At 35.7% G+C, this 72,089-nt stretch overlaps 3 protein-coding genes across 3 annotated transcripts in view; 2 read left to right on the forward strand and 1 right to left on the reverse strand.

Moving 5' to 3' along the window:
- Window positions 1-7,273: 7,273 nt before the first annotated feature.
- Window positions 7,274-8,633, reverse strand: LOC11438555 (albumin-1). Its single transcript, XM_003622487.4, has 2 exons — window positions 8,514-8,633; window positions 7,274-7,884 (listed from the first exon to the last, which is right to left on the reverse strand). Exons 1-2 carry the CDS (start codon window positions 8,560-8,562, stop codon window positions 7,496-7,498), a joined length of 438 nt encoding a protein of 145 aa, XP_003622535.1. The 5' UTR covers window positions 8,563-8,633; the 3' UTR covers window positions 7,274-7,495.
- Window positions 8,634-23,638: 15,005 nt separating this feature from the next.
- On the forward strand, window positions 23,639-24,367 carry LOC120577022 (uncharacterized). The gene is made up of 3 exons (XM_039827911.1): window positions 23,639-23,803; window positions 23,921-24,019; window positions 24,137-24,367. The coding sequence occupies exons 1-3, from the start codon at window positions 23,639-23,641 to the stop codon at window positions 24,365-24,367; spliced, it is 495 nt and encodes a 164-aa protein (XP_039683845.1).
- A 42,498-nt stretch (window positions 24,368-66,865) lies between these two features.
- Window positions 66,866-72,089, forward strand: part of LOC112416597 (uncharacterized) — a 10,806-nt gene continuing 5,582 nt past the window's right edge. The window contains exons 1-5 of the mRNA XM_039827912.1: window positions 66,866-70,317; window positions 70,605-70,968; window positions 71,038-71,377; window positions 71,570-71,988; window positions 72,079-72,089. The exon at window positions 72,079-72,089 is cut by the window's right edge and continues 1,215 nt beyond it. Coding sequence (XP_039683846.1) covers window positions 66,866-70,317; window positions 70,605-70,968; window positions 71,038-71,377; window positions 71,570-71,988; window positions 72,079-72,089 — 4,586 coding nt within the window. The remainder of the gene's footprint in view (window positions 70,318-70,604; window positions 70,969-71,037; window positions 71,378-71,569; window positions 71,989-72,078) is intronic.

Here is a 72,089-nt window from a genome sequence, read left to right on the forward strand (position 1 = left end):
TTGTTTCTGCTGCAAAGGTAGATTCATTAAGGTGACATCGATTGTTGTTGTGGCGAAGGTGGTTGTTGTTGTTTCATTAGTTGTTGTTACAGGTTTTTGTTGTTGTATTGGCTCTTGACGTTGTTGTTTGGGGGTTGTGCGCGAGCAACAATAATTAGGTGTTGGAAGTTGTTTTTGGTGGCAATTTGTGATGTTGGTTGAGGGTTTTTTTATGAATTTTGGGTGAGGGTTTTGGTACAACTTTTATTTTCCTTTGTATGTTGCTACCTTACGACTCCTAGTCTAGCATTCCTTGTGCTGGTCAGGATTCTTTGTGATTTTAATAAATTTCATTTTGGCTTCTTAAAAAAAATATCATTTCCGATTTTCAATATTATACTTGTATATTATCTAATTAATATTTTGTTCAATACGGTCAACAAATTGTATACCAAAGACTGCGTTTAGAATTAGGTATGGTCATTATGAGTATTTTGTAATGTTGTTTGGTGTGACTTATGTGCCGGGCGTATTTATGGAATACATGAATAGGATTTTTCGTCTTTATTTGGATTAGTTTGTGGTCGTGTTCATATAAGATATCTTGGTGTATTCAAAGTTGGAGGAGGAGCTTGCGGAGCATATGAGAATTGTGTTGCAGACTTTAGGAGAATAAGTTGTATGTTAAGGTGTCGAAGTGTGAGTTCTAGTTGCAAGAAGTGAGTTTCCTTGGTCATATGATATCTAGAAGGTTTTTCGATTTTGGGTTTGCCTTTGATGCAATTAACTCGGAAAGAACAAGTGTATGTTTGGGATGATCAATGTGAAAAAAGGTTTCAAGAGTTGAAGAGGATGTTGACATCTGCGTCAGTTTTGATTTTGTCGAATTCAAATGAGTCGTTCGTGATGTATTGTGATGCATCTAAGATAGGATTTGGCGGAGTGTGTATGCATAATGGACAACTTGTAGTGTATGCTTCTAGGCAGTTGAAGGTACACGGGAGGAATTACCCAACAAATGATTTCGAATATGCATCGGTGGTGTTTGTGCTTAAGGTTTTGAGGCATTATTTTTATAGTTTGAAGTTTGAATTTTTCAGCGATCATAAGAGTTTGTAGTATTTGTTTGATCATAAAAAGTTGAATATGAGGCAAAGGAGGTGGTTAGAATTTCATAATGATTATAATTTTGAGTTGAGTTATCATCCGGGTAAGGCTAATTTGGTAGCACATGCGTTGAGCAGGAATTCGTTGCATATATCGACACTTATGGTGAAGCAATTGGAATTGATTGAACAGTTCAGAGATCTAAGCTTGGTGTGTGAGTTAACACCTAGTAGGTGTGAGGGTGGGAATGTTGAAGTTGACGAGTAACATTTAGGAGGGAATCGAAGAAGGACAAAAAGTGGACTAGGAACTAGTGGATCGCTTGGTGTTAATTAATCAAGGTAAAGAGAAAGACTTTAGAATGGATGTGAACGGAGTCATGAAGTTTCGTGATCGAGTTTTTTGCCGGATGTACCCGAACTTATGAGGAGGATCTTGGAAGAAGATCACATAAGCAACTTGAGTATTTATCCCGAAGCGACGAAGATGTATCTAGACCTTAAGAAGTTGTTTTTGTTGTCAGAAGTTTAAGATTGATCATCACAAACCATCTGGAGTGATGCAACCGTTGTTTGTTCCTGAATGGAAGTAAGACAATATTTGAATGGCTTTTGTGGAGGTTTACCAAGGACTTTGAAGAGAAGTGATTCAATTTGGGTGACACTTAAAAAAAAAGTTCCAAATTAGACAACCCCATATCTTATTTAACCATTATTTATTTTTATTTAATGATGTGTTACCTGGCATGGGTACTACAAATACACAATTACCACCAGATAATCCTTCATGCGAGAATATGATAAATTAGGCAATTACACCGTGTTGCGTCACATGCTTCTACTTTCTCTATCTGGAATTTGACACATGTATAACATAATGCCAATTTTTTTTAATGATACTATTTTAATGTTAATTAATTTTTTTATAAAAATAAATGATATTCATTCATTCAAATTGATAGAGTAGATCAATACAAAGCAAATTTGCTAAAAACAAAAATGATGAATTTGCGAACAAACTCAGACTTGCAACATCCATGTTAATATCATAAAGCGGAAAAGTACAAAAACCTACACATATGACTATATTCAAGTCTTTGTATCTGCAACATGGACGATGCCAAAATGATCGAATCTGCACTAGATCGAAGCTAATCTGAACTGAACAAATAGTCGAATGAAACAAGAAAGACAAACAACGTTGCACAAATACGAAGAACAAACCAACGTTATACTATGACGATGAAATCACAAAATAAAAAACAAAATAGATGTGAAAATCACTTATTTCAATAAAAGGGAAAGATAAAAACTTAGTTAGAGGGGTGATTTTTATGGATGAAAGATAAGAAACTAGAGTTTTAGTGACGGTTCACAAGAGAGAGAAATGGAAAAAAGATAAACAATATATTAATTTTTTTTTGCCTTGACATCAATCAACTTCTTACCTTTTTTCTTTTTTATTATTTAGCTCAAACTAACAGCACTATCTAACCTCTTCAAAGAAAAAAATACCGACAATTGATATGGTTTCACAATAATAAAAATTATAATATTTATAATATTGCTTTGCTAGGTAAATGGTGTTGCAGGTTGTTAGTCGATATAGATAGTCTTTGGTATAGGGTGTTGTTGGCGCGGTATGGTAGGGTGCATGGTAGGTTGGAGGATGGGGGTCGGAGTTGTTCCATGTGGTGGAAAGCGATAGGGAAGATTTTGGAGGGTGGTGGCGGCGGTGAGGGGGTTAGTTTTAGCAGTTGGTTGTGAGGAAGGTGGGGGATGGGGCAGTTACCTTGTTTTGGCATGATTGCTGGGTTCTTTTTATTCCGTTTAGTGTGTGTTTCGGCCGTCTGTTTAATTTAGCGGTTGATAAATCAACTACGGTTAGGAATATATTTATGCTTGGGTGGGGGGAAGGAGGGGAAGCTTGGGTTTGGATGAGGAGGTTGTGGGTGTGGGAGGAGGATATGTTAGCCGAATGTAGGTTATTATCTGATATTTCTTTACAGTCTACCTTCTCATATGGTTAGCAATAGCTCTCGGATCCTTCAGGTTGGTTACTCAGTTTGTGGTGTCTATGATATGCTCACTACTTAGGAGCACCCGCATGTGTTTTCATATTTATATTCTATTTGGCACACACAGGTGTTTGCCTGTGATTTTGGCAAATGGGGGCTAGTTCTGATTATTACAAGCGAGATCGAACTAGAAATCTCAAGACCGTTGTGCAAAGGTTTTTTTATAGGAAAAGGTTTTGAAAAAAGGCCACGAAATGCACTCAGGTTGCTTAGTGAGCAGGACGAGTTTGAATAAAAAGGCATTGTCTCTCGACAGGTTTGAGTTTGCAAGTAAAAGCTTAAAATAAAGCAAGATAGAAGTAAGTTTACTCGCGTAAACTCAAGGAAAAGGTAAAATGCATTGCATTAAAATAAAATGGGTGGTCTACAAATCAGTTTACATACATTCTGAATAACTTGTTTCCCTAGACGCCGTTAGTTTGAGTGTTGTAGAATTCTGTATATGATTTGCGACCCACTTTCCAGCTTGGAAACTACTATTTATACTAAAAAACTAGATGGCAAACCACTAAGCCCATGATCAACACTTCCTCCATCTTGGACAACTACTTGTCCCACGTTTTCTACTAAAAGGAAACAGCCTCATTGCTTGAAATTGTGCTTTCCCGATTGAAATGAGAAAGCTCTTTGATTCCTGCAAAGTAAAAAGGTCAAACAAATGTCGACCATATTAAATGAGCTTGTCAAATTTACATGCTAACAACAGGTTCTGTTGAAGGTCTCTATTTTTTGCGTGGTGGTTGCTTCGTGATCGTTTGCTGACTAAGGAGAATTTGGCGAAGTACTGTATCATTTCTACAACATACCAGTTTTGTGTGAATTGGTGCGGTCACGAGGAGGATGTTTAACACTTGTTCCTCTCATGTAGCACTTTTGGTACGTTGTGGCAGCTAGTGTGGTCGTTGATCAACTTTGATGGTGTGGAATCTCAGGTGATTACAAATCATTTTTTGTAGTTCATTTGTTACACAGGTGCTCTGAAATCACGATGATCCTTTCTTTAGTTGATTTGGTTATTGTGTGTTTGGATTGTTTGGAATGTGCGTAACAGCAGGTTATTTAAGCAGAAAAAATACTATGTTTCAATTATTAGAAAAAGTTAAGTTGTATTCTTTATGGTGGCTTAAAGTTAAGAAAGTATGTTTAGCTTTTGGGACTCATATGTGGTGGTCGAGCCCGCTTGTTTGTTTGGGCATCAGCTGATTTGTATATGTTTTCAGGTGCTGACTTTGTAAAATCTTTATGTTCTCTTTGGTACATCTTGTGCTGAAGAGATTGTTTGTCACTGTGAATATATATCATTTTTTTTGTTAAAAGAATATATAATATATTTAGGACGGTGGTGAGTTCATTACTTAATTTTCTAAAATAAAAAGTTCATTACTTAATATTACTCCAATAATTGGGAGTTGATTCTAATTAATATATCATGTGTTTTTAACATATAAAAAGAAATGCATGGTATCCGATGATGAGAAAAATATTAAAATACACACAAATTATTTCAAGAAAGACGGCATCCAAAACAAGCTTAACATAAGCCATTGTTTGATCCAAAGAAAAAACAAGCTTCAATTGTTTGTTATGAAATTATTAACTTCAAGTTGCATTTAGTTAATTCTAGGATGCCACAATTTATAGAGATATCCTGATAATAACGACAATAATACTCCTATTTTTTTAATTCATCAAATTGAATGAATACGTATTTGATCACTAATCACCATATTATACTCCATCTATTCGACAAATAAATGTAATTTTTATTTTTATTATTGTGCATATATATATATATATATATATATAGTGGCGGAGCTATATTGAACTGAATACATAAACATTTAAAAACACATCCATTATTTTTTTTTAACGGTAAAATTTATTAAAAACTAAATCCTTAAACAAGACGAACAGAGACCAATCAATTAGATACTATAAAATAAATGTTTCATATATAGGCGGAAAACCAAAAAAAAAAACACCACAAAAGACAGAGATATACATCACCTAACCAAACCCTACCATCAATACCCATGAGAACAACAACCACAAAAAACAACATCACCACCTAAATCAAACTCCATTGCAAACAGCCACTAAAAAAGAAATCCATAACCATTCATCGTCCGCTACTCACCCCAAATAAACTCCTCTTAAATACACTCATAATTCTTTGTATTTTTTTATCTTGAATCCTCTCAAATATTTACTATGCATCCTATATTGAACCAATGATCCAAAGTTTGTCTCTCTCACAGTTTATATTATATTCTCTTCGTTCATTTTTAATTGTCACTTTTGCAGAATTTTTTTACTTTTTTAATTAAATGTCACTTTCAAAGTTCAACATGTCACTCGATCAGACTTTTTTTTAAAAATGTTATGTAACTAGATCAAAAGAGTCGTGTAATTAAATACGAAGGTAGTAAGAATCTTTATATTATTTTCACACTTATCATTCCTCTTTCTTCTTTTATTATTATTTTATTTTTAAACAGGAAAATAATTATATCGGTCATTTAAATGTGTGAGATACGTTTTTTTTTAAGGAAAAATGTGTGAGATACTGTTATTATAGTCTTTAATAATGTTTCGCACCAAAAAAATTGACCAATTAAATAATACATTAGTTTTGAATTGACCATCTAACATATATATACTTTTCCTTACAAAAAAAAAAAAACATATATATACTTAAGGACTTTAATGTTTAATAAAACAAATATGGAAATTGATAAATATAGTGACAAGATGTATCAAGAAAATTTTAAGACAGTGTATTTATTTAATTACACACCATTATCTTCCTTTCTGACAAATAACAAATTTAATTTGCTGAAACCTTTTCTTGATAAATAGTAATGCTCAATAAAAAAAGAAGATAAATAGCAATGTTCAATAAATATTGTGAAGGACACATTCATTAAGGGATCAACTATGACTAATTGCTTATATTGATAATACTCAATCTTATGATATTAATTAACTGATAAAAACTAAAATTTACAATTTGTCAAAACCTAATGTATTTTTTTTGACAAGCTAAAATGAATTGCTAAAAAAAAAAAAACAAGTTAACATGAAATTATATTAAAGATACCAACCAAGCATTCTCCTCAGTACAAAATGTGCTAAACATAAGCGCTTTACAGTTCAATACATTATGCGCAAAACAAAAACAAAATCAGCCCACCCAAACAATCAAAAGGGTGCTGCTACCAACTTTGAAAACCTACGGATAAACTTGCAACCTTAGACGTCAGCCACCTATAGACTTCAACCTTAGACTTCAACCATGATAATGAAATAAGCTTAACCTTGTCCATCAGTTGTGTCATTGGTTTTTTAGTATTATTAAATATTCGATCATTTCTTTCATTTTAAAGGAACTAAACACGGGTAAACCTAATTAAGTGCATAAAGGAGCGGCGCACTTTAAAGCCACTGATCAAATAAGCATATTGAATAAAGTGATCATGAAGAACATTGGGGTCAACCGAAGAAAAATCCAATCAAGCACGAACCAAATATCAAAGAGAGCCAAAACTGGCACAAAATTAAGACACAAGTGGGATGTCATTTCCACCACACCGCACCCACTCACACACAAAAGATCCTCATGAGTAATTACACCACGCCTAGCCAAATTATCATTGGTAGGTAACCTATTACGTAAAAGACGTCATGCAAAAACTGAAACCTTCAACATGACATGATATTTATGTCAAAACCTAATATATTAACTATTTTTTTTTTATCAATTATATCTTCTAATTAATATTTTGTTCGTCACTCTCAATTCATTCTATATATTTTACTTCATGATAACGATGAATACATAACATCTGGGTTGAGATCCTCTTTGGGCATTAGAGATAAGGCAGTAAGTTAAAGTATTAGAACCCTAATATTGTTGTATTATTTTTTTACTCAAGCGCTCTTATGTTCTTGAAATTTTCATTCTACTAAGTCCAAATAATTTATAGAACCATTTTGTATGTTTTATCAATTCCGTGAACTCTTTCTTTGTAATGTAAAGCAAATTTCCACTTGATATCATTGTTTCTATCTTTCGCAACATATCAAAATGAATTTTAAATAATGGAATAATTAAAGCAAGTAAATATATAGGAAGAATTATAGAAAGAGAAATGAAAATCATAACATTACATTATATTACAAAGACACACCAATGCATATGCTACATTTATTGAAATTCAAATGGATATCTAACAACACCAACTGACAAGTTGGAAACAGACATTGTTTATTAAAAGTAGCTAGGATCATGTAGATTCATGATATAATGCATGGTTCATAGACATATCAAGATTAAGATGCAATCTCTACAGGCATCTTCAAGAATCCATTTCCATTAATGGAGTGAGATACAGTCTTGAGGAAGTTGTTTGTTGCAGGATTAATGAGAATCTCGAAGTAGCGTTCGGCTTCAACGTTAGAGGTAAAACACCAGCCATGTTCGATATCAGAATTAGGATAACGAGCACAGAAACTCCCATTTCCCTTCTTGATGCAATCTATGTGGGATTGACATAAGTTGGGATGTTCTTCGACCATCTTCGTAAGAGATGATCGTGGTACGCAATTACCACCAAATATTCCCCACGCGAGGCAACCACATCCGGAGCCACATACTGTTGTCTCAACTACAGTACACCATGTTGCGGCACATGCTTCTACCTTCTTCATCGGGCATATGACTGCAAATGGGAAAGTCAGTTAAAGTTGGAACAATTACATATGACAATTGATATGATAAAAATAAAAAGGGTTAATAGTGTTTTTTACCTTGTAATATATGTCATTTTCGTTTTTCGCCCCTATAAAATTTTCGGTTTGATTTGCATCCTCGTAAAAAACAAAATTTTCAGAAAACACCCCTAATAGGCCATTTTCAGAAAAAAAAATTTCAAGAAATTTTGGTTTTTGAATGACCTATTAAGGGTGTTTTTCGGATTTTTTTTTTTACGAGGATGCAAATCAAACCGAAAATTTTATAGAGGCGAAAACCGAAAATCGCATATATTATAGGAGTGAAAAACACTATTAACCCTAATACAAATTATATTAATACTGATTTTTTTAATTAGCACAGTTATGATTTTGACATATGATTCCTAAATAAGTTACATACTTAGTAGAAGAAAATAAATAAATACATACAACATATTAAATATATTTACATGTTTATTCTAATAAACATTTTACTTATGAGCATATTACTTCATTAATTTATAGTTGATTCTGATTAATTTCCCATGAGTTTTCTAACATATATAAAAAGAAATGCATGGTATATAAATGTGAGAAAAGTAGTTAAAATACACACAAATTGTTGCAAGAAAGACGGCAGCCAAAGCAAATTTAAGATAGGCCATTGTTTGATTGAAAGAAAGAACACACTAATATTGTTTGTTATGAAAAGATTAACTTCTACCCGAGTTGTATTAGTTGATTCTAGGATACAACAATTTATATAGATATCATGATAATAACGACAATAATACTCCCTTATTTTTTAATTCTTCAAATTGAAGATATGTTTGATTAATCACCATGCATATTGCGTGTCCCAACAATTTATAGAGATATATTTTTTTAAGAAATCTATAGAGATATCATGATAATAACGACAAGGCTTAATTATATTTTAGAAATTTATAGAGATATCATGATATCCTCAACATTTTTTTCCCTTAGCAAAATAGGTCATCGCTGTTAATTGTTGCTGATTGAGCAAACGGTGAAGCACGTGGATGCCACATCTGACTTTTTTTTGTTGTGTTAAATATGTTTTTAGTCCGTACTTAATTTTAATAGTTGTTTTAGTCCTTACAAAAATACCATGCACCCAGTATTAGTCTCAGTTCAATTTAAATTTGGTTAATTTATGCTTAAACTCTTAAGTTTTTTAACAATTGTAGACATGTTAAGAACATTATTTTTTTTTTGAAGAAGCCAAAATTCCTCCGCAAAAAATTATCGTAAAATTTGATTTATATGTCCAAATTTTATTACTTTTATCGTTTTCAAAAATTCATATTTAATTCGTTTAATATTTAAAAATTCTAAATTTTAGTAATTGAACCTTTCATAGTGTTCTAAACTTGTCTAAAAAAAAACGTTCAAAAGTTTAAGAATAATTAAACAAACTTTGTTTTAGCAAGGACTAAAATTAGAAGTAATTTTTTTTTGTAGGGACTAAAAAACCTACTAAAACTAGTTATGATTGTATTTTCATCATGAAAAGATATTTTTGACTAGTAATTATTCCAAAAAAAATTATCAATTCGGCAACAAAACCACTCATGCCCGACAATGCAACATAAGTCATCGATAAGATAGTGAAAATCGTGAATAATTTTGGCATTGGGATAGCCATTCCGCCCATTTTGTCAAGATAAAGAAGACGTAGTTTATCATAACTAGTTCCTGCCAAGAAAAAAGGGTAGCACCAATAAATCCATGAGATATTATTTGTAAAACGGTCTCGTTGAGCTCAATATCACTTATAGAACCAATTCCTGGAATTATGAAACCCATATGAGATACCGAAGAATAAGCTATTTTTTTTATTTTTTTTTAAATACGTTGACCAAAAGATGTTGAATCGGCATAGATTATTTGAATAGAACCTAATATCATTAACTAGGGACAAAATATTGAATGAGCGTGGGAAAATAATTCCATATTAATTTGAACCAACCCATATGCTCCCATTTCATGCAAAACTAGTGGTAGTATACAAGAGTTTAAGCATAAATTAAACAAATTTGAATTGAGCAGGAACTAATACTGAGTGCATGGTATTTTTGTAAGGACTAAAACAACGATTAAAATTAAGTAAGGACTAAACTTAAAATGCCTCAATTTTATAGGGACTAAAAACATATTTAACAAAAAAAAAAGTCATATGTGGCATCCATGTGTGCTTCACCGTTTGCTCAATCAGCAACAATTAACAGCGAGGATCTATTTTGCTAACGGAAAAAAAATGTTGGGGACCAAAAATTTAATAAAATTTAAGTAGGAACTAATGTTGAAAACACGCCGATTTATAAGGACCTAAAACATAATTAACCCCAACGACAATAATACTTCCTTATTTTTTAATTCTTAAAATTTAATATATGTTTAATTAATCACCATGCATATTGCGTGTCCCAACAATTTAGAGATATCAAAATAATAACGACAATAAGTGTCACATTTTTTTATAAAGCTGGAGCAAATGACATAAAAAAGAGTGGCTTTCAATTAAGTTAGTATCCAACTCTAATCTATCAGATGCTCATAAATATATTATTGAAAAAAGGGAAAAAAATACAAACAAAAAAAAATAAATCTGGAGGATATAAACCTAACCAGTTTATTCACAAAATGGAGATCTACCCAAACGGGTAATATGAAAATTAAAAACAACACAAGTGTATTATAATGTACTCTTAAGTAGAGGTCTAGATTGCGGTGAATGGACCAACTGTCAACACGGAGCAGATCCACGTACCATCTTCTCCCTGCAAAGCACAACAAGATAAACGCTCTTTCGAGCCGCAAAGAGCATACCAAATATGACTCTCCTTCCGACGCAGCCCAGAATTGCAACAACCATCAAAAAATATCCAGATCAACACCACGGTGCGTCCCTTATCAGACCTTGAAGAACAACGACAACCTTGAGGATGACGACGACGGTAGGCTGGGAATCCGCGCTGAAGCTTGCCACCGGAGAGGAAACCGTCTTATCTGACACATCTACTCACTCAACAATATGAATTGAACGAATCAATTAATCAGAGAGAAGCATGAGCCTATCTTTTTGAGGGATGGTGTCTGAATCGACCGCCAACGCGGACAAGATTCACGTACCAACAGCCCTTGCGACAAATCACAGCAGGCATTATCAACCTTTTTGAGCCCAACGGACCCTGCACACCAGTAATTTGAATCCATATAATACAAATACATGATATTAATAGACCAATCACAGATTGGTTGTAGAATTACATTGGTAGCAGAATCATGATGCTTGCACCAGCATAAGGTATGCTTTCTATGTTCATTGCTTCTTAAATCTCCAATTGCCTCTGTTCCAATTGCACCAATTACGTGATGCACCAACCTTGTTCACGTGTTGCACCATTCCGTAATTGAACCCTTGACGGCGACGACGGCAACCACCGTGCGGTTTGAAGCTTTTGATTGGAGCCAAGACGAAATGAAGTGGTGTAACCACCACCACCAAGCAATCACAGCAACAACACCCAATCCTTGAAACACAAACAAAACCAACGACCACCACGATTAAGGAGCAGAAGTTGTTGAAACAAACCCGTAAGGGTTTCATGAACAAATCGCAGATGACCAAATCTACAAGCACCAAGGTCGGCCCTAAGATTTTTGTTGCGCTGGACGAAACTATAAATTATGCCTTTTTAATTATTCAAATATTTTTTTTCTTACATTTTTTGTTGTAAAATATTCATTTATAATCAAAGTTATCTAAAAATATTTTTTAAATAGAATTAATCAAAACGAATTAGAAATATATATATATATAAATATATATATATATATATATATATATAGAGAGAGAGAGAGAGAGGACCACTTAAAATGAGAGGTGAGAGGAATAAACCTCAACCATTATATCAAAATCAATGGCTCACATTAAAACTCTTATTGTAGTGACTTATGTGCTTTAATATTGCTCAATTTCTCCATCATCCATCCCTTGGTTTACTCATTTCCAGTTTTCAGTTTTCTTCGTTACCGTATTCCTCTCCACTAAAATACATTTCTAATGTTCTTTCATTAATTTAACAACCAAATAATTCAATTAAAAAAGTAATATGAAAATATAATATTCTAGAACATCAAAGCTTAGATAAAAAAACGAACAGGTACAACGCTGACAAACTCCGGCGGAACACCGACGATGAACTCCGGCGATTAGGAACAGGAACTTTGTCAGGTCTATTCATCTTCCGACTTCGGAATTTTTCTACGCGTTACGTTGCGGCGGTTCCGACATTGAAGTCTGATTCGATGGATTTGGAACAAAACGTCGTCGTTTCAAGCTCAGAATGAAAAAAGAAAGAAAGATTGCAGCTACCATGGAAACTTAAAATTAGGTTACTGTGTTTTGAAAGCATGACGTCACTCTCCAACCTTTTCAAAATCCTGTTTCAAATTCTCACTTTAAATTCTTCAATTCCATTCAATTGAACTCTAAATGATGTAAGCTCTATGAAAAAATCATAAGAATTGAAGCATAAAAAAGGTTAATTCTCACTTCAATTGAACTCTTAATTCCTTTTTCCAAAAAACAAAGAAAACAAGGTCTGATTTCCGTAATAGTTTTGTTAACCACTAGATCTTGGATTTAAAAAAAAAGAAAACTCATATTTTTGTCCTTATTGACAATGCTTTTACAACATAATTGAAACAAAAGATAGGAACATGGTTTTTTGTTGAAAGAATAGGAACAGGGTTTTGAATGTGCCAAAAAGTATAATTGAAAAGAAAGGGAAGAAAGAAGGGAAAATAGATGCACCGTGCAAGTTTTATGTGAAAAGTGGATCAAAGCCGTTTATTTAGATCTGACTGTCATTGTTTAGTGCTCTCACCCTCTCACAATATCCACTCCTCTCATTTGAAACATCCCCAAATAGCTAGTACTATATATAGCTACTATATATATATAGTACTAGCTACTAAGTAAAAATAATAATTTTGGTGCCCCTAAAAATTTGATGCCCTGGGCTGCCGCCCCTTAAGCCCGCCCTCAGGGCCACCCCTGACAAGCACGCCGCCGTAGAGGTTCAAACCGCAAACTATGCAATCTCCTCCAAAACCACCAATGCCATAAACGCCAGGTCAGGAAGAGGGGTGGTGCAGAGGGCCAGCGCTGCTCCTTGCACCACCAGGGAGGGGCACTACATCTGAAAGAAGGAGATTGGGGGCAGATAAGGTTACGACGGGAGAGGTGTTTTAGAGAGAGTTCCAATAAGTGTCACATTTATGAAGTCTTTGTATTTTACTTCACATTTATGAAGATGATGATAAATACATTACATATCTGTATTAATTACACTTGTTGCCCATTAACTTCATTTCTGATAACAGTTTTAAAATTTATCTATTTTTCATGTTTTATTTTTTAAATAATCTATTTTTCATGTTATTTTCTACTTTTGGTCCCTTGATATGAATTTGAAAACATAAAATCTTAAGTTCTCGTGAGCTAATCTTAGTTGGTAGGGACAATGTATAATATATGCAAGCTCTGGGGATCAAACCCCGACCACCACAAAAAAAAAAAACATCAAATCTTAAAATTCATATAAGAACATGAATGACCTCAACCATATTCATGATAGATGGCGGGCAACCACATGCTAAGCCACATACCGTAAATGGCAAAGTCAGTTAATGTTGGAACGAATACAGGCATGCGTGAAACATATGACAATTGACTTGGCATATTGGGTATATGGTTTGGTTGGACGTGGACATAGTCACAAATATAAATTAGGCTTAAATATGTAAATCGTTTATGTAAGTTCGCTTGTTTTTTGTTTTCTTCACTGTATTATTTTTATTCTAAAACAACCCCTGCAAGTTAATAACTTTTTGATTTTCGTCCCTCCCGTCAACTTTTGTTACAAAAACGCCAAAGTGTCTAACGGCGGCTGACGTGGCGAAGGATGATGTGGCAAAAAAGTCTTATGTGTCGTGACAAATGATCCTTAACTATATTACAAGGACCAAAACCAAAAACGAAAAGGTACAAAGTGACGAAATTAAAAACACATAAATAACAAAATTTGAAATTTAAAACTCTTGCTGTTTCCATCTTCTTCCTCTCTCTCTGCGTGTTTTAGGGACCAATTCCAAAAACGAAAATTACAAGTGGGACTAATTGGAAAAAATGAAAATGATTGATAATATTTGCAGATTTCATTCATCTTCTTCATCCTTTTCTCATCTTTTGTCATCTTAACTTAGAAAATCCATCCTTTTTCAATCGTAACCCAGAAAAATTCCTCCTTCTCGAATCTTCATCTTCAAAACTAAATTCATCGGTCACCAAGAAATCATCAAACTCACATTTTCTTTAATCCCTCGCTACTATTTTCAATCGCAAACAATACATCCACACCACATTAATAAATTCTATTGAAGTGAAGCACAACTTGTAACTCCATAACCCTCAAATTACTTCAATTCCAATTTTTTACGAACCAAAAGCCATTCCAACTTGCTCCAGATCTTGCTTCGATTGCTGTAAATCATGACACAATTTCTTCTTCACTTGGAAACATAAAATCTGCTCTTTGTAGCTTAAAACTCATGCAAAATCATCTGAACTCAACTAAAAGTGGGCAAAAACTACTAACAAAATGATGTATGACCTAGTGTCATCAACTACTACTTTTTTCCCTAAGCTATCATTTTCTTTACAAATAAAAGCACATACAGAACAACAAACAAGGAAAAATAAATTTTTAGAGTTTGAAGAACACTACCTTGTTGTGTGTTACTAACTTAAACTTGGAATGCTTCTTGTGCAATTGTCTTAAATTTACCATCACTGACATAGGGCTTTGTAGGCAAAACAAGTCTTCTTCCAACAAAATGGCAACAAATATCAGTTTGGAAGGAGATATTGTGAATGCTCTACCAATTGTAGATCATATCTACAAGGAAGATTCAGAAAAGAGCTAGGACAAATACAGAAAGAGCAAGCACAAAGCCGATCTGGTGTAATTGGTGTAATTTGGGAAGAATTGGAAAACTGGAGAGAGAGGAATTAGAGACAGAGAGAGGAAGAAGATGAAAAAATGGGTTTTAAATTTCAAATTTTGTAAGTTCACATTTTTTAATTTCATCTCTCTGTTCTTTTTTGGTTTTGGATTTGGTCCCTGTAATATAATAGGGATAATCTATAAGGCTACATACGCAACCAATGCCATGTCAATGATTGCCACGTCATGCGCCATTAGACACTTTCGCGTTTTTTTAACAGAAGTTGACGGGGGGATGAAAATCAAAAAGTTATTAACTTGCAAGGGTTGTTTTAGAACAAAAAAAGATTCAAGGACGAAAATCAAAAACACGCGAATTTACAGGGACGATTTATATATTTAAGCCTATAAATTATTGGTATGCACGAAAAAATAATATAAGAAAAACGAATTAAATAATATAAATTTTCAAATAATTAATATGTGTCAACTAAGCAAATGAGTTCAAGTAGTTAATTAACTCATCAAATACAAATTGTTCAAAATAAGCAAATGAGTTCAAGTAGTTAATTAACTCATCAAATACAAATTGTTCAAAAGAACTTGAGTTTGATTGGGAGGATTACCACCAAGTTAAGGAGCTTAAAATAAAAATAAAAATAAGTTTTATATTAAAAATATAACTCTTTTTTAAGAAATATATCAAGATTATAACTTTTGAAACTTTTAAGACAATGAATGCACAAAAACTTTTAAATTTGGCTTTTTAACTTATGTCTCAAAGACACAAGTTAGCATTACCCTATATATATTTTTTGACAAACTGATTTTTTTTCGCTCTTTTTATTGCGCTAATGTCTGAAAATTATGACTGATATTTTTTTTATTAAATTTTGATTTTGATTAAAAGTGAAAATATAAATATTTTTTGCTTTCAAATTATAACAAATCCAACTAACTAACCCACTTGGGTTGGCCTGGTGGTACTGACTTGGGATTTAGGAGTGTGCTCCTCCTCAAGGTCTCAGGTTAGATTCTCTCTGGTGTCAATTTGGGTGGGCTAATTTAGTTTCTTCAAAAAAAAAAAAAAATCCAACTAACCATGATTATTTATTTCAATGACACCAAAAATATAATAAAAAATGTAATCTAAATTCTTGTTTTTTTTAATGGCACCAACAACAATCTTTATTTGAGAAAAAACATTATTTAAGGATGTAATTTGGATAATGAAAAGTAAGTATAAATATATTCATCTAAATTTTTGCACTTTTTAAACAATAAAAGATATAAACTAGACGTGTGTGTGTGTGTGTGTGTGTATATATATATATATATATATATATATATATATATATATATATATATGTATGTATGTATGTATGTATGTATGTATATTCATGTCGTATTTTTTGCACTTTTATTTTAATATTTGAATTTACTTTATCTATTTGTTATATGTACTATTTATTACTCTTCCTATTGGTGGTGATGCCAGACGCTTGATCTTTTGGTGGTCGATTGATTCACCTTAAATCAGTCATGTCTTCTCTTCTTGTCACGCCCTTTCTTTTTTCAGAGCTCCAGCAGGTACAATCTCCTCTCTTGAGGATCATATGGAAATTGCTTGGGTTGATTGGAATATTATTCGTATGAGTAAGGAGTCTGGCGGTTTGGGGGTGCAGCGGTTGAAGGAATTTAATCTCTATTAGGTAAATGGTATTGGAGGTGTATGGTTGACAATGAGGGTTTATGCTATAAGGTGTTGTCTTCTCGTTATTTTGAGGAGAGGGGGCGGATCATAGAGGGAGGGGTGTAACACTTCGTTTTCCCAACTTGAAATTTTTTACATAATAATCAGAGTGATCAACTTAAACAGGATGTCACAATACTTTAAAAGATAAATAGAGTAGAATTACTATTTATTCAAAACATCTCATGTCAACAATTCAAATTGCATTGCAGCGGAAAACATTCATTAAACAACGTAATGGCATAACGACCTCAACATAAACAACTTATTAAAATTCCATTATAGGTGGTTCATCAACATAAAATCATAGAAATACGTAACACATGGAAAACAAGCAAGATCCTCATCCCGTTACGTATCAGAGCGACCCTAAGACGACGCGTGAGAGAGTTAACTCACTTCAACAGCTATTCCTGGTTATCTGCACGTTACCAACGTAGAGGCAACATTCAAACAGAAGGGGTGAGATTTCACATTCAATAATAATAACTATATAATTCATCAACAGAATTTAACAACATAAACAACAACAATAAATAATATTGATACTTCACATAGTTTCTCATTAACAACTCATTAGTAATTGACAACTTGACAACAACGACAATGCGGCAACATCGACATCAATTCGACAATGCAACGACAACAACTTAATCATGCATGTGGTACCAATCAAGGCGTCAAGCCCCCAACGTATAGAGCAAATAGACTCACAGGGCATCAAGCCCCCAACTTATAGAGCAAATAGGCTCACAGGGCATCAAGCCCTCAACTTAATATGAAGGATTATACATTCAACAAGGCATCAAACCCTCGACTTTAATGAGTATGCATGGACTCAGCAACCAACAACTTTAACAATTTAGACAGCTTCGACAACTTAGACAACTTCAACAACTTATACGACTTCAACAACTTAGAACAACAACTTACAACTTAACGACTTTGACAATAACTTGCAACTTAACGATATTAATAATCAACAATAGCAATGACAACAACAATAACAACTTGCAACATAACAACATTAACACTAACAACTTGATTGATATAAACAACAATATTTCTATATCATACAATGTTCACATAATATATGTATCTCAAATTATCCAACAACAATATTTCATATTAATTCAGACTCACTGAAAGACAATACAATTATAGACAACTTTCATTCCTACCCCAAAAACCAACTCAGAACGTCACGTGCGACAAAGATCGCAAGAGCACTAAACAAGGTTGACTGCCACTGAGTAACTCGTTATGGCGAGCTACTCTACTCGTGATGGCGAGCTACTCTACTCACGATGGCGAGTTCAACAAAAGGGGTACTCGCTATGGCGAGCAAGGTACTCGTTGTGGCGAGCTAAAACTGATGACTCTCGGGAGTTTTGACATTTTTCACTCAAAAACCCCATTTTTAACTTCCCTATGCCCAATTTTGATCCAAAAACTTGCCTAATCATTTCTAAACATGTTAAGGCACTCAAAACCATATAAAACTTGAACCCAAACATTAATTCACAAAATCATAATTTTCTCACTGGACAACTCGCTATGGTGAGCGATTTACTCGCAATGGCGAGCAACAACTGGATTTACTCGCGAGGCGAATGAGGTTACTCGCTATGGCGAGCGATGACGATCTACTCTATGGGCATAACACAGATTTCAGCAAAACTCACCTAATTCCATAACTCTAACCCTAAAACTGATTCTAATTATTGTACTAAGAATAATCTAAGGTCTGAACAGTGTTTCTACATCAGTTCAACAGATTTCTACTATTAAATCAACCAATTACAACTTTTAAACCTAATTCCCAAATTCCCAAAACTACAACCTACAACCTGTTAAATTCAATTTTCAGAATCATACACTTAGAATTAGTGAAGGTTAGTCTCACCCATACCTTAGATTGATCGATGTAAGACTCTACCGCTCTCTCTCCTCTGACTCTTCTCTTCTCTTGGTTTCTCTAAAAAACTGCTTTCACGTATTCCTCTTTTTTTCTAAATTCTGACTCTTCCTTATATATATATATATATATATATCCTTAACCTACTTTATCTTATTGCCACTTAATCCACTAAACTCTTCTAATTTCCAAAACAGCCCTCAACTTAATATTATTTTATTTTCAAATCATATTCTACTAAATAGTAAAATAAATCCACTTAATAAAATAACAACACACCACATAACCATTTAAATCACATAAATAGACTCTAGACCCAATAAAATAATTAAATAAATAAATAGGGCGTTACAAGGGAAGGGGAGGGGAGGGGGGGGGGGGGGGGGGGGATGACTCTGCTTTGTGGAGGTGGTGAAAATTCGTGACATGATTGGTGTTAATGGAGGTTGTGGTTTGAGGAGAGCATTTAGATCAAAATTGGTATGGTTTTCACACCTTTTTTTGATCGAATTGTTGGGTGGGGACGGTACCTCTTCGGGAGGGGTTTAGGAGGATTTTTGACTTATCTGTTAACAAGTATATGACAGCTGTAACGCCCGTTTCGAATTATTTAATTATTTAATTGAGTCTAGAAGTTATTAAGATGAGTTTATATTATACTTATATGATATATAAGTGATTTATGGTGATTGTGATGATTTTATGTGATTTATGAGGAGTTGTGACTTATTTTATTGTTAAATAAAATAAGATTTGAAAATAAAATAAATATTGAGTTTAGGGGTTGTTTTGAGATTTTAGAGAGTTTTGGGGGAGAAAGAGAAATAAGATAAGATAGATGGAGATATATAAATAGAGGAAGACCTAGGTTTAGAAAAGTTTGTACGTACGATCGTTTTTCGAGAAAAGGGAGAAAAAACCAAGAGAAGGGAGAAAGACTAGAGTGCTACGATTTTCACTTTCTAAGGTAAGGGTGAGACTAACTTATAATTCTATTAAGCTATGTAATTCTGATGATCATATTTAGCAAGTGTAGGATTGAATTAAAGAAGTTGGAAAACTAGGGTTAATGAGAGAAATTGATGATTAAATAGTGGAAACTTGTTAGATTGATGTAAAAACTGTTCCTAGACCTTAGATTATGTGTAGGATGAATTCTGGAATCTATGTTAGGCTTTATACCGTGAGAATTAGTAATTTTTCACAAAAATTGCACTTCTGCCTGTAGCGACATTCATCGTTCGCCTCCCGAGCTATGATCCTCGCCACGGCGAGTGATGAACTTCATCGCTCACCTCGCGAGCAAACCTTGTAACACCGCGTTAACCCAAACAATATAAATATAATAATAAATCAGAGTTTATCACCAAAACGGACATGTCACACTGCTTTTCAAAATTTCTTAAATAGAATATAAAAACTATTTAATAAACATCAAACTTCATTAGTTTCACCAAAACCTTGCAGCGGAATATTTTTCATTAAATAACAACAACATCAATGTTTAATTCTCCACTAAGTAAATCATGGCATAAAAGCCCCATCAAAATAATTCAACAACCAATAAGGGCTACATCAGCGTGTTCTAAAAACATGATACATAAGGAATGAAAACAAAACACGAAATTCCCATCCCATACGTATCAGAGCCCTAGACACTTGAGCCACCACCTACTACTCAGGATCACCTGCAAGTTACCCATAGGAAGGGCAACATTTCCAAGCAGAAGGGGTGAGATTCACAACAATAATAATAGATATAAAATTCATCAATTGAATCTAACACCCTAACATAATAATAATTATTCAATATACATATATATTTCATAATTAATAACATCAACAATAAGTGGTAACTTCGACCAACAACAACGACTCATGCAACTACTTGACAACACCGCTAAAGACTCCTCAACAATGCGACTATGCACATGCATGTGGTACCAATTTACATGGCAGAAGCCCTCATCGAATTTTGAATGGTTAAAGCATTCACATGACATAAGTCCTCACCAATTTGAACAACAAGGTGTTCCAGGGCATGAGCCCTCCCGCTTTGAACGACAAGGCGTTCTAGGGCATAATCCATCCCGCTTTTATGTTTATTCAATGGACTCCACTTGTGTATATCTACATACAACTCCACAATGCATATATATAATATGACTTACAACCCCACAATTTAACAACATGTATGATTTAATTAAATGTAAACATACATCACAGTCATCAACAAATCATCATAGTTAATCCAACAATTCCAGAAAATACACAAATGATCATAATCATGCTCATACATCAAGTTTATTCAACATTATGCAATTATACAACAATCAGCTACAGATACTGGGAAACTCGCCTCGCGAGTGCATCTGCTCGTTATGGCGAACTCAGGAAAAAGGTTACTCGCCGTGGCGAGTACGAGGCGAACGTGAAAAAGGGTGCTCTTGGAAGTTTTGACATTTTTCTCACTAAAACTTCAATTTTAAGCTCCCTATTCATCTTTTTAATCTGAAAATTGTCCCAGTCCTCTCTAAAAACATCTAAGCACTCAAAACTATACAACTTATAACTTATAACAACAATCTGAAAATTAAGATTCTCACTCACTAACTCGCCATGGCGAGTGGTTCTGCTCGCGAGGCGAGCCATGAAGTTGCTCCCTCGCGAGGCGAGACAGGCTACTCGCCGGGGCGAGCGATGAACATCAGTACGGGCAGAATGCAGATTTTTCCCAAAAATCCCAATTTTCTCAATTTCACTCCCCAAATCAGTTTACAAATGTATAACTAAATGTTGTATTCAATCAGAACCTATTTCTATCATCAAACCAGTGATTCCTACAACCAATTCACCCAAAAATCAAAGAACCAAAACCTAACCCAAAATCCCCAATTTCTACCATAAACCCGTTAAACCAAAATCAGAATTAAAAATCTATACTACTGAAGTAAACCTCACCCTTACCTTATTTCAGATGAACAATCATAACAAAATCTAGTTCACTTGGCTCTTCTCCCTTTTTATCCCAAAAGCTCTGTTTGCACGTAAAAGCAGTTTCTGACTATTTCTTTTTCCTAACTCCCAATACATAACTCCCCTTTATTTCATTTAATTCCCCCTTAATTCTATTAATTTCTAATTAAATCCTCAACCTCCAAAATAATAATAATTCCCACTTATTCTAATTAATATTAAGATAAACCATATAATAAAATATAACACACCACATAATCAACAATAATTATTTAAAATCATATAAAAGACCCTAAATAAATCATAAATAAATAAATAACGACTAGGGCGTTACAAACCTTACGTGCCTCGCGAGGTGCACCTTGCAGCTCGCCATAGCGAGCAGATGAACTCGCCTTGCGAGCTTGACCAGAGAACTTGCGAGATTTCGTGATTTTGACTTTTTGAGTTGTACCTTAGATGCCTTTGAGTGCCTGAACATGTCTAATAATGATTAGGAAAGATTTTAGAATGAGATTGAACCTGGAAAGATTTTAGAATGAACTTTTGTGATTCTGACCTGTACTCGCCATGGCGAGCAGAGGCTCTCGCCTCGCGAGTGACCTAGAAACAGAGTGCCTTGTTAGGATTTTGCGACCTTTGTTGCACGAGTTGCTAAGAGTTGAACCTCGGGGTAGTACTAAGACTTAATGATGATGTTTAATATAATCTGTCAAGCTGTTTTAAGATGTTTTGACATTGATTATGATGTGATATGATGTTATACGCATTACTTAAATTATGAATGTATACTTGAGATGTTGTTGGCTTGCATTTGATATTATGATATCTTGCTGTTATTGCATACTGAGATGTTGCTGTTGTTATTTAACTAAGCTGCATGAGTCGGTCTAAGTTGAGATGATGATGTTCCAAATTATTGGATTATATAAGAGGTTGTTGTTTAAAGAGGTTTAAGATGTCGAGTTCATGCATTAGTATTTCATAGCGATGGGGGCTAGATGCCCTGGAGCCTTTGCTCAACACGATGGAGCTTTAGCTCAATAGCGATGAGGATTTGATGCCCTGGAAGTATATTAATACTCAATAGCGATGGGGGCTTGATGCCCTGGATTGGTACCACATGCATATAAGAGGTCTAAGTTGCATAGTTGCATTTGTCGAGTCAAAGATGATAAGTTGCCAAGTTGTTGAAGTTGTGATTCTTTATATGAATTGTTGATGAAGTGAATTATGATATATTATTATCTATGATGAATATTATGATGTTTTAATGTTGTTAAATATAATTGTTGAATTATATGCTTAATATTATTGTTTTGTGAAATCTCACCCCTTCTGCTTGGAAATGTTGCTCTTCGTATGAGTAACTTGCAGGTGATCGAGTTTAGTTGCCGTGTTTGCTGTCGTGAGTGGCTTACCCTCACTGAGTCCTTAGGTTGCTCTGATACGTAACAGGATGGTATCTTTTGTGGCTATTTCTTGTTCCTTTACGTATTGTTTTATGATTTAAGTTGTTTAACTAATTTATAAGATGTTTTGATGAGGCCTGCGTGCCAAGATTTTATTTATGAAGATGAACTAATTCCGCTGCGATGTTTGAAGTATTTTGCTGAAGGATAAATTGTTATTTATCTATTTAAGATTTTTTAAGAAGTGTGATATCCCGTTGGTGATATTTTACTCTGATAAATGTTTAAGAAATTTTTATGTTGGGAAAACGGGGTGTTAGAATTGGTATTAGAGAAGATCGATCCGTCCGGCTAATTAGAAGAGTCGTGTCGAGTTTTAGTAATAGTTGTATTACTATCTTATGTTGTTGCTACTTGATGTGTAGAATCTAAGAGATGGCTGGAAGAAACGACGCTGCGATTGCTGCTGCACTAGAAGCTGTAGCTCAAGCTGTAGGACATCAGCCTGTTGGGAATGCTGGTGTAAATGCTGAAGTGAGGATGCTAGAGACGTTTCTGAGGAATCATCCTCCTATTTGCAAAGGAAGGTATGACCCTGATGGAGCCCAGACGTGGCTTAAGGAGATTGAGAGAGTGTTCCGCGTGATGCAGTGCACTGAAGTTCAGAAGGTGCGTTTTGGAACGCATATGCTAGCTGAGGAGGCTGATGATTGGTGGACTAGTCTTTTACCTACATTGGAACAAGACGGTGTTGTTGTGACTTGGGCTGTGTTTAGGACAGAGTTCCTAAATAGATACTTTCCTGAAGATGTTCGTGGGAAGAAAGAGATAGAGTTCCTTGAGCTGAAGCAAGGAAATATGTCCGTGACTGAGTATGCTGCCAAGTTAGTGGAATTGGCAAAGTTTTATTCGCACTATACTGCTGAGACTGCGGAGTTTTCTAAGTGTATCAAGTTCGAGAATGAGTTGCGTGCTGAGATAAAGAGAGTAATTGGTTACCAGAAGATTCGAATCTTTTATGAGCTGGTGAGCAGTTGCAGGATCTTTGAGGAAGATACCAAGACTCATTACAAGATTGTGAATGAGCGAAAGGCCAAGGGTCAACAGAGTCGTCCTAAGCCTTATAGTCCCCCTGCTGATAAGGGCAAACAGAGAGTAGTTGATGATAGGCGCCCTAAGAAGAAGGATGCTCCTGCTGAGATTGTCTTCTTTACTTGTGGTGAGAAAGGCCACAGGAGTAATGCTTGTCCTGGAGATGTGAAGAGGTGTTTTCACTGTGGTAAGAAAGTTCATACACTAGCCGAGTGTAAGCATGAAAAAATTGTGTGTTTTAACTGCGAGGAGGAAGGTCACATTGGTTCGCAATGCAAATAGCCTAAGAAGGTGCGGACTACTAGTAGAGTTTTTGCTTTGACTGGTACTCAGACTGAGAATGAGGATCGCTTGAGCAGAGGTACATGTTATATTAATAGAACACCTTTAGTTGCTATTATTGATACTGGTGCTACGCATTGTTTTATTGCTCTTGATTGTGCTTCTAAGTTGGGTCTTGCTTTGTCGGATATGAATGGAGAGATGGTTGTCGAAACTCCAGCTAAGGGTTCGGTGACTACTTCTCTCGTATGTTCGAAATGTCCTTTATCTATGTTTGATCTTGATTTTGAGATTGATATGGTTTGTTTACCTTTGAGTGGTATGGATGTAATAGTTGGTATGAACTGGTTAGAGTACAACCATGTTCACATTAATTGTTTACAACCAGAGTTTTTGTCTACTAAGCAGCTGAAGCAACTGGAACGCGATGGTATTTTAATTTTTTCCGTGATGGCTTCCTTGTCTATTGAGAATCAAGCAGTGATTGATAAACTACAAGTGGTATGTGATTTTCCAGAAGTTTTTCCAGATGAAATTCCTGATGTGCCTCCAGAAAGAGAAGTTGAATTTTCGATTGATCTTGTTCCTGGAACGAAGCTTGTGTTTATGACACCTTATCGTATGTCAACTTCTGAGTTAGCTGAGTTAAAGAAACAGTTAGAAGATTTGCTTGAGAAAAAGTTTGTTATACCAAGTGTTTCACCTTGGGGAGCACCTGTTTTGTTAGTGAAGAAGAAAGACGGTAGTATGAGGTTATGCATTGATTATCGTCAGTTGAATAAAGTAACTATGAAGAATAGGTATCCACTTCCAAGAATTGATGACTTGATGGATCAGTTAGTGGGTGCACGTGTTTTCAGCAAGATAGATTTGAGATCGGGTTATCACCAGATTAAAGTGAAAGATGAAGATATGCAGAAGACGGCTTTTAAAACGCGATATGGACATTACGAGTATAAAGTTATGCCTTTTGGTGTTACAAATGCACCTGGTGTGTTTATGGAGTACATGAATCGCATTTTCCATGCATTTTTTGGATCGGTTCGTGGTTTTTTTCATTGATGATATTTTTATCTACTCCAAGACTGAAGAAGAACATGCTGAGCATTTGAAGATTGTTTTGCAAGTGTTGAAAGAGAAGAAACTTTATGCAAAATTGTCTAAGTGTGAGTTCTGGTTGAAAGAGGTAAGTTTTCTTGGCCATGTTATTTCTGGTAATGGTATTGCCGTTGATCCCTCTAAAGTCGATGCGGTATCGTAATGGGAGACTCCTAAGTCAGTTACAGAGATTAGAAGCTTTTTGGGATTGGCTGGTTATTACAGAAGATTTATTGAAGGATTTTCCAAGTTAGCACTTCCGTTAACACAGTTGACTTGTAAAGGTAAAGCCTTTGTGTGGGATGTTCAATGTGAGAACAGCTTTAGTGAATTGAAGAAGTGGTTGATGACAGCTCCGGTTTTGATTTTGCCAAAGTCCGATGAACCTTTTGTGGTAAATTGTGATGCGTCCAAGTTGGGTTTAGGTGGTGTGCTTATGCAAGATGGTAAAGGAGTAGCCTATGCTTCAAGACGGTTGAGAATTCACGAGAAGAATTACCCTACGCACGATTTAGAATTAGTTGTTGTGGTCTTTGTATTGAAGATATGGAGACATTACTTGTATGGTTCGAGATTTGAAGTGTTTAGTGATCACAAGAGTTTGAAGTATCTGTTCGATCAGAAGGAATTGAATATGAGGCAGCGTAGGTGGCTTGAATTGCTGAAAGAATTTGATTTTGAGTTGAGCTATCATCCAGGTAAAGCTAATGTTGTTGCAGATGCCTTGAGTAGGAAGACTTTGCATATGTCTGCTATGATGGTTAGGGAGTTCGAGTTGCTTGAACAGTTTAGTGATTTGAGCTTAGTTTGTGAATGGTCACCTCAGAGTGTGAAACTAGGAATGCTGAAGATTGATAGTGAATTTCTGAAGAATATTAAAGAAGCACATAATGTTGATGTCAAGTTTGTATACTTGTTGGTGTTGGAGTAAGCCCTAATAGCCAATCTATATTAATTGGGTTTGGTTTTGTATCATGATATTGATATAAATATATATTGTGAATATATAAATAATAAGGCATTTCTTTATTGAGTTTGTTTTGTTTCAAAATAATAAAGTTCCTAGAATAGTTAGTCCGTTTGATTGAACATTAAGTATAACTTAATTGTGAGACCCCGTTAAACATAAGGAAACTATTCTTAAAGTATCTGTAGTCAAGCTTTATTGAGAAGTGGGATATCATTAAAGCATAGAGACTATTATGTAGGTAGACTGATGATCACATCTCACAGATTTATTTAAATACGGCTTGTGTGTCGTGATTTATTTTATTTAAATACGACCTGCGTGTCGTGGTTTGCTTTTATTTTATTTAAATGTTAAATAATGTAAATGCTCAAGTTAAAGAGAAGACAACGCCGAAAGATGTTTTCGATGGATAAACTTTTGAAGCTTGTTCGTGGGTCAAAGAATTATAATAAAGTAGTTTATTTAATTCTTACGCGTTAGGAAGTCATAATCATACTACCTAGTTTATTATTTTATGTATATGATGCATGAAATGTGTGTTTAGATTAGTGCATGTATATTTTAAATATTTTATATATACTTGCTATCTATGAACATGAATGTCATGTATAATATTAGATGTGTGTATAAGATACACATGTCAGTGAGATCAACTTAATTAAAAATCCTTCAAATAGAATATGAAGTAAATTATTTTTCAAAGTATAACACACTTCAAGACTAATATCGAAATGTGTAGGTTTCGCCTCCGCGAGGTGCACTTTCTATACTAGTAAGTTGTGGTGCGGTAATTCTATTTACCGACTGTTATTTTGGATCTAAGTTAACTATATTATTTTAATAAGATTAAAATATATATTTACTTCAAAAGAATATTAAGTTAATTGCTTTCGAAAGGATGACACCCTTCAAGACTAATATCGAAATGTGTAGGTTTCGCCTCCGCGAGGTGCACTTTCTATACTAGTAAGTTGCGGTCCGGTAATTCCATTTACCCGACTGTTATTCTTTGGGTCCAACTTAACTAAATTATTTTAATATGATTAAAATAAATTTAGAAGCAATGTTTGGGAACACCTATATGATAGATTAGAGTAAGGAGTTATTCACTCAAATGATTTGAAAGTTGTATGAGATACAATTGGAAGGAGTTCCTACCTAAATAACTGAGTTTTGAGTACAGCCCCCGTTGACTTAAAGCAAGGTAAAATATGGATTTCAACCCACTAGAAAATCTTCCAATGAGATTTTCCGATTCAAATGTTGAAGGTCATTTGATTTGAGTAAAATAGTGGGAGCATAATTAATTAAAGACCTAATTAATTATGTTCTTAAATTATGATACATTTATTTTCTGTATTTAGAATTTCTTTAGCATATGCATCTTATTATACTGTTAAATGTTCTTATGAAGAACAAAATCTTCAAGAAATAGTTTCTGAATTGGTATTAAGAATTGTTCTTAAGAATGAGAAAAACTGTTAATGTTATGAAAGAGTCAAAATAGAAGTAAGACTTCTTATTTGCCCATATAATTATAGAAAGTTAAATTTCTACTTCTGCATCATAAGTATATGATACTTGATGGTTAATCTCATATTTGTTGAAAAAATAGAGAGTTTTAAAGAAGCGGGACATTAAGTATAAGCGAAGTCCACTTACGTCTAGATTGAGACAAATTGTTTCATTGACATAGGAGATAATGCTTGGACTTAAATTTAACTTAATATGGAACAAAATAATTGTTATTAAATTCCATATAAAATAGAAGCATTAAATCATAAATCTTGTATTGACAAGAGAATGATTGTGTAGTTGAATAAAAAAGACAAATGTTGTCCTATTATCCAAATAATGTTTTCTATACAAGTGTGCTAATCAAGTAATGGAATTGAGTTCCATGATCTTGATAAGCTAGTCTATAACTTATGAGAAAAGGATCAAATGAGATTAGAACCTTTTGTATATCATTGGCATCACTGTTTAGTACAAACAATTGTGAATCACATTTCCAAAATCCATGGATGTGGACTATTAGACTCATTTGATTTTATATCATTTGAAGGATGTGAGTCTCACCTTTCAAAATATATTAGTATCCCAATCGCCAACAAAGGTGAAAGGGCACACAATTTATTTGAGTTTATATATATATATATGAGATGTATATGGAGAACTAAACATATTTGCTAGATATTGTTTCTATTACTTCATCTAACATTACTAAATCGTTTAGTAGATAAGAAAAGTGTATTTGACACGATTCAAGAAAACTTTGAAATTGTTCAAAGATTTTAGCAATGAAGTAAAAGGAATAAGTTTGAAAAGTATAAAGACTATACGAGTAAGTCGTGATGGTAAATGCTTGATTAATGAGTATAATGATTATTTATATCGTTTCATTTTTGACATGACTCGATCTAAAATAGTTTAATTATAACTTAAAGACTCTTAAAATTAATTAAATTACAGTTATTCTTCACCCACAACAAGTTCTAATTGAGTAATCATAAATACACCATATTAGATATGGAGGTAAGAGTACCTAATTTTGACTTTATGATAATTTGAGGTTATATGGTTTACTAGATAAACTAAACTTCAAATTAAATGAATGTATACTTGTGGAGGTTCCCTTAGGAAACTATAGGATACTATTTCTACATCTTCTTCCTTGACAAAAGTTGTTTGTCCCTAGTACTGGAGTATTCCTTTTCAAGGAGTATAACTTTGCAAGAGCTAGTGGGAGTGATGTAGAACTTGAATTAAGTCAAGTACCACAAAATACATGTTTCTCTAAGAATGGAACATGAACTGATTCAACAAAGGGTTGTTGGTAAATCGGTAGTTCGAGTAGCACATGATCTAGATGAGTCTGATATGTCATAACACTAGGATGAGAAACATGATTTTATCATGACTCAACAAGGTGATATGATGCTCATGGAAGATGAGCACCTGACTTACTAGAAGGTCGCAAATGACCTGATTTTTGAGAAGTGGCTAGTTGCCATGAGATCTTATAAAGAATCGATGTACACAAATCATATATGGATATTGGTTATATTATCCAAATGAGTATGACTCATAAGATGAATGTGAGTTTTCTTATGGAAAACTGACATGGATGGTATTATGAATACCTTTAAGATGTGATTGATTGTAGAAGGTTTCATGCAATTCATGATGCATATCATGACGAAACCATTCCATCATCTTAATGCTTAAATCTAAATATCCCAATTTCCATTGTTGTATAATACATGTTCTAGAAGATGGATAACGAGGTTGTATCCCTTAATTGGAATAACCTTATATATATATATATATATATATATATATATATATATATTTGATATATGTAGGATTTCGTTAATCCAAAGGATACTAGAAAGGTAGATGTATTATAAAATTCATTTATGAATTAGAGAAAACTTCTCGAAGTTGAATTTTTTAATGAAGTTTTATGAAAACTTTTATTAATAAAGAAATCTTGTGCACATAAGGAGATTAGTGGGAGCATTTAAATTAGTTTGGTGGAGTATGTGGATGACATACTAGTCACCAAAATAATTTATCTACACATGTAAGACATGGTTAGAAAATTATTTTCAATATCTACCAAAATAATTTATCTACACATGTAAGACATGGTTAGAAAATTACCAAAATTGATTATTGTGTTCGACACTAGAATACCTTCAAGAATATCCCTGGATGTCTTAAAGGACTATGGATTGTTTCTTGAACACGGATGAAAGAAACATTGTTAATGAGTTACAATGATGTTGACTTTCATATCGGTGTACAGTATATCCAGATCGTAATTTGGAATAAATGTTATGCTAGGATATCAACTATGAAATTTGTAAAAGTACAAACTTCAGATAGTTGTTGTTTCTATTGCAGATGTCAAATATATATGATTTGGATTGTTTAGCTCATAACTGAGTGAAAACATGTGTTTCTTGCGTTGCGGATTCCATTGATCTCGTCTGAGGTAAAATTGGTTTGAATCTTGCAAGGAATGAAAACTTGATCTCACCAATGATCCAAATGTATACTTTGACACTTCAATTTCTTTTCGATAGAAAATCGAAAGTGGAAATTGAAAGAAGTATAACCTACCAACATAGAAAGAGTTCCTTATCTGCTAGTATAGTATCTTGCCCATAGTGTGCTTGATACTAACACTTGACCAATAGATATTGAGTTGATATTTGATTGGCTTTTAATGCTAGTGGGAGATTGTTGGAGTAAGCCCTAATAGCCAATCTATATTGATTGGGTTTGGTTTTGTATCATGATTTTGATATAAATATATATTGTGAATATATAAATAATAAGGCATTTCTTTATTGAGTTTGTTTTGTTTCAAAATAATAAAGTTCCTAGAATAGTTAGTCCGTTTAATGGAACATTAAGTATAACTTAATTGTGAGACCCCGTTAAACATACGGAAACTATTCTTAAAGTATCCGTAGTCAAGCTTTATTGAGAAGTGGGATATCATTAAAGCATAGAGACTATTATGTAGGTAGACTGATGATCACATCTCACAGATCATGGATAAAGAGTTATCAAGTCTTCACATAGATATAAATATTAGGAGTAATATTTATATTGGATTGATCCGCCATGAGAATACTACATAGTAAAAGTTATGAAAAGTGTCATAAGATATTCTCATAGTGATAGTGGTGTATTCCACCCTTCGACCTGAAACCACTATGTACCCTAGATGTTGGAGTCGAGTGCTTTGTCACCATTCAAACGTTGTCCGTAACAGGATGACTATAAAGTTGGTTGATGGGTACTCCATGAATTATGTTGAGGGACATGAGTGACCTAGATGGAATTTGCCCCTCCTACATAACAGGAGAAATGTCTACGGGCCCAATATTGAACTAGACAAGGATGACACGGTCTATGCCTTGTGTTCAATATAGACATGAGGGCAAAAGGGTAATTATACACATGATCATTATCACAGAAAGGTTTCGTCAGATCACATGACTTTCTCGTCACTTGGGTAGCAGTGATGTGTTGCTAGATACCGCTCACTGTTTATAATATTAAATATGTGATTTAATATTATTGCCAACGTTACGTGAACCTATAGGGTCACACACAAAGGACAGATAGACGAGAGAAATAACTAAGTAAGACTTATTTATAAAATAATAAGTGAGACTTATTTATAAAATAATAAGTGAGACTTATTATTAATTAAATAATTAAATATGATTTCATTATTTAATTTATGAAAAATAGAGAAACGCGGTCCACCGTAAGGTACGGTGTGTTTAAGTGTTGTCTTGCTGACCACACAAGTGATTCTATAAATAGAACCCTTGTGTTGAAGCATTACAAACTTTTTGTGAGTGCTAAACCTCATTCACAAAAGTTGTGAAACCTAGCCGCCGCTCTCTAAACATTTGTTCTCTCTGAATCTCCGTTGGAATTGGCTAGCACCGGTCATCGGAGAAGTTTTGTTCGTGTGGACTGAGTAGAGGCATCGCTTCTTTGCTTTGCTCGTGATCAGAAATATTTTTCTACAAAGGTTCTGCTCTTCAAGAGGTAAACACATGAATCTTTAAAGTGTTTAAATTTCTGTTTGATTTGTGAGTAATGATTTAATCAAGATCCGTTTCAATGGGATTTCTTCCGCAAAGAGGATTAAAATTTTGAAAAACCCCTCTTAAAATCCCTTCAGTTGGTTGCTAGTAATCAGACTGAAGATAGTGATTTTAAAATCGATGATCAAGGTGTGTTGAGGTTTCGAGGTAGGATTTGTATTCCAGACGATGATGAGATGAAGAAAATGATTCTTGAAGAGAGTCATAGGAGTAGCTTGAGTATCCATCCGGGAGCTATGAAGATGTATCATGATCTGAAGAATTTGTTTTGGTGGTCTGGATTGAAACGTGATGTTGCACAGTTTGTGTATTCTTGTTTGATTTGTCAGAAGTCGAAAGTTGAGCATCAGAAATCTGCTGGTATGATGGTATCTTTAGATGTGCCAGAGTGGAAATGGGATAGTATATCCATGGATTTTTTAACGAGTTTGCCGAATACTCCTAAAGGGAATGACTCGATTTGGGTAATTGTTGATAGATTGACGAAGTCGGCTCATTTTCTTCCGATTAATATCAATTTTCCTGTTTCTCAGTTGGCAGAGATTTATATTCGTGAAATTGTGAAGTTACATGGTGTTCCTTCGAGCATTGTATCAAATAGAGATCCAAGATTCACTTCTAGATTTTGGAAAAGTTTGCAGCAGGCTTTAGGTTCTAAGTTGAGGTTGAGTTCGGCGTATCATCCGCAGACAGATGGTCAGTCGGAAAGAACGATTCAATCGCTAGAGGACTTGTTGAGAGTTTGTGTACTTGAGCAAGGAGGAACTTGGGATAGTCATCTTCCATTGATAGAGTTCACGTACAATAATAGTTATCATTCTAGTATTGGGATGGCACCTTATGAAGCTTTGTATGGTCGGAGATGCAGAACTCCGTTGTGTTGGTTTGAGTCAGGTGAAAGAGTGGTCTTAGGAGATTGTTCAACAAACTACTGAGAAAGTTAAGATGATTCAAGAAAAGATGAAAGTGTCACCGAGTCGACAAAAGAGTTATCATGATAAGCGTAGAAAAGATCTTGAATTTCAAGAAGGAGACCACGTATTTTTGAGAGTCACTCCTATGACTGGTGTAGGACGTGCTTTGAAGTCAAAGAAGTTGACTCCGAGATTTATTGGTCCGTATCAGATATCAGAAAGAGTTGGAACGGTGGCTTACCGAGTGGGTTTACCACTGCATCTTTCGAATTTGCACGATGTATTTCACGTGTCGCAACTTCGGAAGTATGTTCCGGATCCATCTCATGTGATCCAAAGTGATGATGTGTGTAACGCCCACTTTCGTTTAATCGTTTATTTAATCGAGTTTAGGTGATTATATTATATTTATATAATATATGCATGATTTTGGTATGTCTTGATGATTTATGATGATTTGATTGATGACGTGTTAAGTTTGAGCTTTGGAAGATTTGATAAGAATATGAGAATTATTTTATTGTTAAATAAAATAAAGATTTGAAAATAATATAAAATATTTAGTTAAGGGTTGTTTTGATATTTTAGATAGTTTTGGGGGAGAAAGTGAGATAAGATAAGTAATTAAGAAGAGGTATATAAAGGTTAGACCTAGTCTTAGAAAAAACATTGTACGTGAAAACTTTTGGAAAAAGGGAGAAAAGCTTAGAGAGGAGCAAGAGACCAAGAGTGCTGCGATTTTCTTCAAACAAGGTAAGGGTGAGACTAATGATTCAATAGCATTGATCGTTGTAATTCTGATGATTAATTGACAAAGTTAGGATTGATTTAGAAAAGTTTTGGAATTAGGTCAAAACCCTAAAAATTGATGATCAAACGGTAAAACTTGTTTAGATTGATGTAGAAACCGTCCTTTAACCTTAGAACATGTTTAGGATGGATTATGAGATCAAAATTAGGCTTTGAACCATGTTTTTTGATGGATTTGCGAGAAAACCCGTAGTCTGCCCGTGCTTCTGTTCATCGCTCGCCACGGCGAGTGATGAACTTCATCGCTCGCCACGCGAGCCCCTTCCCTTCGCCTCGCGAGTTGTTTGGTGCAACTCGCCATAGCGAGCAACCCATCCTCGCCTCGCGAGCTTAGGCAGAGTGCATTTCATATTTTGTGTTTCGACATTTTTAGTTGGACCTTGGCTGCCATAGAGTGCCTGAACATACCTAGTATTGATTAGGAATGAATGTAGGATCAGAGGGAACCCAGAACAACATTAGTTTGGGAGATGAGTGGTACTCGCCATGGCGAGTAAGAACTCTCGCCTCGCGAGTACAACCAGAATGTACTTGCTTGAGTGTTTGTGCGATCTGTGTCGCACGTGTTGATCAAGAGCGAACCCGTAGTTGGTATTAAGACCTAATGATGACGTTTAATGCAGTCTGTAGAGTTGTTTAAGTTATGTTGATATTAAATGGACATGAACTAATGTATTGTATATTCATGCAAGATATGAAGGTTGATATTCCTGATATTTATAAGTTATTGATATAATGATATCATTTTGTTTATGTGACCTGTTTATGCTGCTTCCGTTATTTAACTAAGTGCATAAGTTTGTGATGAAGTTAGCTCCAAATTATTGGATGCATGTTGATATGTTGATTACGATGTTTTTGTTCATAAGTGTCCATGCATAGCATCTCATTGAGCTTAGTCCTCACCATGAATAATAGAAGCTTTGTCCTCCGCACGTTTTATAGGAGCTTTGTCCTCCGCACGATTAAAGTATATTAATACTTATGATGACGATTGGTACCACATGCATATAGGGAGTCTAAGAGCATTGTCACATTGTCATGATTAAAATGCCTTGTTGATAATGATTGAATACGTGATTACGTGATAAGTGTTTATCAATTATGTGATTTTGTTCATGATAACTGGATATATGATTATGTTATAACTGTTTAGCAAATATGCAATGTTATCTAAGGAATGATTATGATGTTAATTTATGATTCGCAATTACATTGATTAATGTTATTTGATTATGAAATCTCACCCCTTCTGCTTGAAAATGTTGCCCTTCGTATGGGTAACTTGCAGGTGATCGTGCTTAGTGTGCAGTTTGCTTTCGTGAGTTGGCCTTGCCTTCACTGTGTCGTCTAGGTTGCTCTGATACGTAACGGGATGGGGTTATATGCTATAACATGCTTCATTCTTTTACGTGAACTGCTATGACAATTTCTGTTTTGATTAACTCTTTTGAGATACTTTATTGGGGCCTGCGTGCCAAATTGATTTATGGTTTATGAACTAATATTCCGCTGCTATGTTAAGATATTATGTGGAAGTTAAATTATTATTTAACTGTTTTTGGATTACGTTTTTATGTGATATCCCGTTTATGGTTTTTACTCTGATAAATGTTTAAGAAATTTGTATATTGGGAAAACGGGGTGTTACAATTGGTATCAGAGCAGGTCGATCCGTTCGGTCAATTAGAGAGTCGTGTCGAGTCTTAGTAATATTTATATTACTATCTTATGTTGTTGTTGCTACTTTTGTAGAATCTCGGAAATGGCTGGAAGAAACGATGCTGCGTTAGCTGCTGCTCTACAAGCTGTTGCCCAAGCTGTGGGACAACAACCTAACGCAAATGCTGGTGCGAACGCTGAAGCTAGGATGTTGGAGACGTTCATGAAGAAGAACCCTCCGACTTTCAAAGGACGTTATGACCCTGATGGAGCCCAGACGTGGCTTAAGGAGATTGAGAGGATTTTCCGGGTTATGCAGTGCACTGAAGATCAGAAGGTGCGGTTTGGTACTCATCAGCTAGCCGAGGAAGCTGATGACTGGTGGGTTGCTCTTCTACCTACCCTTGGGCAGGAGGGAGCTGTTGTGACTTGGGCTGTTTTTAGGAGAGAGTTCCTGAGAAGATACTTTCCGGAAGATGTTCGCGGGAAGAAGGAGATCGAGTTCCTTGAGTTGAAGCAAGGAAACATGTCTGTGACAGAGTATGCTGCCAAGTTCGTGGAGCCGTCAAAGTTCTACCCGCACTATACTGCAGAGAATGCTGAGTTCTCGAGATGCATCAAGTTCGAGAACGGTTTGAGGCCCGACATCAAGAGGGCGATTGGATACCAACAGCTGAGAGTTTTTCAGGATTTGGTTAATAGCTGCAGGATCTATGAAGAGGATACGAAGGCTCACTACAAGGTAGTGAATGAGAGAAAGGGCAAGGGACAGCAGAGTCGTCCTAAGCCGTACAGTGCCCCTGCTGATAAAGGGAAACAGAAGATGGTCGATGTTAGGCGGCCTAAGAAGAAGGATGCTGCAGAGATTGTGTGTTTCAATTGTGGTGAGAAAGGCCACAAAAGCAACGTCTGCCCTGAGGAAATCAAGAAGTGTGTCCGGTGTGGCAAGAAAGGTCATGTTGTAGCTGATTGCAATCGTACGGACATTGTGTGCTTTAATTGCAACGGAGAGGGTCACATTAGTTCACAGTGTACTCAGCCTAAGAGGGCGCCGACTACTGGTAGAGTCTTTGCTTTGACTGGTACTCAGACAGAGAACGAGGATCGTTTGATCAGAGGTACTTGCTATATTAATAATACTCCTTTAGTTGCTATTATTGATACTGGTGCTACGCATTGTTTTATTGCTTTCGATTGTGTTTCTGCTTTGGGTCTTGATTTGTCTGATATGAATGGAGAGATGGTTGTCGAAACTCCGGCTAAGGGTTCGGTGACTACTTCTCTCGTATGTTTGAAATGTCCTTTGTCTATGTTTGGTCGTGATTTCAAAATGGATTTAGTTTGTCTACCTTTGAGCGGTATGGATGTGATTCTGGGTATGAACTGGTTAGAGTACAACCACGTTCTTATTAATTGTTTTAGCAAGTCAGTGCATTTCTCTTCCGTCGAAGAGGAAAGTGGTGCGGAGTTTTTATCTACTAAGCAGCTGAAGCAACTGGAACGCGACGGTATCTTGATGTTTTCGTTAATGGCTACTTTATCTATTGAGAATCAAGCAGTGATTGATAGGTTACCGGTGGTGTGTGAATTTCCTGAAGTTTTTCCAGATGAGATTCCTGATGTGCCTCCAGAGAGAGAAGTTGAGTTTTCTATTGATCTTGTCCCTGGAACAAAGCCGGTCTCGATGGCACCTTATCGTATGTCTGCTTCTGAGTTATCTGAGTTGAAGAAACAGTTGGAAGACTTGCTTGAGAAGAAGTTTGTTAGACCAAGTGTTTCACCTTGGGGAGCGCCGGTTTTGTTAGTAAAGAAGAAAGATGGTAGTATGCGGTTATGTATTGATTATCGGCAGTTGAACAAGGTAACTATCAAGAATAGGTATCCACTTCCGAGAATTGATGATTTGATGGATCAGTTAGTGGGTGCACGTGTTTTTAGCAAGATTGATTTGAGGTCAGGTTATCACCAGATTAAAGTAAAGGATGAAGATATGCAGAAGACAGCTTTCAGAACGCGTTATGGTCACTATGAATATAAAGTTATGCCTTTTGGTGTTACCAATGCACCTGGAGTGTTTATGGAGTATATGAATCGCATCTTCCATGCATTTTTGGATCGGTTTGTGGTTGTGTTTATCGACGATATTTTGATTTACTCCAAGACTGACGAAGAACATGCTGAGCATCTGAAGATTGTTTTGCAAGTGTTGAAAGAGAAGAAGCTTTATGCTAAATTGTCTAAGTGTGAATTCTGGTTGAAAGAAGTGAGTTTTCTAGGCCATGTTATTTCTGGTGATGGAATTGCAGTGGATCTGTCTAAAGTTGAAGCGGTATCACAGTGGGAGACTCCTAAGTCCGTTACAGAGATTAGAAGTTTCTTGGGTTTAGCTGGTTACTATAAAAGGTTTATTGAAGGATTTTCTAAGTTAGCTCTTCCGCTAACGCAGTTGACTTGTAAAGGTAAAACTTTTGTGTGGGACGTCCATTGTGAGAAAAGTTTCGGTGAATTGAAGAAGCGTTTGACGACTGCTCCAGTGTTAATTTTGCCGAAGTCAGATGAACCTTTTGTGGTGTATTGTGATGCGTCCAAGTTGGGTTTAGGAGGTGTACTTATGCAAGAAGGTAAAGTGGTAGCTTATGCTTCAAGACAGTTGAGGATTCATGAGAAGAATTATCCTACGCATGATCTCGAGTTGGCGGCCGTAGTCTTTGTATTGAAGATATGGAGACATTACTTGTATGGTTCGAGATTTGAGGTGTTTAGTGATCACAAGAGTTTGAAGTATTTATTCGATCAGAAGGAATTGAATATGAGACAGCGAAGATGGCTTGAATTGTTGAAAGATTATGACTTTGGCTTGAATTATCATCCAGGTAAAGCTAATGTTGTTGCAGATGCCTTGAGTAGGAAGACATTGCATATGTCCGCCATGATGGTCAGAGAGTTCGAATTGCTTGAACAGTTTAGAGATATGAGTTTGGTTTGCGAATGGTCACCTCAGAGTGTGAGACTGGGTATGCTGAAGATTGATAGTGAATTCCTGAAAAGTATCAAGGAAGCGCAGAAAGTTGATGTCAAGTTTGTGGACTTGTTGGTTGCTAGAGATCAGACTGAAGACAGTGATTTTAAAATCGACAATCAAGGTGTGCTGAGATTCCGAGGAAGAATTTGTATCCCAGACAATGAAGAGATTAAGAAAATGATTCTTGAAGAGAGTCATAGGAGTATATTTAGTATTCATCCGGGAGCTACGAAGATGTATCATGATTTAAAGAAGATTTTCTGGTGGTCTGGTTTGAAACGAGATGTGGCACAGTTTGTGTATTCCTGCTTAGTTTGTCAGAAGTCTAAAGTTGAGCATCAGAAACCTGCTGGAATGATGGTACCTTTAGACGTGCCAGAATGGAAATGGGATAGTATATCCATGGATTTTTTGACGAGTTTGCCAAATACTCCTAGAGGGAACGACGCAATTTGGGTTATTGTTGATAGATTGACGAAGTCGGCTCATTTTCTACCGATTAATATTAGTTTCCCCGTTGCCCAGTTGGCAGAGATTTATATCAAGGAGATTGTGAAGTTGCATGGTGTTCCTTCGAGCATTGTGTCAGATAGAGATCCAAGATTTACTTCTAGATTTTGGAAAAGTTTGCAAGAGGCTTTGGGTTCGAAGTTGAGGTTGAGTTCGGCGTATCATCCACAAACAGATGGTCAGTCGGAGAGGACAATTCAGTCGCTAGAGGATTTGTTGAGAATTTGTGTTCTTGAGCAAGGAGGAACTTGGGATAGTCATCTTCCGTTGATCGAGTTCACATACAATAATAGTTATCATTCAAGTATTGGAATGGCACCTTTCGAGGCTTTATATGGTCGGAGATGCAGAACTCCGTTGTGCTGGTTTGAGTCAGGTGAAAGAGTGGTCTTAGGACCAGAGATTGTTCAGCAAACTACTGAGAAAGTTCAGATGATCCAAGAGAGAATGAAAGCGTCGCAGAGTCGACAAAAGAGTTATCATGATAAGCGTAGGAAAGATCTTGAGTTCCAAGAAGGAGACCACGTGTTTTTGAGAGTCACTCCTATGACTGGTGTAGGACGTGCTTTGAAGTCAAAGAAGTTGACCCCGAAGTTCATTGGTCCGTATCAGATATTGGAAAGAGTTGGAACGGTGGCTTACCGAGTGGGTTTACCGCCGCATCTTTCGAATTTGCACAACGTTTTCCATGTGTCGCAACTTCGAAAGTATGTTCCGGATCCATCTCATGTAATCCAAAGTGACGATGTGCAAGTTAGAGACAACCTTACGGTAGAAACTTTACCGGTGAGGATTGATGATCGTAAAGTGAAGACGTTGAGAGGCAAGGAGATACCTCTCGTGAGAGTCGTTTGGACGGGAGCGACTGGTGAAAGCTTGACGTGGGAGCTTGAGAGTAAGATGCTGGAGTCTTATCCAGAGTTGTTTGCTTGAGGTAAATTTTCGAGGACGAAAATCTTTTAAGAGGGGGAGAGTTGTAACGCCCACTTTCGTTTAATCGTTTATTTAATCGAGTTTAGGTGATTATATTATATTTATATAATATATGCATGATTTTGGTATGTCTTGATGATTTATGATGATTTGATTGATGACGTGTTAAGTTTGAGCTTTGGAAGATTTGATAAGAATATGAGAATTATTTTGTTGTTAAATAAAATAAAGATTTGAAAATAATATAAAATATTTAGTTAAGGGTTGTTTTGATATTTTAGATAGTTTTGGGGGAGAAAGTGAGATAAGATAAGTAATTAAGAAGAGGTATATAAAGGTTAGACCTAGTCTTAGAAAAAACATTGTACGTGAAAACTTTTGGAAAAAGGGAGAAAAGCTTAGAGAGGAGCAAGAGACCAAGAGTGCTGCGATTTTCTTCAAACAAGGTAAGGGTGAGACTAATGATTCAATAGCATTGATCGTTGTAATTCTGATGATTAATTGACAAAGTTAGGATTGATTTATAAAAGTTTTGGAATTAGGTCAAAACCCTAAAAATTGATGATCAAACGGTAAAACTTGGTTAGATTGATGTAGAAACCGTCCTTTAACCTTAGAACATGTTTAGGATGGATTATGGGATCAAAATTAGGCTTTGAACCATGTTTTTTGATGGATTTGTGAGAAAACCCGTAGTCTGCCCGTGCTTCTGTTCATCGCTCGCCACGGCGAGCGATGATCCTCGCCTCACGAGTGATGAACTTCATCGCTCGCCACGCGAGCCCCTTCCCTTCGCCTCGCGAGTTGTTTGGTGCAACTCGCCATGGCGAGCAACCCATCCTCGCCTCGCGAGCTTAGGCAGAGTGCATGTCATATTTTGTGTTTCGACATTTTTAGTTGGACCTTGGCTGCCATAGAGTGCCTGAACATACCTAGTATTGATTAGGAATGAATGTAGGATCAGAGGGAACCCAGGACAACATTAGTTTGGGAGATGAGTGGTACTCGCCATGGCGAGTAAGAACTCTCGCCTCGCGAGTACAACCAGAATGTACTTGCTTGAGTGTTTGTGCGATCTGTGTCGCACGTGTTGATCAAGAGCGAACCCCTAGTTGGTATTAAGACCTAATGATGACGTTTAATGCAGTCTGTAGAGTTGTTTAAGTTATGTTGATATTAAATGGACATGAACTAATGTATTGTATATTCATGCAAGATATGAAGGTTGATATTCCTGATATTTATAAGCTATTGATATAATGATATCATTTTGTTTATGTGACCTGTTTATGCTGCTTCCGTTATTTAACTAAGTGCATAAGTTTGTGATGAAGTTAGCTCCAAATTATTGGATGCATGTTGATATGTTGATTACGATGTTTTTGTTCATAAGTGTCCATGCATAGCATCTCATTGAGCTTAGTCCTCACCACGAATAATAGGAGCTTTGTCCTCCGCACGTTTTATAGGAGCTTTGTCCTCCGCACGATTAAAGTATATTAATACTTATGATGACGATTGGTACCACATGCATATAGGGAGTCTAAGAGCATTGTCACATTGTCATGATTAAAATGCCTTGTTGATAATGATTGAATACGTGATTACGTGATAAGTGTTTATCAATTATGTGATTTTGTTCATGATAACTGGATATATGATTATGTTATAACTGTTTAGCAAATATGCAATGTTATCTAAGGAATGATTATGATGTTAATTTATGATTCGCAATTACATTGATTAATGTTATTTGATTATGAAATCTCACCCCTTCTGCTTGAAAATGTTGCCCTTCGTATGGGTAACTTGCAGGTGATCGTGCTTAGTGTGCAGTTTGCTTTCGTGAGTTGGCCTTGCCTTCATTATGTCGTCTAGGTCGCTCTGATACGTAACAGGATGGGGTTATATGCTATAACATGCTTCATTCTTTTACGTGAACTGCTATGACAATTTCTGTTTTGATTAACTCTTTTGAGATACTTTATTGGGGCCTGCGTGCCAAACTGATTTATGGTTTATGAACTAATATTCCGCTGCTATGTTAAGATATTATGTGGAAGTTAAATTATTATTTAACTGTTTTTGGATTACGTTTTTATGTGATATCCCGTTTATGGTTTTTACTCTGATAAATGTTTAAGAAATTTGTATATTGGGAAAACGGGGTGTTACAATGTGCAAGTTAGAGATAACCTTACGGTTGAGACTTTACCGGTAAGGATTGATGATCGAAAAGTGAAGACGTTGAGAGGCAAAGAGATACCTCTTGTGAGAGTCGTTTGGGAAGGAGCGACTGGTGAAAGCTTAACGTGGGAGCTAGAGAGTAAGATGCTGGAATCTTATCCGGAGTTGTTTGCATGAGGTAAATTTTCGAGGACGAAAATCTTTTAAGTTGGGAGAGTTGTAACGCCCGTTTCGAATTATTTAATTATTTAATTATTTAATTGAGTCTAGAAGTTATTAAGATGAGTTTATATTATATTTATATGATATATAAGTGATTGATGGTGATTTGAGATGATTTAGATGATTTACGTGATTGTGATGATTTTATGTGATTTATGAGGAGTTGTGACTTATTTTATTGTTTAATAAAATAAGATTTGAAAATAAATAAATATTGAGTTTAGGGGTTGTTTTGAGATTTTAGAGAGTTTTGGGGGAGAAAGAGAAATAAGATACGTAACGGGATGTGATCTTATGTGGCTATTTCTTGTTCCTTTACGTATTGTTTTATGATTTAAGTTGTTTAACTAATTTATGAGATGTTTTGATGAGGCCTGCGTGCCAAGACTTTATTTATGATGATGAACTAATTCTGCTGCGATGTTTGAAGTATTTTGCTGAAGGATAAATTGTTATTTATCTATTTAAGATATTTTAAGAAGTGTGATATCCCGTTGGTGATGTTTTACTCTGATAAATGTTTAAGAAATTTTTATCTTGGGAAAACGGGGTGTTACAACAACGGCATAGATGTATTCCTTAGGTTGGGGGAAGGATGGGAAGCTTGGGGGTGGAGACAACGGTTGTTCGCCTAGGAAGAAGTTTTAGTGGGGGAATGTAGATCTCTGCTTTCTAATGTAACTTTGCAAAATATTATTACATATGTCTGGCTGTGGGGCCCTAATGTGGGTGATGGTCATACAGTCTGTGGTGTGTATCAAATGCTCATGAGGCATGAGATGCATAACTTCGATGTGGTATCTGAGGCAATTTGGCATAAAATTGTTCCTCTAAAGATTCCTATTTTTGTGTGGCGTCTTCTACGCAACAGGTGGCCTACAAAGGATAATTTAGTGCGTCGTAGTATTATTCCATTTGATTATAAATTGTGTGTGTCAGGATGTGGTAATAACAAATCTGCAGATCATCATTTAATTCATTGTCCTATTTTCGGTATGCTATGGCATCATGTCAAAACTTGGATCGGTGTGTACTTAGTGAATCTCCAACATGTTTTGGATCATTTTATTCAGTTTTCATATTCTTCAGGAGGCTTTAAACACCGTCGGTTATTTTTGCAATTGATTTGGCTTTGTAGTGTTTTGGTGTTATGGAATGAAAGAAATCATAGGCTTTTCTCTAATAATGCTAAATCAACTATGCAACTTCTAGAAAAAGTCAAAATTACTTCCTTATAGTGGCTAAAAGCTAAAATTGTTTGTTTTTCTTTTGGGTACCGTATGTGGTGGCAGCAGCCCCTCATTTGTTTGGGCATTGGTTGACTGTCTTTTTTCTTATTACTTGAGGATACTTTTCTGTACTATGTTCTGCTCTTCTCTGCACACCTTGTGCTAGAGAGTAGACTGTAACACCCTGTTTTCCCGACTTAAAAATTTCATTTAATTAATCAGAGTATTCAACATGTAAACGGAATGCTACACTTCATAAAATCATAAATAAGTTAATTAACTAATTTATCCTTCAACATATTAATTCAAACTTTGCAGCGGATTAAATTCATTAACATAAAAAGTCTTAGCACGAAGGCCTCATCAAAACATCTCATAAAAATCCAATTAACAACTTAATCATGTAAATTTATAAACAATACGTAAGGAATAGAAAAGCATGCAACTAAGTTCCCATCCCGTTACGTATCAGAGCACCTAAACGACTCAGTGAGGGATAGCCACTCACGACAGCAAAAACACAGCAACCTACTCTCGATCATCTGCAAGTTACCCATACGAAGGACAACATTTTCAAGCAGAAGGGGTGAGATTCACAATCAATAATAATAATATATAATTCATCAAATGCACCTAACAACTTAAACTCCATCAATTAGTAATAATAATTCTTTTAACGACTTAAACCATATCATGTACTCATCATATCAACAGTCATAACTCGATATCATAAACAACATCATAACAGCATCATTTAACATCATAATCAACATCTTAATCATAATCATATAACATCATACTCATAATGCGTATACAACGTGACAACTTCATAATCGATGACATAAACAACGTAACAACATCATATTCATAGTCATATACAACATAACAACATCATTAATTCGTATTAACATTCTCCACTAAGCACCTTATTAACAACTCATGAATAGAGGACAACTTAGCAACTATACGCAACATCATCATTTCATAATAATAATTATTCATCAAACATTCCATTAGCAATTCATGAATAAAAGACAACTTATCAACTTAACATAACCATCATCACAACATTCATAATCATCATCATGTAACATCCTAACAACCTCATATTCAACACCATAAACAGTCATCATAGCATTATAATCAATATCATAATAATATAAACAACAATATATATTCAACAATAATATTCTTACTTCTTTAACTTTAGTAACACTTGCTAATTCAATCAACAACGACGACAACAACAAGATTCAACAACAACGACAACAAATCTCTCAAGAACAACGGCAACTACAATTATCCAATATATGTATATATTTCATAATCAACAATATCATCAATAATAGATATCTAATTCATCAATTAAATCTAACACCCTGTCATAATAATAATTCATCAATATATAAGTATATCATCATTAACAACATCAACAACAAATGGTAATTAAAACCAACAACGACGACTCATGCAACAACTCGACACCATCGCTAAGACTCATGCAAGACATGACAACTCCACTAAGACTCCTCAACAAATGCAACTATGCATGTGGTACCATATCAGAGCCGAAGCCCTCATCGTTATAGAATGGTTAAAGCATTCTTTTATCAGGACATGAGTCCTCATCGTTAACATCGTTTTGAACAACATAGTGTTCCATCGTTTTGAACGACAAAGCGTTCCAGGACCGAAGTCCTCATCGTTTTTTATGCTTATGCAACTGACTCCACTTGTGTATATCTACATACAACTCAACGACAAATGCATATGTACTTATATGACTTATGACTCCACTTGTGTATATCTACATACAACTCAACAACAGCAACGACAACAACAAATGTACATAATTAATTATGACATACTCCACCTCTTAGTCAACTATGACACAACGACTCTTAATAGCAAGATTCATCAACACATTCACAACAACATATATATTCACCCACCATATCATAATACATCAATTCAGTAAGCAATCATGTTCTTGGTAAACAATGCAGTCAAATATAATCAATAATAAACGGCAACATGGCAGCACTCAAACATTCTTAAGATATAACAATATCAAATGGTAATCAACATCAACTTAAACATCTTATATAATCCACATAACGAATATATTTCACATTAACCAACATTACCCAACATTAACCAACATTACCCAACATTAGGTTAAATACTCTTAAACACCTTAATTGAACTCATAATACTTCTAGTTTCGAGGTTTGAAATTATTCCCTAAGTTTTGGATTAACTTAGAAACGGTTATGCTGAATTTTCATAAGATTTCACTAAGACCTACTTGGAGTATTTTCATCATAACTCAAAAACTAAAAGTCATTTTCAAGTCAAACCAAAGCCATTAGAAAGCTAACAAAATTATCTAAAACTTTCATGTTTACACCAAAGTCCAATTCAAAACAGAAACGTGTGAAAAAGACACAAGAACGCGAAATAAGGAATGCTGTCAAAAGGCATTTCGCTTAAGCGAACGGTTCTTCGCTTAAGCGAACTACTTACAGTAGCTGTTCGCTTACAGCTCGCTTCCGGCTCGCTTAAGTGAACAGTCATCGTTTCTGCATAATTTTTCACGGGTTTAACCCATTTTTCACCCCAAAACTCCCAATTTTGATCTCCCAATGCCCAAACATGTTTCCAAAGATTGTTTATAGGTTCATTATACAATTAGGCATCTAAAGGAACATAAAACATGCATCAACAACAACAATTACAGATCATTCCACCATCATACACAAATTCATCAATTCATCCAATCACTCATAATTTTCAATCAATTTATGATCACAGCAGCAACAAAGATTAAGTTTTCATTCTGAACATTATATTACAAGAGAATTAACATGATCATTACCCATTTCCCTTCAGAATCATCATCAAACCCTAACCCTCAATTTATCTTCCAAAACTATGCAATTAGGTCAATTTTCAGAAATTATAGATTATGATTATCGAGAGATAGTCTCACCCTTACCTTAATTTAGAAGAAAACACACGAACAATCTACAGCAAAAAAACGATCCTCTCTTGCTCTAGCTCTCCCTTGTTCTTGGTTTCTCTGGTTTTTCTCCCAAACTTCTCAGTTGTACGTACAAAACTATTTCTCCCTTATTCTTTCCTTAACTTCCAAAGTATAACTCCTCTATTACATTAAACTCCCCCTAAATTCCATTAATTACTAATCAAAACCCCACACTCCAAAATAATTCTATTTATCCACTTATTCTATTAAATAATGAAAATAACCATTTAATAAAATACACCACACTACAAAATCAACATAAATCATTTAAAATCATATAAAAGACTTTAAATCAATTAAAAATAATTAAATAACAATTAGGGCGTTACATAGACTATTTCTCTTGTGGTAATATATCTCATTTTTGTTTGTTAAAAAAAAAGAGAAAAAATTAATTTGTCATAAATTTTCGACATGTTAAAAAAATGCATGGTATATTTATGAGAAAAAAATAGTTAAAATACTCACTGAATTAGGAAAGAAAGACGACGCACAATTGGGCTTCCTTTAGCCCATTAACCCATTTAGCCATTTGCTAACTAATTAGTTTCATTTGCTAATTTCACCCCAAGTTATAAGTCTTACTTATATTTCTCTTTTTGACCGTTCTATTGTGTGTGACCCTATAGGCTCTTGTAACGTTGGCAATAATATTAAATCTTATATTTAATATTATAAACAGTGATCAGTATCTAGCAATACATCACTGCTACCCAAGTGACAAGAATGTCAAGTGATCTGACGAAACTTTTTCCATGATAATATTAATGTGTACAATTACTCCTTTGTCCTCATATTTATACTGAACACAAGGCATAGATTTTGTCATCCTTGTAGATCAATATTTATATTTCTTGATCTCGAAATATACTGAATAACAAATAAGCCTAATATCTCATATTGACTTAACTTGGCATGACCATGCAATTTTACAGTCATTTCATCAAGTGGCTTAAAGATATGTCTCTTGTTATGAAGGAGGGACAATGTCATCTAGGACACTCATGTCCCTCAGCATGATTCATCAAGTGCCTATCAACCAACGTTATGGTTATCCTGTTATAGATAACGTTTGAATGGCAATAAAGCATTTAAGTCCACATCTTGGGATCATAGTGGTTTTAGGACTAAGAGTAGCATACACCATTATCATTGTGAGAATATCTTATGACATTTTCATAACATACTATGTAGTATTCTAACGGTGGATGATGTTTTAAATTTTGAAGATATTTCAAAAGTTTAATTTGTTTTTCATTAAATGACAAATATGAAAACTATTTTAGTAGAGAAATATTTATTTTATTATTATTATTATTATTATTATTATTATTATTTTATAGAAGCTATTATTATTGTTATTATTATTATTAAATATGTGTCTCTTCTTTTGACTGAGTCCCTATTATTTTGGCTTGGTCAAAGGCCTTAACATCATAGCACACGTTTGATGATAAATAAAAAAACAGTCATTTTAGTAGTGCATATATTTATTGCTTTGAGTAAGGAATCTAGACACATCTATATAGAAAAAACACGGTGAAAGATCAGGTGCTCTCCTCCCAAAAATACAGTTTCCTCTCCTCCCAAAATTATAGTTTTCTCTCCTCACAAATATTGAGTTTCTGGTTAACATTTCCAGTGATTATCAAATTCAAGTTGTTCTGTCATCTCTGACATGATTCATGTTAGAGAAGAACCTGTTGTATCCTGTGAGGATATGCGTTTATGAGGCTGATAAATTTTTAAGGACAGTGACTTCATCACGTCTCAGGTTATTTAATGTTTACTGTTTTGCAGGTTATTGCATTTTATGGTTTCGTGTTTGTTCACTTTAATTTTGCCGACTTCAAAAGTTTACTCTATCTCTCTCCTCTATTCTCGTTTATGTGTATGATGATTATTATTTAGAGATAGTTATTATCACTAATTTTTACAACAGATCAATCCAGTATAAATATTTTTTTTCTAATATTTATGCATATGTATAGACTTAATATGACATATCCATGACCTATAAGATGTGGTGATCAGTCTACATATATAATAGTCTCTACGCTTTATTATTATCCCAATTTATATATTAAAGCTTGACTACAAATATATTTAAGAATAACGTTTTTTATGTTAATGTAATCTCATGATTAAGTCCCACTTAATATTCCATTACATGAACATCTATTTTATGGACTTTATTAATTTTACAACAATTATAATAAAGAATGTCGTATATTATTTAATATTAAAACTCACGATACATAGAATAAATTTAACATAAACTATTAGCCTTCAAGGCTTACACCATCATCTTCTCCAAGTTTGTCCCGCTTGAGTGTAACGAGGTAAGTTAGTCAATGTTGTAGATGTGATGAATGACGATCTGAGCACAACTCCGGAAAGGTATGTTATTCTTGAAAAAATGCAAAGAATAAAATATGTTTTTCTTTCGTTACTTGAGGACAAGCAACAGTTTATGTTTGGGGTTGTGATGACAGGTCACCTTACATTATTCTTACAATATTTTCCAGTCATTTTCAATAGATTTCACCAGTAAAACGGAGGAGTATTAAATAAATTGCATGTGATTTCAGGACATTTGTAATGTTTTCTATATTTGATCTTTAATTTTGTTCTTCCCAAAATATAGTAATTTTAGGATGTTTTGGATGTAATTCACGAAGAAATCATGTAAATCGGCAAAGCAAGACAACCGAAGATTTATTTGGTCCTTGGGAAGATGAAGAATGAAGATTCAAGAGGCCTCAGAAGACTTTACAAAGGGAGGAATTTTGTTCCTAAGTTCCAAGACATCTTACATAGAGGCAAACACCTAAAAAGGCGAAGAAAACATGCATTTTAGCATAGAATGCACTCACAAGCGCCCAGGCGCCTAGAGTTGGCAGGAAAGCGCCCAAGCGCATGGAATGGGGTGCCAGGCGCCTAACATGGTAGGCACATGTGCCTGGCGCATGATTGTAGGTGCTAGGTGGTTGTTGCTTGCGAGAAAATACACTGTTTTGTAACTTTTTGTGGAAGAAAGCCCGCGTTTTTAGCCCAAGTTCAGGTGTAAACTTTCCCTATAAATACCGGCTTAATCATTCATTATTTCTCGTTCATAATTGGAGCAGTTCAAGTGGAAGGCAGAGGAGCTTTCAGGAGGAGTTATTCTCTGATCTCTCCAAATTTTTGTTGGAGCGTTGCCGAAGACCGTGAAGGGAAGTGATTCTATTTGGGTGATTGTTGATTGGTTAACAAAGTCAGCGCATATTATTCCTATCAAGACCGGTATGTTTGTGGCGAGGTTGGCGGAGATCTACATTGAGCATGTTGTCAAATTACATGGTATTCCATCCAACATCGTGTAAGATAGAGATCTGAGGTTTACTTCTATGTTTCGGAAAAGTTTTCAAGCGGCTTTGGAAACTAAGTTGAGATTGAGTTTTGCTTATCAGCCTCAGATCGATGGTCAGACGAAGAGGACTATTCAATCCTTGGAAGATTTGTTGAAAGCTTATGTTTTGGAATAAGATGTAAGTTGGGTTAAGTGTTTGCCGCTGATTGAGTTTACCTAAAACAACAATTTTCATTCTAGTATTGGTATGACATCGTTTGAGGCATTATGTGGAAGGAGGTGTACGACGTCGTGTAACACCCCGTTTTCCCAACTTATAGATTTCACATAAAAATCAGAATAATTCAACATAAACGGAATGTCACACTTCTTTTCATAAAATCATAAACGGAATATATTCACTATTTATTGTCCAACTCAAACGGAAATTATTTCAACGTTTAAAACAACCTTGGTACAAAGGTCTCAATGTAAAATCTCATAATATTATTCCAACAAGATGTTCATAAAACTTCATAAAATAATATGTAAGGAACAGAAAGCAACAACAAAATTCTCATCCCGTTACGTATCAGAGCACCTAAGACACACGTGAGAGAATCCACTCACGACCGCAACTATTCTTGGTTACCTGCAAGTTATCCACGTAGAGGCAACATTTCCAACAAGAAGGGGTAAGATTTCACAAACAATAATAATCAGCATATAACTCATCAAATGCATTTAACAACATAGACATCATCAATTGATCATAAAAATCTTCATATAATACCTCATTAAAAACTCATGGATAGACGACAACTTATCAACAACGACAATGCAACATCTAAGACCTCAACTCTGTTGAGACAAAATCCTTATTCCATGTTTTAATGATTACAAACATATTATATTTATTTAATCTTGTTATCTACTAATTCGTTTTTGTGAGAATTTGTTTCATGAGAATGAACTGAGAATGTTCTGGCGAAAACGATAAAAATGGAACAGTACATCAAAAGTGAACAAGTCTGCACAGCAAGAAAGCATGGCTGATTATGTTTTAATAAATCTCTATTGGGCCATAAGAAAAGATTTAAGCCCATTTGGAAAAGTAAAGCCCATTAATCTCTCATGGATAAGATCACATGGCTTACTTAAGCATGACATCACTAAAGCAAAAGGACATGACATCATCAGAAGTGAGCAGCAAGTTATACAGCTCATTATAGCTGGTTATCTCATGCGCAAGCAAAGCAACAGTGCTTTCAAAGCCAGGCAAATCAGAAAGAACATTCTGAGAACGTTCTGGCTATTTTAAAGAAGAAAAGAGAAATCAATTGAGACTTTGGACAGCTATCAAAAACGTGTCCAACAGCTCTATTTTCTCCCTTGATCACCAAGACACTCCTCACCTATAAATACAAGGGCCTTTGAAGGTCATAAGCAAGAGTTTTGCAAGCTAATATCTCTCTAAGTGAAAATCATCACTACAAACAAAGCTCTTCGCAAACAAAGAAAATTCCATGCTCTCTCACTATATCTCTTGAATCTTTGATGGGATAAAACCGCAAGTGCACGGTCCTATCGAAGTAGTAAAATAGAGTATCGTTCCGTCAGGGAGTTATAAACTCAATTAACTTTAGATAATGATTAAACTAAAGATTTATAAGGTAGAAAAGTTTGGCTTTTTAATTAAAAGCAAATAATAAAAGAAAAGATAAAAGCCTTGAGATTATTGGTTCATCTAAATGACAAGTCCTTCACAAATCAAACTATAAGCTTATAACTTTATGTTAGACCTAATTTCTCAAGACAGTTTCTCTTTTGTTCCTCTAGCAACCAAGCCTATTTTGCTGACTTGATTACTATTAGATTTTGGTTCCTCTAACAATCAAGCCTATTTCGCTGACTTGATCATTATTAGTTCCCTTAAAAATCGAAACTATATGTCTCAAAGATTGCAAAGACTAGTTCGCTGCCTTTGCAATCCTTGTCTAAATTCACTTGTTCGAATATCAAAGCTCCACTTTCGTTTTATGAATTGATATTTGAGATGATGGATAAACAATTATCAAACCCTCCACTTTCGTTTCCACAGTTTGATAATGGTTGATCCATGTTAAAGCGGTGAATTTAGATAAGAATTTAGGGTTACATAAGATTAAGGCTTAGAGCTTGGTTTGATTAGGATTATGCCATTTAGACTTATCCAACAATCCCAAGACAAGAAGAAGTCTACTCACTAACGTTCATCGTAGACAAGGAGAAGAAGAGAGAAAACATAAAAGTAAATAACAAGAAAGTAAAGGTGAACTTTTATTAGAAAGACAATTGTCACATTTTGCATTCCAAGAAAAGATGAATATTTATGATGGATGGCTACTCTATTTATAGCATACATTTTACTTAAAATCTAAGCAATTACATTCGGGCTAAAAATATAGTAGCTTAAAATCTAAGCAAAAGCAGCAAAAGACACTCTGGAGGGTGGCACGGCCGTGCCAATGCTAGCACGGGACGTGCCAAGCTTCTGACTTTAGGGGAGACATATTTTGTCTTCCAATCTTTGTATTTTCGTACCGAATCAGCTCCAAGTCCCTTTCTTTTGCTCCAAGACTCAATCCATCCAATATTTATTCCTGAAATATAATAAAATGCAATTTGTAGTAAACTATCTTAAAAAGGAAATAATATTAATATAAAATAAACTAAAATCTAATTAAAACTAAACTAAATAATATCTAGAAATAGGTAATAAATGACTCATCAATCTTCTCTCTTGAATTTGCTCTTGTAAAACTCAAACAAAGATTTGAGTATTTATTTGATCCAAACAAATCTCTTCATACAAAGTGTGTTGTATTTCTCAAAGTCTATTGGGCTTAATAGTTTTGAGATAGAAAATTCCAACCTTTCTTTTGCTAGTGTGCAAAGAATTATATAAGCCTGCTGAGGTTGATAATACAGGTGTAACGGACTGATCTGGTGTGATCAAGATCTTGTAGTGCTAGTCAGAAGTTTTTGTTAGCAAGAAAACTATAGTGGATAATCTCACACGAGGTGTGGGGACTGGAAGTAGCCGGGTTTGGTGAACCAGGATAAATCTCCTGTGTTATTCTTCTCTCTCTCTCTCTCTCTCTCTCTCTCTCTCTTTATTTAAAGTTACACAACACACACACACACACATTATTTTATCAATCTCCAGAACATTCTGGTCCTTGCTAAAATAATCTTTTATTTTTAACTTAACATCATTTTTCTCATTCTGCTTATAATCATTCTTCAGAACGTTCTGTTCTAAATCAATTAATTTTTATATACTCTAATCTTGTTAAACTAACATACACCAAGATTATTCTTGAGTATATAAATCTAAACTTAAGTTTCAGGAATAATTTTAAAAGGGTCACAATTCAAACCCCCCCCCCCCCCCTTTTCTTGTGACGTTTATTGCTACTTCAATTGGTATCAGAGCCCCGGCTCTACAAAAACACCTAACAAGTGTTGGAGGAAAAGATTCAGGAAGAAGGCAATGTCAAAAGAAAAGTACATACCAGAAGGTCTATCATGCACAAGACCACCATTCTTCAATGGAAAGAACTATTATTTCTGGAAAGGAAAAATGGAACTATTCCTCAGATCCCAAGACGTGGATATGTGGAAAATAATCACAAATGGAGATCATATACCTATGACAACCGATGCAACAACAAAGGTGGAGACACTTACACCAGAAGCATCATGGTCAAAAGAAGATAAAAAAAAAGTACTTCTAAACTCTAAAGCTTGACTTTTTCTATCATGCGCACTAAGCATGGAAGAAAGTGAAAGAGTTGATGAATGTGTTACGGCAAAAGAGGTTTGGGACACTCTAAAAATTCATCATGAAGAAACTAGCCACATAAAAGAAACAAGAATAGATATTGGCGTAAGAAAATTTGAAATCTTCGAAATGAACGAAGATGAGAACATTGATGAAATGTACTCCAGATTCACATCTATTGTGAATGAATTAAGATCACTTGGAAAAACTTATACCACTCATGATCGGATAAGAAAAATCTTAAGATGTCTTCCAAGCACATGGAGACCCATGGTAACTGCAATCACACAAGCTAAAGACTTAAACTCCTTAGCTCTTGAAGATCTCATTGGATCATTAAAAGCTCATGAGACGTTACTTCAAGATGATAAACCATCAAGGAAAGGAAAGATGGTTGCTCTTAAAGCATCTGATGAGTCATTTATATGCTATTTTAATATGCTTTTTAGTTTAGTTTTATTTAGATTTTATATAATTTTATATTAGTATTATTTCCTTTTTAGGATAGTTTACTTTAAATTGCAATTTATTATATTTCAGGGAAGAATATTGGATGGATTAAGTCTTGGAGCAAAAGAAAGGGATTTGGAGCAGATTGGACACGAAAATACGAAGATTGGGAAACAAAATATATCTCCCACAAGTCAGAAGCCTGGCACGGCCCGTGCTAGCCTTGGCACGGCCGTGCCACCCTCCAGAGACCTTTTGCTGCTTTTGCTTGGACTCCAAGCTATTCTATTTTGGCGCACAATCTACCGAGGAATATTCTTGGAATATACTTGCTTAGATTTTAAGTCAATTGTGTACTATAAATAGAGTAGCTAGCCATCACAAATATTCATCTTTACTTGGAATACAATAAGTGACAATTGCTTTTCTAAATAAAGTTCTTTTCCTTTCCTTTATTTTCCTGTCTTTTACTTTCATGCTTTCTCTCTTCTCCCCCATGTCTACGATGAACATGAGTGAGTAGACTTCTTCTTGTCTTGGGATTGTTGGATAAGTCTAAATGACATAATCCTAATCAAACCAAGCCCTAAGCCTTAATCTTATGTAACCCTAATTTCTTATCTGAATTCACCGTCTTAACATGGATTAACCATTATCAAACTGTGGAAACGAAAGTGGAGGGTTTGATAATTGTTCGTCCATTATTCCAAATATCAATTCATAAAACGAAAGTGGAGCTTTGATATTCGAACAAGTGAATTCAGACAAGGATTGCAAAGTCAGCGAAATAGGCTTTGCAATCTTTGAGACATATAGTTTCGATCTTCAAGGGAACTAATAACAATCAAGTCAGCGAAATAGGCTTGGTTGCTAGAGGAACTTAAGAGAAACTGTCTTGAGAAATTAGGTCTAACATAACATTATAAGCTTATAGTTTTGGTTTGAGAAGGACTTGTTATTTAGATAAAACCAACGATCCCAAGGCTCTTTTATTAATTTGCTTTTTAACCGTTTAAAAACCCCCAACTTACAATTCTCTTCTCTCTTCTAATCATCTCTAAAGGTTAATTAAATTGAACTACTCCCTGTCGGAACGATACTCTTTTATACTACTTCGGTAAGACCGTACACTTGCGGTTTTATCTCATCAGCATCTCAAATTGAACAAGAAGATGCCTTTCCACAAAGTGAAGAAATTAAAGAATCCAATGAAGAAGAAAACATCCAAGGTGAAGCAGAAGACGAACTAGCTCTCATCACAAAGAAGATTCAAAGAATGATGAGAAGAAGAGATTAAATAAAGAAATACTTTCCTAACAAGAAAGATAACTCAAAAGGAGAAGTTGACAAAAGTCAAGTAACCTGCTTCGGATGCAACAAATTAGGACATTACAAAAACGAATGTCCATTAAACAAAAAGAGTCAGAAGAAATCTCCCTACTCAAAATCAATGTTTACATGGGATGAACTTGAAGAATCAAAAGATGAAGACACTGAAGCCAACATGGTTCTAATGGCAAATTCAGAAAGCGAAGAGGTAATTCTTATCAACCAACCTCTAATATATAAAGAGTTAGAAAATAAGTTTGATAGTCTTTTGTCTGACTCAAATTTTTTAACAAACAAATGTCACTCTTTACTAAAAGAAATTTCTGAATTAAAAGAAGAAAAAGAGAAACTTCAAACTTTGAATAATGATCAAAAGAAAATCATTCAAAGTCTACAAAACTCTTATTTTCAAGCAGCTGAAAAATTAAAAGTTTTTGGAAAAACAAAACTTCCTGAAAATTCTAAGAATGAAAATGTTATTCTTAAAAAGGAAGTCAAAGAACTTAGAAATGATATTTCACAGTATAAAATCAACAGAAACATTTTAAAAAATTGTAGGTTCACAAATGGCAGAATTTGACAAATCTGGTTTAGGTTTTAATCAAATTTATGAAAAGTGTCTTATACCACAAAAACTAAAATGTTCATTCTGTAATAAAAGAGGACATCATGAATCTGTCTGTTTTCATAAAAGGAGAAAACTAGAAATTAAAGAAGAACAATCTATCTCAGAACATTCTCCAGAACATTCTTTTTCATTAAAAAGAAAAGAATGCTCATATTGTAAGAGATTAGTTCATCTAGAATTAAATTATTTTCTCAAGATTAAACATCTTGAGATTCAAGAAACTAACCTCAAAGGACCCACATCTTCATGGGTACCTAAGGAACCACTAACTCAAAATGCAGGGATCCTCACACGATGCAAGAACAAAGCCATGGTACTTGGATAGTGGTTGTTCTAGACACATGACTGGGGATAAACAATGCTTCATCTCCTTCATAAAAAAGGAAGGAGGTCTAGTAACCTTTGGTAATAATGACAAAGGACAAATTAAAGGTAAAGGTATTATTGGTAAGAAAGACTCTGCAAAAATTAAGGACGTTCAATATGTTGAAGGTTTAAAACACAATCTACTAAGCATAAGTCAATTATGTGATAGTGGCTTCGAAGTTGTTTTCAAACCTAATATATGTATTGTAAAACACACATCCTCAGGTAAGATTTTCTTTACTGCTTCTAGAAAGAAAAACCTATATGCTTTATACTTAGATGATATTCCAGCTGAAACATGTTTTATGACGCTTGAAAAAGATAAATGGATTTGGCACAAAAGAGCTGGACATATAAGTATGAAAACTATTTCAAAAATCTCCAAACTGGATCTTGTAAGAGGACTTCCAAAAATTGATTTTGAAAATGATAGAATATGCGAAGCTTGTACAAGAGGTAAACAAGTTAAAAGCAGTTTTAAAACAAATGATTTTGTTTCAACTAAGAGACCTCTTGAACTACTTCACATAGATCTATTTGGTCCTGTTAGAACCGCCAGTTTAAGTGGAAAACAATATGGTTTTGTTATAGTTGATGATTTTTCCAGATATACATGGGTTCTATTTTTAAAACATAAAGATGAAGCTTTTGAAGCATACAAAACTTTTTGCACATTAGTTCAAAATGAAAAAGAATCAAAAATCATTTCAGTAAGAAGTGATCATGGAGGAGAATTTGAAAATGCTTTCTTTAAAAATTTCTTTGATGAAAAAGGAATCTCTCATAATTTTTCATGTGCAAGAACTCCACAACAAAATGGAGTTGTTGAAAGAAAAAATAGAACACTCCAAGAAATGGCAAGAACAATGTTAAATGAATCAAATGTAGAGAAATACTTTTGGGCTAAAGCCATAAATACTTCTTGCTATATCATAAACAGGGTTTCAATTAGAAAAATTTTAAACAAAACCCCATACTTACTCTGGAAAAATATAAAACCTAACATCTCATATTTTCATATTTTTGGTTGTTATTGTTATATTTTAAATGATAAAGAAAATCTAGGAAAGTTTGATTCAAAATTAGATAAAGGAATATTCTTGGGATATGCAACAAACTCCAAAGGATATAGAATTTATAATTTGAAAAATCAAACCATGGAAATAAGCATGCATGTTATCTTTGATGAGTTTGATGACTTGATAATCAACAAAGAAGATGAAGAAGAAACTCCTCAAAAAGAAAGTAATGATTCTCAAGAACATTCTTCTTAAGTTCTTCCAAAAAGCTGGAAAACTGTTGGTCATCATCCTCTTGAACAAATCATTGGAGACACATCTGATGGAATAAGAACAAGACGATCATTTATGAATAATGATGTCAACATGGCAATGATCTCTCACGTTGAACCAAAAAATATACAAGAAGCAATATGTGAAGAATCATGGGTAAAAGCCATGGAAGAAGAACTCTCTCAATTTGAAAAGAATGAAGTATGGAATCTTGTTCCTAAACCTCAAAATCAATCCATCATTGGAACAAGATGGGTATTTAGAAATAAACTAAATGAAGAAGGAAAAGTTATCAGAAACAAAGCTAGATTGGTAGCTCAAGGGTACAATCAACAAGAAGGTATTGATTACGATGAAACCTTTGCTCCAGTAGCTAGGTTAGAAGCAATTAGAATTCTTCTTGCATATGCATCTCATAAAAATATTAAATTATTTCAAATGGATGTCAAAAGTGCCTTTTTAAATGGATTCTTAAATGAAGTTTATGTTCATCAACCTCCCGGTTTTGAGAACACAAACAAACCTAATCATGTGTTTAAACTCACAAAAGCACTATATGGTCTTAAACAAGCTCCTCGAGCTTGGTATGAAAGGTTAAGTACATTCTTAATCAAAATAATTTTTCTAGAGGAAAAATTGATACAACCCTTTTTAGAAAAGATGACAAAACAAATTTTTTAATTGTTCAAATTTATGTTGATGACATCATATTCGGTTCAACAAATGAAAAAATGTGTGATGATTTTTCAAATCTCATGCAAAGTGAATTCGAAATGAGTATGATGGGAGAATTAAGATTCTTTCTTGGCTTGCAAATTAAGCAAGAATCAAATGGCATTTTTATTTGTCAAGAAAAATATATAAAAGATCTTCTCAAAAAATATAAAATGAATGAAGCCAAAATAATGGCAACTCCCATGCATCCAACATCTAAATTAGATAAGGATGAAAATGGAAAAACCATTTCTGAAAAAGAATACAGAGGTATGATTGGATCTCTGTTGTACTTAACTGCTAGCAGACCATATATTGTTTTTGCTGTTGGTTTATGTGCACGTTTTCAAACCTCTCCAAGGGAATCTCATTTAACTGCTGTAAAAAGAATTTTCAGATATCTAGTAGGTACTACTGATCTTGGCCTTTGGTATAGCAAAGGGTCTTGTTTTGATCTTATAGCATACTGTGATGCTGACTATGCTGGAGACAAAATAGAAAGAAAACGTACAAGTGGAGCATGTCAGTTTCTTGGGAATGCACTTATAAGTTGGTCATGCAGAAAGCAGAACACTATCGCTCTGTCAACTAGAGAAGCAGAATATGTGTCAGCAGCCAACTGTTGTTCTCAAGTTCTCTGGATTAAAAATCAACTTGAGGATTTCTCAATAAGGTACACAAATATTCCAGTATTTTGTGACAATACAAGTGCAATAAATTTATCAAAGAATCCCATTCAACATTCAAGATCAAAACATATTGAAATAAAACATCATTTCATTAGGGATCATGTTAATAAAAAGGAAATTGAATTGATTTTTGTTGATACAAAAAATCAATTAGCTGATATCTTTACTAAACCTTTAGTTGAGGATCACTTTAATTTCATTAAAGAGAAATTGCATATTATTCAAAATCCTTGCAAAGGATTAAAATAGGAAGAGTCTCTCTTCATCAGAATGTTCTGAAAACATTCTTGAAAGAAATCCCCATTCAAAAGACATACTTGATGGCCACGCCTCAACCATGTCCTTTCACATTTCTCTATAAAAGCTGATCTCTAAGTAACTAGGTAATTACCATGATCAACTAGAAATTACAGCTAATAAATGTTGTTGTCCTCTCTCTCTCATCATTAAACCACTAAAAGTCACTTCACAACTTTTTCCCTCTCCCAAAACCGGTTTTACTTTCTCTCTCTAAAAACTCCCACTATCTTCCTTCTTCAAATTGTCTCTTCTTCTTCTCTCAAAACCACCATCTTCGCCACCACAAATGGCTCGAACCAAAGGAACCGGAAACACCAACCCAGATGACTCTCCTCCTTCACCATCACCAACTCGTTCTCCTTCTCCACCATCACCTCCGGTGAAGAAACTTCCGTCATCCTCTCCTCCGTTCGATTCAACTCCACAATCACCCAAGGAAACCACTCCATTCGAAACTCCACCACAATCTACGCTCAATAACTCCACAGAACAAATCATGCAAGATGATTATCTCACCACCGAAACCACACCAGAAAAAACTCCATTGAAGAACGATGAAGAACTTCCCTTCATCCCTGACCCAGAATCCTTCCATCCTCTCGCGATGGTGCTGTACGTTGAACCACAACCAACTTCGGTTAACCTAAACTTCAACACACCAAGAGAAGTTGTTGAAGATCAACAAACCGCTCCTCAGGAACCTCCTAGCCTGAACAAAATGGCTCCTAATCTCAGGAACGCCACCAAAAGGAAGTTCTCTCCCAAGAAGGCTAAATCTGCTCCTAATCCAAGACCTAGAAAATCTCTAAGGCTTCGTTTTGCAGTTGGAACAAAGAAAATCAATAGCGTAGACACAACTGTTCATGAAATCTCTGATTCAGATGAAGAGATTGAACCATCTACCCCTTTGGCCGAAAAAACTCCTTCTCCTATTAAGCCTAAACCTAAGAGTATCAAAAAGGTTTTGAAACCTCCTATCAAGGCTTCTGTACCAAAACCAAAGCCTAAACCAACTGTGAAGGACAAAGGAAAGCAGAAGCAAAACTGCTCAACCAGAACGTTCTCCAAAAGGTTTTTCAGAAAATCCTTCTGATAAAGATTATGAACTCTCTTCAGATTATTCTCCAGAATGTTCTCCAAAGCGCAAAGATCCTTCAAAACAGAAGATCATTCATATCTCTAAAGGAAAGAGGGAACCCCTGTTTGATCCATCACTGAAAAAGGATTTCAAAGAAAAATGGGGAAATCGGTCAATTGGAATTGGAAGATACTATGATTTTGTCAAGCTGGAAAAAGACAAAGTTGTTCTTAAAGAGTATGTTGATGAGCAAGGCTGGACCAAATTCCTACAGCTTCGTGAGAGACACTACCCAAAGCTTATTCAAGCTTTCTATTTCATGGCAGAAGCATACCCTGAGGAAAGCTTAATAGTGTCTAGGATCAAGGATGTTGAGATACGTCTCACTCCACAGGTAATCTCTAATACTCTTGGTATCTCAAATACGGGTCAAACTGTCTTTGGTGATGATTGGTTTGAAAAACTTGAAGTCAATTCTGAAAATGTTTACAAACTCCTTTTCAAACCAAATGTCACTGAGTTTGTTTTTTCGAACCTTCTGCCAACCCCAAAAATGTTGAATGGCATAAGCCAACATTGTGTCTTACCTAGAAATGGTAACTTTCAACATGTTAGTTCAAATGATCTTTTAATCATGTATCATCTCTTCATGAAAGAAAAATTGAGTCTGCCTCATATCATCATTCATAACATGATTAATATTATCCATTCTCGTAACAAAAAGTCTTGTCTGCCATATGGAATGTGTCATACCCCAATTTTGGACCGTTTAAAATCTCTTGTCCGTATTTTAAAATGGTTCACGTTCCCTTTTTATTCGTTTTTTACCATTTAAAATTCGGGTTTCTTGTCTTTAGTCATTCAAAAAGTTTTTATTTTTACATTTAAATCAACGTTCGCATTTCACAACAATTAAAACCGTCTCACTTTCATTTTTATGACGCATTTTTGTTATATAGTCTTTTTAGTCGTAACGATCATGTCTAAAAAAAAAAAGAAGGCCTAATCGCATTTTAAAAGGCATTTTTTTAAAAAAAAAAAAAATCATTTCAACCGAAATTTCGGCAGGGAGGATACTTTGAAGTACCTCATGTCAGATTTCGAAGGGACTTTTTATTTTCTTTTTTTTTAGGTTAGTTTGTTTATTATTATTTTATTTTATTTTTTTTAGAAAAAAAAAAAAAACAAAGAAGTGAAAGTCACGTGAGTGCCTTCCTTCCTTTTCTTTTCTTTTCTTTTTTATTTTTATTTATTTATTTTATGCATTTTGTTTTTATTTATTTATTTATTTATTTATTTGTTAAGCCTTTGTCCCCAAGTCTCAGCTGCAGGGGCATTTTGGTCTTTGTTTTGTACCAGAGCCAACCCTAGTTTGTCACTATAAAAACCCTGTCAATCATTGGGAAATGGGCCAGAGAAGAATCACTGTACACACAGATCCAAAAAACCCTAAAATTCTCTTTCATCTAATTTCAGATCAAATCACCCAAAATCCACAAAAAAAATCATGAACATGAAGAACAGATAAATTCCAGAAGCTCAAATTCGAAGCTGTTCATCACTAACAGCAACAAATCCAAACCTCACATAACCCCAAACAACAATCACGAAATCAGTTCCAAGCAAACTGAATCAAAACCAAACAGAACCGGAGCAAAAGAAAACCACTAGACCGGAGCAAGCTTGCGCCGAACCGGACCAGAGGGAGAAAGAGACGAATCGGACCAGAGGGAAAAAGAGATAAACCGAACCAGTTCAAAGGGAGAAAACCGAACCAGTTCAAAGGGAGAAAGCCACGGACCGGAGAGAGAGAATATAGGTAGTTTTTTGCTCATTTTCTTTGAATGTTCTTTGTTAGATCTAGGCTCGTAGAAGCTTGTTTTCAAAAATCTAAGTTAGGATTCATACAAAACAAGAAAAAGGATTGTTAAAAACGTAAAAAAATTTCAAACGGAGGAGTTTTGTAACTCCGGCGCGGCGGCGCCGCCTGTTGGCCGGCGGCCACCACGCCGGAAAATGCATGGCTCACCGGAGAAGAAGGCTGCAATTGCAGACCTTCTCTCACTAAAAGTTTTTAGAGAGAGGGAGGAAGGAGAAAAATAAGAAAAAACCGGTCCCCATGCCTTTATAAACATGTGCAGACCGGTCTGGTTCATCTGAACCGGACCGGTCCATTTGATTCCTTTCTCTTTTCTTTCTAAACCTTTAGATCCTGTCTTTTTTTAATCCAACGGTCATGCATGTGCAATCTATGGTGACACTTAGTATACCTTCAGATCTAGACTGATTGATTTTTAATCTAACGGTCAAGGATGATTCTGTTTAGATCACATGTGTGTTCCTTGCTTGCAGTATTCCATGTTCTTTTTTGTCCAACTGTTGGATCTTAGATCCAATGGCTGTGATGAATCCAGTGAATGAATCTGGACTATTGATTTAATCCAATGGTCCAGAATTAATCCTGCTGAGCCAATGTTTTATTTTTTTTATTTCAATTATCTTTATTTTTTAAATACTGTTTTTTTACACTTTTTGACATTTTTGTGTTTAGAAAAATTCCAAAAAATATTTTTCTCACTATTTTAATTTTCTCTAATTTTAAAAATCCTTTCTATTTGTTTTCTTTTTATGGTTTTTTTGTTCATTTCTTATATGATGACCTTAATTTTTTATTTGTCTTAATTCTTGCTTATTATTTCTTATGTCTCATTCACCATAATATTTCTTGTGATTACTAACCATTTAATTTTTGTCTTGAATCATAGCATGCACATTTAATTTTCTCATTATTTTATTTTGTCATTGATTTAGTATGTATAAATAGGGAATTGATGTAATTTTATTTCTTGCATTTTATTTTGGCATAAAGGCCTTAGGGTTGTATTTAGGAATTGATGTAATAATGTAGGTAACACAAGCACCGACACATGCACCGACACCACCACATTTTATTTACCGCTTTCCGTTAGTTTTTACGACGTTACGTTAGTTTTCACCGTTAGTTTAGAAAAATCATTTTCTCAAAAAATCAAATATGCAAAACTTCAAAAATCATTTTCTTAATAACATTTTTCCTTTATTTTTCTTAATCAAACTCTCAATCAATTTTAATTCAACTTCAATCATTTTCAAAATTTAAAATCAATTAACCTCACTCATTTCTTTTATCTCATGCCTTGAGGCCTCTTTCTCTTCTTAAAACCCATTTTCAAAAAATCTTAAAATCAACCTAACCCACCAAAGAAATTCTTGAGTGGAACTACGTCGGTTTTGATCCCTTCCCAAAAAGGGTACGTAGGCAGAGGACTCGTCCTTCCAAATCAAATAAAAATAACCAAAAACATACTTCTTCTCCCTCCATTCTTTCACTTAGACATTAGGCAATATTTTTTTCAAATAAACAAGTAGTTTAGCACAAAATAATTTAGGTAAGAGGTTCCTATGGAATACCATGGACGCTTAGGATGCTAGCACCTTCCCTTCGCGTAACCAACCCCCGAATCCAAAGTCTCGATAAGGGTTTTTACTCATTTTTTCCCTTCCCAAGAATAAAAATCGAGAGTTCAAAGATTGACGATTCAAATCAATTAAATGGTTTGACATCCGAAAATCGCGAGCACAGAAATGGCGACTTCACTGGGGACCTTAGATCCTACGCGGGTTAAACCCACCTTACTTTCTTTATTTTGTGCTTTATTACTTGTTTATACTTTGTAAATATTTGCTTACATGTTTACCTTATTACGTGAGGGGTGAGAAAATAAGCTCTACACCCGAGCTTGAGGGAAATATAAGATAGGAGTGGTAGACTCATAGTGGCATACCGAGAGTATACTCGTGTCTTGTCACACGTGAGATAACCACACTTAGCAAAGGAGCTTGAAGTAATATATGTCGACGTGTGTTTTCACGTTTTAGACTTTATTACTCTTAAGTTTCCAATGAAGCTAAGAACCTTTTAGTAACCCTTAACCCATCTTGGCCTTTTAGGATGTAGTGCGGTGGCTAACCGAGTGTTTTCTCGGAATTAGTCGACACGCGATACTACACTCAAATGAGACTTTCCTACGAGCGTTGTTGGACCGGGTGTTTTCTCGGTATCCGATAATATTCGAAAGTGGTCAATGACTTTGGGAACCTCGGTAGAACCCTTGTTACAAGTGCAATTTAAACCATAGTCCTTACCAAATGGCGTTGTTACCCTTGACTCCAACATTGTGGAACTTACCCTCACCATGTATTCTATGTACTTGAGCATTATCATACATACATGCATTCATTCATAAACATATTTTCTCATCCATTGAAATATTGAAGGACTTATATAGGTTTTTTATAAACATCATAGGTTATGGAGGTTGTTGGAAGGAGGACCCACGGGTATAAATTCAAGGCACCGGATACAGAGAGTTTAGAGGGTTTGAGGGGTTTGACGAAGATGTTGAAAAATCCGGGTCATTTTCAGGAGCGGTACGGTAATTTACTCGACATTCTCAAGACAAAAGTGGATGTAATGCTTCTCAATACTTTGGTCCAGTTCTATGATCCTATTTACCATGGCTTCACATTCCCAGACTTTCAGCTCTTCCCAACTCTAGAGGAGTATTCCCATTGGGTTGGTTTACCGGTGCTCGATGAAGTACCCTTTCATGCCTTTGGGCCCATTCCTAAAATCCCTACCATCGCAAAAGCCCTTCACCTTGAAGTAGCCGACATAAAAGACAAGTTCACAACCAAAGACGGTCTCCCATGCTTACCTTACAAATTCCTTCACCAAAAGGCCACCACTTGTTTCGAGAAATCCAAAACCGATGATTTTGAGTCTATCCTTGCCCTGCTTATCTATGGCATAGTCCTCTTCCCGAAAGTTGACAAGTTTGTTGACATGAATGCCATACGGATCTTCTTAACCCAAAACCCGGTTCCTGTTTTACTCGCTGACACGTATGTTGCTATTCATGATCGCACTAGTCATGGAAAGGGGACCATCGTCTGTTGTACACCTTTACTCCACCGCTGGATTACTTCACACTTACCCCGTCCCAGTATTAGACCAGAACCTATCCCTTGGTCCCAAAAGCTCATGACTTGGATCCCAAAGGACATAATCTGGTTCAACCCATCTTGTGACCCAGAGTTTATTATTGACAGTTGTGGTGACTTCAACAATGTACCTCTTCTTGGTACGCAGGGAGGAATTAGCTACAGCCCAATTCTTGCGAGACGACAGTTTGGGTATTATATGGAGATGAAGCCTGTGTACCTCATCCTAGATAGGGATTTCTTCCTTTACAAAAAAGATGATGCAAATCAAAGAGTGCAGTTCGAGAAAGCTTGGTATTCCATTGTCAAGAAAGATAAGAATCAGTTAGGAAAGAGATCGGTTGTCGCCCATGAAGTTTATGTCCAATGGGTTATTGATCGAGCCAATAAATTGAAGATGCCATACCCACGACAAAGGATTGCAACATCAACCGTCCCAGCTATACCTTTACCTTTACCTCCCGAGTCCTTAGAAGGGTATCAAAAGCAGTTGGATATCGAAAGGCGTGAGAAGTCCATATGGGAAATGAAGTACCGCAAGAAGGATCAGGAGTATGAGGCTGTGATGGCCCTACTGGAGCAGGAAGCCTATGATAGCCACAAGAAAGATGTGATAATCGCCCAGCTGAAAAAGAGTATCAAGGAGAAAGATGCCGCGCTTGATCAAATTCCCGGGCGGAAGAAGAAACGTATGAATCTCTTTGATGGGCCGCATTCTGATTTTGAGGAGTAGCTCGGTTCAGAGGCTTGAGAGTCTTTCATTTTGGTTTTTGATGTTTTGTGTAGTTACGGAGTCTATCCCTTGGCTTTGTTGTTAGAAAGGGAATTATCTTGTTTTATTTTGGAAAGTTTATCCCTTGGCTTTGTTGTTAGAAAGGGAATTATCTTGTTTTCCTTTGAAATTTTATCCCTTGGCTTTGTTGTTAGAAAGGGAATTATCTTGTAATCAACTTTGTTTTTTATGATTTGTTTAGGTTGGTATGTTTACAAAACTGCTTTTATAGGTCCTTCAATAAAAATAAAAATAAATATATATAAAAATTGCATATTTTGGCATATAGCATATCATGCATCATATTGCATTCATAAAAAGTATCAAAATCCAAGTCTCATACTCTCCTCATTTCTGCCTCAGAAAAGCAAAGTGGCCCGGCGTATTCAGTACAAACCCGCTCGCATTCACAACACTCGAGCTCATATCAAGAAAAGGATGTTAGCGGCAGAACAGGAAAACGCTCAGCTCAGAGAGGAACTGGTTAACCTCAAAGGGGAGATGGAAAGAATGGCACTTATGATGGAAACTATGATGGCTGAGAGAGAGCAAGCAGCAATCTCCAATTCAACTCCTGTTGTGGTCGTCACAGCTGCACCTGAGGGTCCCCCGCAACCATCTCCGACTACTACTACAACTATCGGTCTCACCCAGCCTCTGATGACTGATTTTTCTTCTGGTAATATGGCAACTATGGGCAACTCAGGCTTCCGTCCTCTTGGCCCCCAGGGTCCCTTTGCTACTCCTCAATATTCCATGCCTTCAGGCTACCCTTGGGGCATGCCGATTGCAACTAACGGGGTTTTTGGTCCAGGCGCTACTGAAATGCCTTTCCCACAGGGTCAACAGACTTCGGCACATTTCCAGATGAGTCAACCGATTCCTCAAGCTACCATGACTCAAGCAGGTCCTACTGTGCATGTTGGGCCACAACATGAAGAGCAGATTTATCACTCTGACAGTATAATGGGGGATGATAAAGCAATCGATTGGGAAGAAAGGTTCGGTGCTCTAGAGAAGAAGATGAGTAATATGCGGGGAAAGGAAACAGTCGTCCAAAGCATATATGACCTTTGCTTGGTACCAGATGTAAACATACCTCCAAAGTTCAAGATGCCTGTATTTGAGAAGTATCAAGGGGACACGTGTCCACAAAATCATCTAACTATGTATATTAGCAAGATGATAGCTTACAAGAATAATGTTCCCTTACTCATTCACTGCTTCCAGGATAGTTTGACTGGTCCGGCACATACTTGGTTCATGGGGTTGAAAGGAGTCACTACTTTTGAACAGTTGGCTGAGGCCTTCATGCAACAGTACAAATATAATACCTATCTGGCGCCAAGTCGCAAAGAGTTGCAGTCCTTAACCCAGAAAGATAAAGAATCGTTCAAAGAATACGCACAACGCTTCATTCAAAAAGCTGCTCAGATTCGTCCTCCCTTGGATGAGAGGGAACTTTCAGAATTGTTCTATGAAACCCTGAGCCCTTGTTATTCAGAAAAGATGATTGTCTGTGCATCACAGAAGTTCACTGACTTGGTGGAAACAGGAATGCGTATCGAGGAGTGGGCTCGTAAGGGAGCAGCTGTTTCGGGAAGTTCTTCAGGTGGTTCTTCAGGGGTTTCGTCCAATGGTAATAAGAAATTTGGGAATGGTTACCCAAAGAGGAATGCTCAAGAGGTTAGCATGGTGGCTCATGGAGGACCTCAACCCGTGTACCCTAATCACCCCTTTGTTGCCAACATCACCCCACAAATGACCGCGCCCCAGAACCCAAACTATCAATCACCCAGACCTCAAGGACCTGCACCATACTACCCCCCATTATACCAACCACTATACAACCTACAACAATTCCCTCAACAACCATATTACCCCCAACAACCATACCAACAAAGACCACAGCAACAACCCCGTCCTCAGGTTCCTCACAATCAGCAGAATCAAAGGCAACAATTTGACCCCTTGCCAATGACCTATGGAGCATTGCTCCCTTCTTTACTTGCACAGAATCTGGTCCAAACAATACCACCTCCTCGCATTCCAGACCCTCTCCCACGCTGGTACCGTCCGGACCTTCATTGTATTTACCATCAAGGGGCACCAGGCCACGATGTGGAGCGTTGTTTTGCTCTTAAGAAAGAGGTTCAGAAACTGATAAATAGTAAAGAGTTAACCTTCACCGATCCTGATGCTGTAGCTCAGAACAATCCTCTGCCTACTCATGGGCCTGTTGTTAATATGATTCAAGACGATCAGGAAGAGGCTCGCATTCTCTCTGTAGGTGATATCAAGACTCCTCTGGTACCGATACATGTGAAAATGTGTAAAGCAACTCTCTTCAACCACAATCATGAAGCTTGTGACATATGTTCGATGGATCCTCGTGGATGTATACAAGTCCAGAATGATATGCAGGGTCTCCTAAATAGAAGGGAACTTGTGGTTACAAGGGAACCCGAGAGCAAGGACGTCTGTGTTGTCACTCCGGTATTCAGAGCCAGGAGGCCGCTGGTGATAAACCCTAACAGTACAAAGCCCGTTGGTACTCCCTTGGTAATCTGTGTGCCTAGGCCCACGCCTACTACTGCTCAGAAAGCTGTACCCTATAAGTACGAAGGCACGATTCTTGAGCCCGGAAGTGAGACAACTTCACCTGTTGCTGTGGATAATATCGCAGAGAATAGCCGGATTTTGAGGAGTGGCCGCATCTTTCCTACGGTGGGTCCGAAGAGTGTTAGTGTTCCGGTCGATGAGCCAGTAAAAGAGCGAAACACCGGTAAAGGTAAAGCTGGGGAGCAGGCCAAAGAGTTTGACTTTGAGGATGCCGATGAAGTCTTGAAGCTGATCAAGAAGAGTGAATACAGGGTGGTGGACCAGCTGTTACAAACTCCTGCGAAGATTTCCATCATGGCCCTGTTATCAAGTTCTGGTGCTCATCGGGATGCCCTGAGGAAAGTACTAGACCAGGCATTTGTGGATTATGATGTAACTCTGGGTCAATTCGAAAGCATTGTGGGGAATGTGACCGTGTGTAACAGTCTGACTTTCAGTGATGAAGATCTCCCGGCGGAGGGGAATAAGCATAATCAAGCATTATTCATCTCTGTACTTTGCAGAACGGACTCGTTATCCAACGTCCTGATAGATACCGGCTCTGCACTTAATGTGATGCCCAAGTCAACTTTCGACCAATTGGCGTACTCCGAGGCTCCTTTGAGACTTAGCAAGGTGACAGTAAGGGCCTTCGATGGAACTAGGAGATCGGTGTATGGTGAGGTAGATTTGCCAGTTTCGGTCGGCCCACATGAATTTCAGGTTACTTTCCAAGTCATGGAAATCCAGGCTTCTTTCAGCTGTTTGCTCGGCAGACCTTGGATTCATGACGCTGGGGCTGTGACATCTACTCTCCATCAGAAATTGAAGTTCGTAAGTCGTGGAAAGTTGATCACTGTGAGTGGCGAATCGGCCTTTTTAATCAGCAATTTGTCTGCTTTCTCTGTTATCGGTGGTAGTGGTTCAGACGGGCCATCATTCCAAGGATTCTCTGCCGAAGAAAGTGTCGGTAAGATTGAGACTTGTATGGCTTCGTTGAAGGATGCCCGGAGAGTAATTCAGGAAGGCAAAACCGAAGGCTGGGGTCAGCTAGTGGAGTTGCCAGAAAACAAGCGTAAGGAGGGAATTGGTTTCCTTAACAGTAAGCCTGGGATGTTCGACCCTACCAGAGGTTCTTTCCACAGTGCTGGTTTCATTCATGATTCGCCAGAGACTAATGCAATTTTAGATGATGCACCTGGAGGAGTGACACCGGTCTTTGTGACGCCTGGAGGAGCTTGCTGCAACTGGATTGCTGTTGACATTCCTTCTGTGACACCCCGCTCTAAGTAATGTGTTTGTCTTGTCTTTTGTTGTTTTTTTGTTTTTAAGAAAACTCCTTTCGTTCTGCCCAAGGCGAAAGTGGAATCGTGTAGGGCTTTGTTTTGCTTCTAGTACTTTTATTACAAATAAAAATCGTCGTTTCTATCACGGCTTTTATTACTTTTTATTTTTTGTTGCTTTTTCTGGAAAAATGGTAATACAAAAATCCAAAAAAATCATTCTCTTTTTCTTTTAAATTTCAAAACCAAAGGTCTGCATTTACTCATTAAAATCAATCATGAATCATGTGCAGACTGAACATAAGTGAATCCGTTGAACACAGTGACCCCATGCTTTCTCCCAACTTTGAGGTCCCGGTTTATGAGGCTGTGGTAGAGGAGGATGAAGAGATCCCAAATGAGATCAAATGGATGTTGGAACAAGAAAGGAAGACAATTCAACCTCATCAGGAGGAGATAGAAATCATCAATCTGGGTACTGAGGAAGACAAGAAAGAAATCAAGATTGGGGCATCGTTGGATGTATCTGTCAAGAAAAGAGTAATTGAGCTTATCAGAGAATATGTTGATATATTCGCATGGTCATACAAAGACATGCCGGGTCTAGACCCTGATGTCGTTGAACACAGACTACCTTTGAAGCCTGAGTGTCCTCCGGTAAAGCAGAAATTGAGAAGATCTCATCCTGATATGGCCCTCAAGATCAAAGAGGAAGTGCGAAAGCAGATTGATGCAGGTTTCCTAGTCACATCAGAGTATCCTCAATGGTTGGCCAACATAGTGCCTGTTCCAAAGAAAGATGGCAAAGTCAGAATGTGTGTTGATTATCGGGACTTGAACAAGGCTAGTCCGAAGGATAATTTTCCTTTGCCTCACATTGATGTATTGGTTGATAACACTGCTAAGTGTAAGGTTTTCTCCTTCATGGACGGTTTCTCCGGCTACAATCAGATCAGGATGGCTCCTGAGGATAGAGAAAAGACGTCTTTCATCACGCCCTGGGGTGCTTTCTGCTATGTGGTGATGCCATTTGGTTTGATAAATGCTGGTGCCACTTACCAGAGGGGTATGACCAAAATCTTTCATGATATGATTCACAAAGAAATTGAGGTCTACGTAGATGATATGATTGTTAAGTCTGGCACAGAAGAAGAACATGTTGAGTATTTGTTGAAGATGTTTCAGCGGTTGAGAAAGTACAAGCTCCGGTTGAATCCTAACAAATGTACTTTCGGTGTTAGATCTGGTAAACTCCTAGGCTTTATCGTCAGTCAAAAGGGTATTGAAGTTGATCCCGACAAGGTCAGAGCCATCAGAGAAATGCCTGTTCCAAAGACAGAGAAGCAAGTCAGAGGTTTTCTTGGTAGACTCAATTATATCTCCAGATTTATCTCTCACATGACCGCCACATGTGGACCAATTTTCAAGTTACTCCGCAAGGATCAAGGGGTGAAGTGGAATGATGATTGTCAGAAGGCTTTTGATCAAATCAAAGAATATCTGTTAGAACCTCCAATTCTTGTTCCTCCAGTTGACGGAAGACCTTTGATCATGTATTTAACAGTACTGGAAGATTCCATGGGCTGTGTTTTGGGTCAACAAGATGAAACCGGGAAGAAAGAGCACGCTATCTACTATTTGAGTAAGAAGTTCACTGATTGTGAGTCCCGATATTCTGTATTTGAGAAAACTTGTTGTGCTTTAGCTTGGGCTGCCAAGCGTCTCCGTCATTATATGATTAATCATACAACTTGGTTGATATCCAAGATGGATCCTAT

Source organism: Medicago truncatula, chromosome 7 (genome assembly GCF_003473485.1).
Source record: "Medicago truncatula cultivar Jemalong A17 chromosome 7, MtrunA17r5.0-ANR, whole genome shotgun sequence".
NCBI classification, from domain to species: Eukaryota; Viridiplantae; Streptophyta; class Magnoliopsida; order Fabales; family Fabaceae; genus Medicago; species Medicago truncatula.

Excerpts from the sequence above, each read along its gene's own strand:
- LOC11438555 (XM_003622487.4), bottom strand. The coding sequence starts at position 8,562 with ATGGCCTATCTTAAATTTGCTTTGGCTGCCGTCTTTCTTGCAACAATT. Across the intron at positions 7,885-8,513 it reads CGTCTTTCTTGCAACAATTT|TCATATGCCCGATGAAGAAG; the intron begins GTGTGTATTTTA and ends TCCCATTTGCAG.
- LOC120577022 (XM_039827911.1), top strand. The coding sequence starts at position 23,639 with ATGCAGTGCACTGAAGTTCAGAAGGTGCGTTTTGGAACGCATATGCTA. Across the intron at positions 23,804-23,920 it reads ATAGATACTTTCCTGAAGAT|ACTGCGGAGTTTTCTAAGTG; the intron begins GTTCGTGGGAAG and ends TATACTGCTGAG. Across the intron at positions 24,020-24,136 it reads TTCGAATCTTTTATGAGCTG|GGCAAACAGAGAGTAGTTGA; the intron begins GTGAGCAGTTGC and ends CCTGCTGATAAG.